The sequence below is a fragment of the Lepus europaeus genome, chromosome 2, assembly GCF_033115175.1.
Source record: "Lepus europaeus isolate LE1 chromosome 2, mLepTim1.pri, whole genome shotgun sequence".
NCBI lineage: Eukaryota > Metazoa > Chordata > Mammalia > Lagomorpha > Leporidae > Lepus > Lepus europaeus.
This window is the reverse complement of record NC_084828.1, coordinates 27651291-27723379: the sequence shown is the minus strand read 5'-3', so window position 1 is coordinate 27723379 and position 72089 is coordinate 27651291. Positions and strand designations below refer to the sequence as shown.

The window sequence follows — 72089 nt, the reverse complement described above, 5'->3', positions numbered from 1 at the left end:
CTCTTTGGTTTCTTTTTCTTTTCTAGTGGTTCTGGCTAAAAATTCCAGGACTACATTGAACAGTAATGGTGAGAGCAGGCATCTTTGTCTACTTCTGGATCTTAGTGAAAATGCTTCCAACTTTTCCTCATTCAATATTATGCTGTGTTTTTGTCATATATTGCCTTGATTGTTTTGAGGTATGTTCCTTTTATATCAACTGGCTGAAGATCTTTATCATATAAGGATGCTATATTTTATTAAATACTGCCACAGCACTTACTGAGATAATAAAATGGTTTTTGGTCCAATTTGGTAATGCGATGTATGAAATTTATTGATTTGCATATGTTGATCCATCTCTACATAGTAGGGATATATCCCACTTGATCCAGGTGAATAACCTTTGTGATGTACTGATAGGTTTGATCAGCTAGTATTTTGTTGATTTTTCTGTCTATGTTCATCAGAGACAATGGTCTGTAGTTCTCTTTCTTTATTGTATCTTTTCCTGGTTTTAGACTTACACTGATACTGACTTAATATAAAGGGTTTGGGAAGATTCCTACCCTTTCAATTGTTTTGAATAGTTTGAGATTAAATGGGATTAGCTTTTCTTTAAAACGTTTGGTAGAATTCATCATTGATACAATTGGAGATCATAAAGCTTAGTGAAATAAGGCAGTCTCAAAAATGTTACTTCCAATCTAGCTCCCTGATAGTGTGCCTGGGAAAGCAGTGGAAGAAGTCTCAAGTGCTTAGGCCCCTCTCAACTGATGAGGCTTCTATCTCCTTCCTTGGCCTGGATCAGCCCTGGACATTGAGGCTATTGGGGGACTGAATCAGAAGATAGAAAATCTATGTCTATCTGTCCCTCTCTCTGTAACTCTTTCAAACAAATGAATACATCTTTTTAAAAGAAGAAATTATAGGGAAAAATTCCAAGGCATTGATGTAGATGATAACTTTTACTAAGATCCTCAAAGCACTCAAAGCAACAAAATCAAAACTAAACATATGATTAAATAAAACTCAGGGGCTAGTGCCGTGGCTCATTTGGTTAATCCTCCACCTGCTGCACCAGCATCCCATATGGGTTCCGGGTCCTAGTCGTGGTTGCTCCTCATCCAGTCCAGCTCTCTGCTATGGCACGGAAGTGCAGTGGAGGATGGCCCAAGTGCTTGGGCCCTGCACCTGCATGGGAGACAGGAGGAAGCACCTGGCTCCTGCCTTCAGATCAGCGCAGTGTTGAGGGTGAACCAATGGCAAAAGGATGACCTTTCTCTCTGTCTCTCTCTCTCTCACTGTCCACTCTGCCTGTCAAAAATAAATAAATAAATAAATAAATACAATTTTAAAAAAGACCCTAGCTTAGTGGGATATAGACAATGCTACAAATAATAATCAAATGGAAAGATGGCCATTTAACTTATATACTGTAAATTTTAAAGTAATTACAGATCATTAAAACTATAGTAGTATAGCACTCTTAACCATTTGTTTGACAAACATATAAAACAAAGTTTGACAAAAGTATATATGCAGCAATATTGATACATATAAGCATTTCCTTCTTTTTTAGTTTTTCTTTTTAGATATTTTTCTTTTTTTTAATTTTAGTGCCCACATATAAGTGAGAACACATAGTATTTGTCTTTGTATGTGTGGCTTAATTCACTCAATATGATGTACAGCAGTTGCATCCATTTTGCTGCAAATAGTATAATTTCATTATTTTTATAAATGAATAATATCCCATTGCATATTTATAATACATTTTCTTAATCCATTTATCTGATGATGGGCACTTTGGTTGATTGGCTATTGTGAAAAGTGTTGTTTTTGAGCTACAGCGCCAGCCAAAGCTAGAGTCTTTTTACTTTTTACTTGTTGAACCCTTTATTTGCTGAAGCATTAAACCTTCCACTGTAATATATAATTTAAATATAGTATCGGCCAGAGCCGCGGCTCACTATGCTAATCCTCTGCCTGCGGCACCAGCACCCCAGGTTCTAGTCCCAGTTGGGGCGCCGGATTCTTTCCCTGTTGCTCCTCTTCCAGTCCAGTTCTCTGCTGTGGCCCAGGAAGGCAGTGGAGGATGGCCCAAGTGCTTGGGCCTTGTACCGCATGGGAGACCAGGAGGAAACACCTGGCTCCTGGCTTCGGATTTATGCAGCACACTGGCCATAGTGGCCATTTGGGGGGTGAACCAACGGAAGGAAGACCTTTCTCTCTCTCTCTCTCTCTCTCTCTCTCTCTCACTGTCTAACTCTGCCTGTCAAAAAAAAAAATGGTATACAAAACAATAAAGGAAGGAAGGAAGCTAGGAAGGTGGAGTGAGGAGAAGAAGGAAGGGAATCTCACATTTTTACATTGATATCAGGGCCAGTGCTGTGGAATAGCAGGTAAGGCTTCCCCTGCAATGCTTGCATCCCATGTGGGCGACAGTTTGTGACCCAGCTGCTCTACTTCCAATCCAACTCTCTGCTATGGCTTAAGAAGGCAGTGGAACATGCCCCAAGTTATTGTGCCCCTGAACTCACTTGGAAGACCCGGAGGAAGTTCCTGACCCTTGGCTTCTATTTGGCCTAGCTCCTACCATTGCAACCATTTGGTGAGCGAACCAGCAGATGGAAGATTTCTCTTTCTCTTTCCCCTACCTCTCTGTAAATCTCCCTTCCAAATAAATAAATAAATCTTTAAAACAAAGCAAAAAAAAAGGCAAAAGAAAATTTATTTTTTAAAAAAGGATAATATCTATGAACTACTTTGTAGAAGAAACAATCTAGTCACTACAATGGGAAAAAGAAAAGTATGCAACCTCAGCCACTACATTTTCCTCTTAGTAAAGAAGAGTAGTTTAATGGGCTCCTAGAGAATGAGGAGTTGGGACATCAATCTAGAAACAGTATGATCAGACAACTAATAGTTTGTCTATTATTCAGAAATAGTTATAAGTATTAGAGGTGTTGCCTTAGAGTGTAATATGCATTTAGCAAGGATCGTACTGGAAAAGAAGAAGTCAATAGGAAAAATTAGATTTCAAAACACACTGTAGGGGAATTATAATCAAAACAACCTGGTACTGGCACAAAAGTAGACATGCAGACCAATGGAACATAATAGACACTCCAGATATTGATCTACACATCTACAATCAACTAATCATTGACAAAGGAGTTAAAATCAATACCTGGAGAAAGGACAGTCTCTTCAACTAATGGTGCTGGGAAATTTGATTTCTTTATCCAAAAGTATGAAACAAGACCCTTATCTTATACCTTATACAAAAATCTGCTCAAAATTAATCAAGGATCTAAGTCTATTACCCAATACCATCAATTATTAGAGAACATTGGAAACTCTGCAAGATGTTGATAAAGCCAAGGACTCCTTGGAAAAGACCCTAGAAACATTGGCAACAAAAGTGAACATAAACAAATGAGATTACACGAAGCTGAGAAGATTCTCCACCACAAAGGGAACACTCAACAAACTGAAGAGGCAACTGACAGAAAGGGATAAATATTTGCAAACTATGCCACTGATAAAGGATTAATACCTGAATCTATAAAGAACTCAAGAAACTCAACAAAAACAAAACAAACAAGTCAGTTATGAAATGGGCAAAGGACTTGAATAGGCATTTTTCAAGAGTAAATTCAGATAGAGCAGCAAGATGGCGGAATAGGAAGGGAGCACATTGATAGTTCAGCAAGACACACAGGTAAATAAAAGTGGAGATACTGCAGGGTCAAGGAAGAGTAGGGGAAGAAACAGCAGCGGAAACTCTTCCGGAACTAGTGATTCACAGTGGACCTGCGTGGAGAGCGTGGAAGCCCAAGTTCGGGATACCAGCGGCAGACTCAACGCACCAGCGCTGGAACGCGAGGTGAGCCGAACCTCAATAGCCTGAGACGCCAGCGGGCAAGCGGAAAGAGGAGACTAGAGGGAACGAGGCTTGAAACTCCGTGGGGAAAAGTTCACCAGGCTAACTAGAAGAGAGAGAGGAAAAAAAAAAAAAAGTGACCCATACGGATACAAGTTTCTCTCTCTCCGCTCACCTCTCAAAGGCGAGCAAGACAGAGCAGGTGCCATTTTGGACATACGTCATAAGCAGGGCGACCTCAGGTCTGCACCTGCCCTGAGCCTAGCAGAAAAACCTGACTCTGGGGGGAGGGGTGAAATAACAGGAGATTAGCATCTAACTTGGCAACCCAGTGGGAGACTGCAGGAGAATTGGAGCCCACACTGAGGGCAGCACAGATTCCCTGTGTGATCCTTGGGAAAGAGCTTCAGATCTCTGGCTCCTGTGGGTATATCATTCGCCTGCTAACTACCTCCAATTACGTTCAGCTGTGCGGAATTACTTCCCTTTTGAATCAAAAAAAAAAAAAAAAAAGAAAGAGAGATTTACCACGCCTAACCTGGGAGTGTCATCTTTGACACACCCTCAACACTGAGGAACCAAACACAGCTCTCAGTCCACACTTATCTCAAACCTCTAAGGCTCCACCGAAAGCAGACAGTCCACTTAATATAGAGCCATAGTGTAACAAGAAAAAACAACACAGTGAAGAAACCAAATATCTCCAACATGCCAAACAACAAACGCAAAAACCAAGCTATCAAGAACAAGGAAGACACTATGACGCCCCCAAATGAAAAAGACACCCCAATTCAAGATTATGAAGATGATGAGATCGAAGAAATGCAAGAAGCGGATCTCAAAAAATTGATAAGAACATTAAGAAGTTCTCAAAAACAAATTCTTGAACTTCAGAAATCCTTAATGGACAAGATAGAAAATCTCTCTCATGAAAACAAAATATTAAGGAGGAATCAAAATGAAATGAAAGAACTAGTAGAACATGAAACTGTTATAGTGACAAAAAACCACAATGAAATGAAGAACTCAATAGATCAAACGACAAACACATTAGAGAGCCTTAAAAACAGAATGGGCAAAGCAGAGGAGAGAATATCAGACTTAGAAGACAGAGAACAGGAAAGGAAACAGGCAAACCAAAGAAAAGAAGAAGAAATTAGAAATCTAAAAAATATTGTCGGGAATCTACAGGATACTATTAAAAACCTAATATTCGGGTTCTAGGAGTTCCTGAAGGCATGGAGAGGAAGAAAGGATTAGAAGGCATTTTCAGTGACATACTAGCAGAAAATTTCCCAGGTTTGGAGAAGGACAGAGACATCATAGTACAAGAAGCTTATAGAACCCCTAATAAACATGACCAAAAGAGATCCTCACCACGACACGTCGTAATCAAACTCACCACAGTGAAACATAAAGAAAAGATTCTAAAAGGTGCAAGAGAGAAACGTCAGATTACTCTCAGAGGATCTCCAATTAGACTTACAGCAGACTTCTCATCAGAAACCCTACAAGCTAGGAGGGAATGGTGAGATATAGCCCAGGTACTAAGAGAGAAAAACTGCCAGCCCAGAATATTATATCCTGCAAAGCTCTCCTTTGTGAATGAAGGTGAAATTAAGACTTTTCATAGCAAACAGAAATTGAAAGAATTTGTTACCACTCATCCTGCCCTGCAAAAGATGCTAAAAGATGTGTTACACACAGAAACACAGAAACATGGTCACCAATATGAAAGAAGGTAAAGGAAGGAAACCTCACAGCAAAAGATCACAGGAAGCTCAATTTCTCTTTGACATAGAATTAAACTCTGATACTCTGTTAAAGCAATGTGTTAAAGTAATCTAAAAACAAAAAGCAATTCAAATCAATTGGCAATCTACAAAAAGAGTTAAAGATTTTAAAAGCTATTATTAAAATTGCTATATTGGTCTATTATGCTATATTATATGTGTGTACATATTGTATGTCCACATGGGAAAATTTATTAAGAGTTTTATTTTAAATGGCTTATAGATAAGATTGTCCATAAATTTAAGCTGCTAAAATCAATCAAAGATACATTTTAATTTGCGTGACCTGAATCTGTGTATCATATGTTTTAAACGTGTTGGTAGAAAGAAACTAAAAACATTTTAGATGGTTGTGCTTAAGTTTACTGGTTAAACAAACTACACCATGTTAGATATTTAAGAGGTGTTTTCAAATACATGATTCTTAAAATTTATAGAAGGCATTGGACCTTCTGGTAAATGTTTTCTTAAGTTGTTATCTAATGGTTGAAACTGTTTGCTAAGTATTCATGTAATATTGCTATTGTCAGCAAGCGATCTAGGACTTGTTCCCTCATTTCTCTATTCTAAGCCCAACTTATTCTTTCATTTCGCTATTCTCCTCAAGGTAGGAAACTAATTCTATTATGAAGGAATCTGTAGGATGCACAATGTAATCTTTAGACCTTATAAAAGAGATGGCTAACATTTTTCTGCAATAGCATAGCCAAAATAAGAACTTAAATAATAATCTCATAGCTAGATTCACTTCGCCATCAGTGAAGTATACAGTAAGTAGAAAAAACCTCCCTTTCAGACCAAAGGGAAAGAAAGTTTTAAAGTGAGAATATAATGTTCCTCATGGGCATTGTCTACCTTAGAAAAACTACTACAGAACATGCCTGTGACTATAGACTTGTAGTTCAGGCCACCGAAGATTAGAGATGGGACTTGGGCACTCCCTTGACTTGCATCCTCTGGTCTGCTTTAACACAAACCAGGAGGAAAAGAAAGCTAGGCATCAGAAGCAATGGGTGGCAGGCCTATTAATGGCTGATCTGTACAGTGATCTGCCCTCACGGAGACCCAACAGGCCAGTCCACTGCAGTGGCTTTCAATGTGGTAAGCCTGGGCTTCAGCAGAAGTCAGCTTGTGAAGAGCCCTGGCAGCTCTGGCCAAGAGTTGGATCACTGGAAATGGACCTGCCCTGGAGTCGAAGGATGCCCAGGTCAGAGCCACAGATCTTATTGGCTCTAAGCTGAAAAGCCCTTCACTCAGCCCAACTTCCAAAGTGACCACTGCAGCTGAGGGGATGGTCAAGTAGGGTCAGCAACATTGCAGGCAGAACTGTAAATTTCTTGTTATAGATGCCCCCTGCCTTTACCTGGCCAGCTCTCCTCCCAGGCCAGCCAAGTAATGAGAGTGAACAGAATGCCTTCCCCTAGGAGGTTCACACCTCCCTTAGGATATACCCCATGTGAAGAGATAGATAGGTCTGGGCCTCTTAACTTACAAAGCCTAAAGCCCACCAGATTATTATCAAGCCCCTTCTATCAGGTTCTATTTGCCTCTCAACCAGAAAACTTAATTGTAGCTTAGACAGCACCTTTCTTAGCTCCTCTAATAATGACTCTGTCCTTTGTTCTAGACCCTGTCTAGCGTACTTGGGCCTCATTCCTTTGTAATCATAACCTCTACTCTACCACCAATGGCTCTACTCCCAACCTGTGTGTACTGATGGTCCTCTTCCCCACTTAATGCTGTATAATTGTTCAAACCTGGTAAATGCCACTCTTAGGATCATTGGTTACTATCCTCACTCTGTCTTTTATGACCTTGTCTAAATATGATCAAAGTCGGCAAATTGGAAGGCTTCCATAGCCTTGGCAACTCATGACGACAGCCTAGGGTGGTTACTGGTGCCATAAACTAGAATGTCAATTTGTTGGGTCAACAACAGGAGCCACTGTGCACTTGCTCCTCATGTGGGATCTCTGTCCTTAATGTGCTGTACATTGTGATTTAATGCTATAACTAGTACTCAAACAGTATGTTTCACTTTGTGTTTCTATGTGGGTGCAAACTGTTGAAATCTTTATACTAAATTGATCTTCTGTATATAAAGAGAATTGCAAATGAATCTTGATGCAAATGGAAGGGGAGAGGGAGAGGGAGAGGGGAGGGTTGCGGGTGGGAGGGAAGTTATGGGAGGGGGAAGCCATTGTAATCCATAAGCTGTACACTGGAAATTTATATTCATTAAATAAAAGTTAAAAAAAATTAAAAAAAAATAAAACTTCTACCAATAGCAAAAAAAAAAAAAAAAAGAATGAGTACGTAATAGATACCTTGTTTAATTTGCAACTCCGTAAAATGTTGAGTATCTTTTAATATGCTCATTTACCATCTTAAGTTGTCTTTGATGAGGTGTTTCTCTAGATCTTTTGCTTATTTTTAAGTCTGTCTCTTTTCTTATCATTGAGTTTTAAAAATTACTTGATATTTTGGGTAACAGTCCTTTATTGGAAATGATTTCTCATAGTCTGTGGCTTGTCTTTTAAGAATTAAAAAAAGTTTTATTTTCATATATATAAAAAAAAGAGTAAATTCAAGTTGCCAACAGACACATGAAAAAATGCTGATGATAACTAGCCATCAGGGAAGTGCAAATCAAAATCGCAATCAGCTTTTACCTCACCGCCTTTAGAAAGGCTCCCGTACAGATTTGAACAAACAATAAACGCTAACAAGGATATGGGTAAAAAGATGTCCTTATCCATTGTTGGTGGAAATGTAAATTAGTACAGTCACTGTGGAAGACAATTTGGAGATACATCAGAAAGCTGAAAATAGATCTACCATATGATCCAGCAATCCCACTCCTGGCAATTTATCCAAAGGAAGTTAAATCAGCATGTGAAAGAGTTAGGTGTACCCCCACATTTATTACAGCTTACTACACAGTAGCTAAGATATGGAATCAACCCAGATGTCCATCAACCTATGACTAAATAAAAAAATATATTGTATACAAACACTATGGAATACTACTTAGCCATTAAAAATGAAATCCTGTCTTTTGACACAAAATAAATGTAGCTGGAAACCATTATATTTACTGAATAAGCCAGTCCAAAAAATACAGATACCATATGTTTTTCCTGATCTGTGGCAACTAATAGAGTACCTAAAATCTAATACGTAGGAGTAAAATTGACATTTTGAGCTTCAGTGATTGTTTACAACCCTTGTCTTTAGGGTTGAGGAACAGTGTTTTTTTCTTCTTACTATTTGTTGAACCCTTAACTTAGTGTAAGATTAATCTAATGAGTATAAAGCAAAGTGAACATAGATCATTGTAAAAATTGAGAGGGAATAGCAAATGAAGTGGGAGGAAGGGTGAGAGCCTCTGTTGGGATGTGGGGGATATCATTATGTTACTAAATCTGTATATATGGAATTTATATACCTTAAAAAATTGAAAAAAAATAGTTTGGAGAATGGTGGATATGATATTTTTAGAAACACACAAATTTTGTGAATGTTTAAATTTAAATGATAAAGTTAATTTCGTTGTTAGCTGTCCCAATATTTCACTTTGGGAGCTGATAACTTGTTTTCCGATTTCACAGGTCTACATATGAAGGAACATTTTGCTCTAGGATATATAATGCTCATTAATTTCTCTCATGTATGATTCAGGTTAATTCATCTTATGGCCAGCTGTATTACTGGTGTTTCACATATATCATCTCAATCATTTTATTATTATGCCTTTAGAAGTACTTATTATTATTATTTTATGCCCAGCTATATCACTGTTATCAGCTATATCAGCTCTGCAGTTGGAATCCTATGTGAAGGAATGAGTAAATTTACTAAAAATAGCAAAACTTTCAAGGGAAATTGTCCTACCAGTGGAGTCTGATGTTTTATGTTTTCTTTTTTCCTTAGATACAACCTAGACAATCACTGGGCTGTATTGCCTCCTCACTTATCAGAACAATATCCTTCTATATCTGTAATAAGAATTAACACTATCTTGTGAAAGTTAGAAGAGAATGAATAAACATTTATGGTTTATTAATGTTTTTATTCCTCTGATGAGACCACATCCTTGAAAGTTAAAACAGCAAAATACTGACACAAGCATGATAAAACTGTCAGAGTCACTCAAAAGGTCCAAACATTATGAGACTTCTTCCATATCTGTCCACAAGTCTGGTGAGTCCTTATGTGTAATTATTATGTGTATTTTGCTCTTACATGATGTAAAATGTAACAATGGTGCTGCTGTAATGGTTCAGTCCAGCGTTACTTCTAGAAATTCTCTCTGCATATGCTATCTGCTTTAGTTGCAGAGGAGTGAGCAGTTCCTATAATGCATGGAGGCACCTGGAGGGAGAACATATTAACAGTTTCTTCCTGGATGACCAATTTAGGTACAATAATTAGAAAAGTAATAAGGTTAAAAGAAAATCCATTTATTGTTTACTTATTTGCACTTTGGAAAATGTTTCAAATGGTATATCATTTGCAGCATGCACATAAACTCAGTCAAGCTAAACTGTTTATTTTTGTAAGTTATATCTGCAAATGAATGTGCATTAAATAAAATAATGAGTGTTCTTAAATCTGTGCAATGAGAGGCCATAGTTAGAGAATAATTTCCCACTACCATATGTGAATTTCTTAGAAAGAATAACTCAAATTTAAAGAAAAACTTCTTTATTTTTAGATGCATATGGGGGATATTCTGTTTTACCTCACAGAACATATATAGAGACTAGACAGACTATGTATGCAAAGTAAGTAACCACAAAAACAATTCTTCTTTCAGTGTTTATTATTATATGTAAGGCTCTAATTAATCTATAGTGTATCTATAATAATTTTAAAAACTTGTCAGATAAGATAGAATCTTAAACACTGTTACAACAAAATAGGTAATGGATTAATCAATAAGATCAAAGTTAAGGGTAAAATATACCAAATTTCTCAAGAATAATTTAGTTCAAATTTAAAGTAATTTAGCTAAAATGTATTTAAAGTCTATGTGAAAAAAAAAATGTGTAGGCTTTGTGGAGCAACAGGCTGAGCCACCGCCTGCAATGCCAGCACCCCACATAGGTGCTGGTTTGAGTACTAGCTGCTCAAATTCTGATCCAACTTCCTGCTGCTGTCTGTACCTGGGAAAGCTGCAGAAGATGATGCAAGACCTAGGGCCCCTGCACCCACATGGAAAACCTAGAAGAATCTCCTTGCTCCTAACTTTGGATTGGCCCAACCCTGGTCATTGCAACAATTTGGGGAGTGAACCAGAAAATGGAGGGTTTCTCTCTCTATCTCTCCCCTCCTCTAACTCTGCCTTTGAAATAAATAGAAAAAACTCTTTTAAAAATACTCTTAAAGTAACTTTTACGTTAGACACAGTAGTAAAAATATCATATGTAGTTGACATCGACTTTACAACTTTTCTGTTTGAGTGCTACGTGACTGTCTTTATTACTGATTTAATTTCTGTCTTGATTATTGATCTGTTTTGTTTTTCTACATCTTCATGACAAAATTTTGGTAAATTGTATATGTCCAGGAGTCTATTAATTTCTTCTAGACTCCAATTTGTTGACATATAGCTGTTTGTAGTAATTCCTGATGATTCTTTTTATTTCTCTTGTATCTGTTTTTACGTCTCCTTTTTCATCTCTGATTTTATCTTTTTGTTGTTGTTGTTGTGGTTGATTTGTGCGTTCCCCCTCTATTTTTGGCTAGTTGAGCCAAAGCTTTATATTTTTGCTTATTTTTTTTTTAAAAACCAGCTCTTCATTTGAAATATTTTTGTATTTTTTGTGGCAGTTTTATTTTTTCTCTGTTAATTATTTCTTACACCTTGCTAATTTTAAATTTTATGTGTTGTTGTTTTTCTAGGTTCTTAAGATGCACTGATAGCTCTTTTATTTGATGTTTTACCAGTTTCTTTCTTTTTTATTTTTTTTAACTTTTATTTAGTAAATATAAATTTCAAAGTATAGTTTATGGATTAGAATGGCTTTCCCCCCCATAACTTCCCTCCCAGTTGCCAGCCTTGGCAACTCATGACTAGAGCCTAGAGAGATTACTGATGCCATAAACAAGAGTGTCAATTTGTTAAGTCAACAACAGGAGTCACTGTGTACTTACTCCTCATGTGGGATCTCTATCCTTAATGTGTTGTCCAATGTGAATTAAAGCTATAACTAGTACTGAAACAGTATTTTACACTTTTTGTTTCTGTGTAGGTGCAAACTGATGAAATCTTTACTTAATATATACTAAATCAATCTTCTCTATATAAAGATAATTGAAAATGAATCTTGATGTGAATGGAATGGGAGAGGGAGTGGGAGATGTCAGTGTCGCAGGAGGAGGATTAACATAGTGCACCATGGCGCTGGCACCTTACCAATTTCTTGATGTAGGCACTATTTTCTCTACACTTCCCTCTTAACACTGCTTTTGTTGTATCCCATACGATTGTATATCTTGTGTTGTTATCTTTATTTTTTTCCAGGAATATTTTGATTTCCTTTTGATTTATCCTTTAACCCACTGTTCATTCAGAGTGTGTTTTTCAGTATGCACCTATTTGCATGTTTTTTAGAGATTCTTATGTTGTTAATTTCCAGCTTTATTCCATTGTGGTTGAGAAGATACATGTATAATTTCAGTTTTTTTGAATTTGCTAAGACTTGCTTTATTGTTGGCATATGGTCTATCCTAGAGAAAGTTCCATGCCCTAATGAAAATAATGTGTATTCTTCAACTGTGGAATAAATGTAAGTCAGGTCCATTTGATAGATATTGTAGATTAGACTTGTTGTTTGTTGATTTGCTGGTTAGTTATCTATCCATTGATGAAACTGAGATGTTGAAATCCCCCATATTGTGTTGGAATGTATGTCTCCATTTAGATCTACCAACATTATTTTCAATAACCAAGGCACCCTGGCATTGAGTGTATGTACGTTCATTATGGTCACCTCTTCTTGTTGAATTGATGCCTTAATCATCACAAAATGCCCTTCTTTATCTCTTCTAACAGCTTTTGTGTTCAAGTTTATTTTGTCTGATTTAGGATGTTTATATCTGCTGGTTTTTGCTTTACATTAGAATGGGGTATCTTTTTTCATCCTTTCACATTCAGTCTGCATGTATCTTTGTGGGTGACGTGTGTTTCTTGTGGGCAGCAAATAGATGGATCTTGTTTTTTAATCTACTCATTCTGTCTGTAATCCTTAAATTAGAGAATTTAAGCCAATTACATTCAAGGATATTATTGATAAGTAATGACTTGGTCCTGTGATTTTTCCATAAATATCCCTATTGCTTGCTTTGGATTTACTTTGTACTTTGACTAGATGTTCTGCCTTCATATTCTTTCATAATGATGACTACCTTTCTGTGTTTCTTTGTGTAGCACATCCTTAAGGCAGGGCAAGTGGATTTCTGTGTGCTATGTTTTAAATAAAATCTACTCAAAATTGATGAAGGATATAAATATATGGCATAATAACATCTAACTTCTAGAGGAGAACATTTGGGAAATTCTGTTAGACATTGGTATAGCCAAAGACTCCTTGGAAAAGACCCCAGCACTGCAACTTTGGTTCTGAGCTTCTTACTTCCTTAACTACGAAAGAGACTACTTTTGTTTTTCTAAGCTATAGTGTTATTTGTTATAGCTTGAATAGAAAAAAATAAAACTAGTAGATTATGTGATAAAACATTATAGTTTGAACCTATGATAACAAATTTATCATCTAATGCCCGCTTAGGTACAAAGAAAGAAAAAATGAATTTCTTGCACTTGCTATGTCATGTATCATGAGAAGATTAGAAAGTGTTAAAAACAAAATTAAAATTATATATTTTCACATTCATCAAAGAAATAAAATAGTGTAAATAACAAAAATGGAAAAAATCTTATTTCATATTAGTGAGAGAATGTATTTACCTTGAACAGAAGTAATTTAACAAGATATCTTTAAATATATTTACCTAACCTGCTTTTTATGCATAATCAATAATTTTAAATGTATTTTATAAAAATCCATAATATCTAAATATGTTTTTGTAAGCAAAATATAGAATGTGACAATTTACTGTAGGCACTGATGTCAAAATTATATATTTTTAAGCAGTCATGAGAAATATCAGTTGTATTTTTAAAAAATCACAAATTGAGTTTGGCAACAAACTAATCCTTAATTAGAACCACCATTATACTAGTAATAGCTATGATTACTGGTACCAGAATGTAATATATTCAATAGAAAGTAAGATCTCGTTAGTATTTTCGTAGCTAAAGAAGCATTGAGGCTGCATTCCTATTAAAATAAATGAAACTTATTAAAATATGATTCATAATATTTGCATTTGTCTCTGGGTAAAAAAATGGGACACGTTTAATTATCAAACACTCTTTCTATCTTTTCCAATTACTCTGAAACATTAAGAAAGCACATTTTCACACATTTAATTAAAGTTACACATGATCAACTTTAACTGGTAAGCACAAATAAACCTTTATAACTTTCATACTCTTTAGTGAACCTACAAATATCCAAAGTCTCTAAAATATCTGTGGCTGAAAATAAGCTATTAAAATAAATTAATTTAACATAGCAAGTGATCTATAGTGGTATTTTCTAAGTATATATATGTACTGAATTTAACTTGTCATAATTATACTCTATCCAATAACATTTAATGTTTTGATGCACAGATTTCTAAAGTCTAAGTATATATTGCCCTTAAAATCTAAGTTTATAATGTAGTGTTTTTTATGTGAAGTTCATTATTTACCTCATATTCACTATTAAGAAAATTCTAATTTGTTTACCAATTATTATATACTAGGCACTGTGTTACATGCAGATAACTTAAATAATACAAATATTCCAACAAATATTATCCTATAAAGGAAATAAATAAAAGGATGATACAAAGTTTTAGAAGCCAAGAAAAGTTATACATGTACCAGGTAAGTTAGAAATGACCACACTGGAAGAGATGCAAGTTATAAGTATTTGAGGTCAGAGTGGGCATTGTGATATAGTGGGCTAAGCTGAACTTGGGACACTTGTATCCACTTCCTATCCAGCTTTCTGCTAATGTAGCATTTGATGGCTCATGTACTTGGGTCCCTGCCCAAGAATCTGGGCAGGTTCTGGGGTCTCTGCCCTGAGATCCAGATGAAGTTACTGGTTCCTAGATTTTGTGTGGCCTATCATGGGCATTTGAGAGGTGAACCAGATGATTGAAGATTCTCTCTCTCTCTTTCTCACTATTTTTGCTCTCTCACTCTCTCCCCCTCACTCCATCACTCTGTCTTTCAAATAAATAAAAATATATAAATAAAAAATAAAATATTGAGGAAAAAATCATGAAGCGTAGGTGGTGACTACTATTATAATAAGCAGATGATGATGACTTGGACTAATTGAGGCAATGAAAACAAGTTTGACTAAGGTTAAATGGTTATATTCTTTTTTTTAAAGATTTATTTATTTATTTGAAAGAGTACACAGAGCGAGGAGAGGCAGAGAGAGAGGTATTCCATCTGATGGTCCATTCCCTAATTGGCCGCAACGGCCAGAGCTGTGCCGATCCAAAGCCAGGAGCCGGGAGCCTCCTCCGGGTCTCCCACGTGGGTGCAGGGGCCCAAGGACCTGGGCCGTCCTCCACTTCTTTCGCAGGCCATATTAGACAGCTGGACTGGAAGAGGAGCAACCGGGACTAGAACCGGTGCCAATATGGGATGCCAGTGCATCAGTCCAGGGTGTTAGCCCTCTGCGCCACAGTGACAGCCCCTAAATATTTATATTCTGAGGGTTGTACTAAACAGAAAACGATTTTAGTTAGACAAGACATTTTTGCTTTCAAATATGCTGTCTTTTTAAAAGGGAACTGGAAAATACTTTTTGTTCATAATAAACTTGGACTTACTACCCATCTACATTGTAAAAGAGTGAAGAGCAGATTTGAGTCAGAATCCAAGGCACATGTTTAAAGCCACAGTACTAAATGAGATCTTCAGAAAAGTGATTCTAGGTCACAATTTTTCATTGTTGGCAACCTGGATCAATTGGCTTGGAAGGCCATTTTACAAATTATAGGATTTTAGCCGCTTCCCTGACATTTATTCACAATACAGCCGTAGTAGCACCTAGTTGTGGTAACTTGAATGGCACCAGACAGTCAACTCTGCTAAGGTAACTCAATTATTTATTATTGAAAGTGACTCTAGATTGAAAGAAAGAGAGAAGACAAAAAAAGAAGACCCCACTGCCACCACTGCCTAACAGGGTCGACTTATTTATTTATTTATATATTTATTTATTGACAGGCAGAGTGGACAGTGAGAGAGACAGAGAGAAAGGTCATCCTTTTGCCGTTGGTTCACCCTCCAATGGCCACCATGGCCAGAGCGCTGCGGCCGGTGCACTGTGCTGATCCAAAGCCAGGAGCCAGGTGCCTCTCCTGGTCTCCCATGTGGGTATAGGACCCAAGGACTTGGGCTATCCTCCACTACACTCCTGAGCCACAATAGAGAGCTGGACTGGAAGAGGGGCAACCGGGACAGAATCCAGCGCCCTAATCGGGACTAGAACCTGGGGTGCTGGTGCCACAGGCGGAAGATTAGCCTATTGAGCCATGGTGCCAGCCCTAAAGGCTTCCATAGCCTCGGCAACTCATGACTAGAGCCTAGGGAGATTACTGACTCCATAAACGAGAGTGTCAAATTGTTAAATCAACATCAGGAGTCACTGTGTACTTACATCTCATGTGGGATCTGTCCTTCATGGGTTGTCCAATGTGAAGTAATGCTATAACTAGTACTGAAACAGTAAAATTTTTTTAAAAATAAAAGTAAAAAATAAATAAAAAAAAGAAATACATCAGGGATAGAGTAGTATTTGGCCTACTGACCTGGTCAAAGGAGCAACAACAAGCATGTTATTAAAAAGGGTTGTCCTATTCTTATAGAATAAAATTAGGAAAGGGGTATACAGAACCTTTTCTCTATACAAGGATTATTTCAACGTATTCAAAAGAATAGAGTTTTGATTTGAGTGGAAGATTCTGTTAAAACTTGAGAGAAGAAATCTTGTCCTAGGATTGGAGTTAGTGTGACTTGTTTCAATTAAAAAGCATACTCTGAGTTAGGCTATTTCTTTGAGAAAGTGAATATCATCCATCATCATAAATAGGAATAAATGCTAAGACAATATAAAACATAATTAACGTGTGAAAGAATATTATTTGTAAATAACACAGCTTTAGACCTTTAATTATATGATTTAACAGAATTCTAATATATGCTATATATATATGTACATATATATATATATATATATATATAGGGGACAAATATTTTAAGTAATTGGCTCACACTGTAATGGAAGAAGGCAAAGTTAAACTCTACAAGGTAGCTGGATATCACAGAGGGGATGATTTGAATGAAGTTGAAGTATAAAGGGCATCCCCTTAATAATTCCATCTTGATTGAGATGAAGTAAATTTTTGTTTTCTTCAAACCCTCGATGGACTGAGTGATGGTTAGCCACACCATGGAGTCAGAGAGAGCAATCTGTTTTAATCAGAGTCCACCAATTTAAATGTTAAGCTCATTCAAAATGTTCCAACAATACATCCAGAAGAATGCCTGATGATTCAAATAGTTAACATGACTATACCATGTAGGTGAATAACATTAATCATGCCACAGTAAGATTAATCAACCATCATTGATCAGATGTGGGCTTTTAATTTATGGGTGCAACACCAGAAAATATCATTTTTAAGCATTTGATTAACACCGTTTTGCTTCCATTTTGCTTACTAGATGCTATGACATAGATTATTTTAGCTTGTGCACAAAACCATGTCCTGAAGAAGTCTGAGTATGGATAGGACTTACTAAGGAACAGGTAGTATACATAGAATCCTTACCACATTTAGAGATAATGAGACCCACATGTTTGAAACAAATGTGCAGGATAAAACAGGCAGTTAATTAGTATAAACAAAGCTTGAATGTCAGTCTTTTGACTACAAACCTCAGACTTTCACCACATCACTCTAGTTGTGCCTTAGAGAGAAAGTGTCTATAATTGGAATCAATTGTGGAGTCAGAGCACTGAGTCCCGTTAAATGTAGGCAAAGCATCATTCTTTATTAGATAGTCAGCATGTGGTAGGGAACTGATTAACTTATAGCTGCTTTAGAGATACCCACAGGTATTGTCAGCCATGCACTATTTACCAGTTACTAATCTAGACGTGATCTCAGTATAGAAATCCTTAATTTGAAAATAATAATGATTTCATATCACATTCTGAAGAACGCAATTGTCTTTAGATTGCCCTCCTTTCTCAAAAGATCTGATCTCTGAAGCCTGAAATGAAACTTTAACATTTTCAATTAAATTCTAGCCTTCAAGGTTTGATATAAACTGAGAAAATGATTTGTGAAATTCTTTTTAAAACTCCCTCTGAAATAAGCTTCAAGCTAATAAAGTTTTGATTTTTAACAGCTTGACTAGTTATAAAAAACTATTCCTTAATACTGAAAATTCATAAAATATAAGATTGAGCTTTGTTTTATTTTAATATCTGGATTTTATGAATAACAATATTAGTTCCATGCTTTATTTAGTAGACATAAGCAGTGAAAATAACCAAAATAAACAAAGCATCTTGTAATCTATTAGTTAACATATAAGAGTTACACATCCTGCAATTATGAAATATACTATGTATTTTCAATAGACAATTTTCTAAGTGTTTTGAGAAGTTTCCATTTCAAAAACATCAAAAATTTCACTTTTTTACATTTTGAGTTTACTGTTTTCCAAAGGATGATATAGTTTCTCCCCTTTCAGGAATGAAGTATTATTAAGATTGTATTTTCATCAGAATGTTCAAAATGTGAGATTAATATATAATAATAATGATAACATCTGTTATCTACCTTATTGTAATAGGAAATAAGCCCATAATACTTACCATGTTATGTTGCTCCTCCATTTTCTCTGTGTACATTTTAGTCATCTTTTAGATATCCTTGCATTACATTTCTTTTTTTTTTAAAGATATATGTATTTATTTGGAAGGCAGAGTTAGAGGCAAAGGCAGAGAGGGAGAGAGAGAGAGAGACAGAGTTCTTCCAACCGCTTGTACAATCCACAGATAGCCAAAACACCCAGAGCTGGGCCAATCCAAAGCCAGGAGCCAGGAGCTTCTTCTGAGTCTCCCATGTGGGTGCAGGGGGCCAAGGACTTGAGCCATCTTCTACCGCTTTCCCAGGCCATAGCAGAGAGCTAGATCAGAAGTGGGACATCCGGGATTCAAACTGGCACCCGTATGGGATGCCTGCACTGCAGGCAGTCACTTTACTCATTATGCCACAGTGCTGGCACCAACCATCCCATTTCTTAAAAAAAATGCTTATTTGTTTTAAAGTTAGAGAGAGAGAGAGAGAGAGAGAGATTTTCCATCTACTAGTTCATTTCCCAAATGGCTGAAACATCTGAGGCTGGGCCAGGCCAAAGTCAGGGTCTAGGAGCTCCATCCGATTTTCTCATCTGGGCACAGGGGCTCAATCATCCACTGCTTTCCCAGGCACATTAGCAGGGAACTGGATCTGAAGTAGAACAGGCAGGATTTGAACCAGTGCCCATATGGGACGTTTGTGTTGCAGGTAGTGGTTTAACACACTGCACCACAACTTTAGCCCCTTAACCATCAAATTTTTATAAGATATTTTTATATAATTGTGGAATATTACTAAAAATGTATATCTTTAGGTTCTTTTTATTACTTTTTCACTCCTAGTTCACAGGCTTCTTTATCACAATAATAATAGACTTTCAATCATCACAGAAGTAACAGATTGTAATGTTAGTGTTCAGTATAAATTCTTGAGGTAACTTTAGGAGATATCAAAGACTAAAAAAAAGATTATTTAACAATATATCTGGACATCTTGCAAAGATGCACCAGGGAAGGAAGAGGCAGAATATTATTATGCAAGTACTTTAACTCTTACCACCACATGGAAGACTGGCCTGGCACTGACCGTTGCTGTCATATGGAAAACTGATAAGTGAATGAAAGATCTCTCTCTCTCTCTTTCTGTCTCTCCCTCTCTCTCTGTCACTCTGTCTCTTAAATAACTAAAAATAATATGTTAATCATTAATAAAATAAATCAAGGTAATTTGTTCTCTTAAGTAAGTCCATAAAACCAAAAGTGAGATGGTGATAATTTGAAAAAATACAGTGACAAATAATGCAAAAAAATTAGTGCCATGTGATATGGAAAATAATGCAAAAAAATTAGTGCTAAATAGAAATGTTTCATTATACATACATAAAGTAAAATAGCTGTGAGAACACTAAATGTAAGTTTCCAAATTCAACTTAACAATTATCTTGGAGAATTATATGTTATTTACTTACTATATGGATTTTTTTGCATTTCTAGAAAATTCATTTGCTTAATATCATTTGCACGACTCATGAATAATTAAATGATCTTTAAGGAAATAACTATGATTACACAGGTTCTAAATGTCAGTGGCCTTTGGCCTTTGGTAAAATAAAAACCTTCATAATTATTTACTCTGAAACTTAAAAACTACCTTCATAAGAGAAGTATCAACATATTCCAAAGTAACTAACCTACTAATAATTCCTTTTAATTTTGACTATTATTATCCCTATCATATCATGTAGAAAAATTCACCTTGGAAAGCCTGAATACAATTATCACTCTTATTTAAATTATCAAAGAAAGATGATCTTACATTTTTCCTACTAATTCATATAAAAACCAACCCAATAACGCACATATGCTGCTTCCAAATATGTGTTTAATATGAAAATATTTTCAATGATTGGAATAAATCACCTATTCTTTATCTTAATCTAGTACCAAATGCATAACCATCCTTCTGTGCTTAAGTGTATATATCCTAAAGGGCCACTAATTTAACATGTAAGTTAAATATCCTCATCATGTTAGTAGATATATGGGAAGTTTAGCCTATAGGTTCACTCATCCCATGATTCATAGTTCTGAATTAGGGGGGTTTGTGTTTTTTGTTTTTTTTGGACTTTGGGATTACTTCAGAATAATAATTGATAAGATTCAAAGTTGTGTAAATGCAATATTTTAAATGTATCAATCAAGAAGTGTGAACTTTCAAATTTTAACATTTATATTGTCTCAAGTAATAATCTCATATATAAAATAGTATTCATATTAATATAATTGTTTATGCAAAATTATTGGAATCATTTACCAGTTTAGTCACACACAACCCAGTCTAGTACTACTAAAGACACTAGCAGGCACCAGAATTAATTCCTGTGTTGGCTATTATGACTATGAAGTGAAAACAGACACTTAAAGTTCAGCACATATGCTATCCACATTCAATTTGAGAAATCAGGAAAGAGGAAAATGGAGAAGGAAAGAGAGTAAAAGTGGAAGACTATACAATATATAATGAAGAATTGAGAATAAAGGGTAAAATTACAATGATTTTATTTTACTTGTGTTAGGTTTAAGAATTTATAAAAGCTCAGAGGGGAATTATTTGGCAATGGAATCCTATAGGCACTGATTCATGCATTCTTGAACATATCCTGTCTTCTTAATTAAATTTTGGTCACCTAAAATTTAAACTTACTTGTGACAATAATTATATTCTTAAGAATAATTTTAAGGCTTCTGTTACAGAATAATTTAGTGCCCCATTATAGCCTTAAATAATGAGTAGAAAGTGTAGTATATACTATAAGAAAAGCATCTGTTAGAATAATATATTTTACTTCAAAAGTTAGTTGACAATTTGTCAATATAATATTGACACAAGGAATATATATATATATATATATATATATATATATACATATATATATATATATAGATAGATAGATAGATAGATATAGACATATGTGAGACTATTCAAACAGATCAGATTAAACCCTCACTGCCAATAAAAAAAAGAGAGATTTTCCACACCAAACTTGGGTGACACCTTGGCCACTCCCCTCACCCTGGAGCACTAAACAGAGCTCCCAGGCCATACCCAACACACACTTTTGGGTATTCACTGGAAGAGTAGAAACTCCACTAAGCCAGAGAAGCATAGTCCAAAGATAAAAGCCAACACAGGAAAAAAAAAAGTATCTCCAAAAATGCCTAAGAATAAATGCAAAAATTCAAGAATGAGGAAGATAGCATGATGCCTCCAAAGGAAAACAACAACACTTGAATACTAGAATGTGAAGAAGAAGAGATTGATTAAATGCCAGAAACAGATTTCAAAAAACTGGTCATCAGATTACATAGAAATAATCAGAAGCAAATCAATTAATTAAAGAAATCCATACATGGTATAAATAATATAACTACAAAAAACTTCCCCAATTTGGAGAAAGAAAGGGACATCCAAGTAGAGAAAACACAAAGAACTCCTGATACACATAACCAGAAAATAGTTTCACCATGACAAATTGTACTCAATCTCTCCATAATAAAACTTGAAGAAAAGATTCTAAAATGTGCATGAAATAAATGCTGTTCCATAATCAGAGGATCGCCAATTAGACTCACAGCTGACTTCTCATCAGAAAACTTACAGGCTAGGAGAGAATGAAAAGATAGATTCAAAATCTTAAGATAAAGACCCAGAATACCCTACAAAGCACTCATTTATGAATGAGGCTGCAATAAGGAACTTCTATAGCAAACATAATTTAAAAGAATTTGTCATCACTTGTCTAGTCTTTTTTTTTTTTTTTTTGACAGGCAGAGTGGATAGTAAGGGAGAGAGATAGAGAGAAAGGTCTTCCTTTTTGCCGTTGGTTCACCCTCCAATGGCCACTGCGGCCAGCACATTGTGCTGATCCGAAGCCAGGAGCCAGGTGCTTCTCCTGGTCTCCCATGCGGGTGCAGGGCCCAAGCACTTGGGTCATCCTCCACTGCCTTCCCGGGCCATAGCAGAGAGCTGGCCTGGAAGAGGGGAAACCGGGATAGAGTCTGGCGCCCCAACCGCGACTAGAACCCGGTGTGCCGGCGCCGCAAGGTGGAGGATTAGCCTGTTAAGCCATGGCGCCGGCCCACTTGTCTAGTCTTACAAAAGATGCTTAAGGATGTGCTACCCACAGAAACATGATCATCACTATGAAAGAAGGTAAAGGTAAATATCTCTCAGTAAAAGTACAAAGGAAATCCAAATAAAAGAAGAGAAATATTTATGGAAAATGGCAGGGCAAAATCATTACTTATTAATAGTCATCCTGAAATTACTTCCTGGGGCGGAGCCAAGATGGCGGAATAGGGAGGGAGTGCACCAATAGTCTGGGAAAAGATAGTTTAATAAAAGTAGAGTTACTGTAGCCTCAGGAAAAGACTCAGGAAAAAACTGCAGAGGAAACTCTTCCAGATCTAGTGGATGTGACAGAGGACCTACGGGGAGAGCAAGGTCACCCACCGTGTGGAAGCTGAGCCATGGGAGCCGAGCCACAGAGTCTGTGCTGGAAGGGGAGGTGAGACAAAAACCTCAGTAACCCAAGACATTGGCGGGGAAAGGCAGAATCAGGCCTAAGGCCCCACTGGGGAAACTTCATCAGGCTGACTGGAGGAGAGAAAAAAACAAATACATAAGGGGAACCAGCACGGACACTAGCCTCTCTCTCCTCTCACCTTACAAAGCCAAGCAAAACAAAGAGTAGGTGCCGTTTTATGTCTGCAAAGCAGCACCAGCCATTAGCAAAGCAGAAAAACCTGACTCTGGTGGGGAGAAATAACAGGAGGTTAGGATCTAGTTAAAGTGTGTGGAGCTAACGAACTGAGACTGTGAAAATCTGAGGGGGGGGGAGGGCGAGAGAACTCACCCAGTACACAAACTCGGCAACCTTGGCAACCCGGTGAGAGAATGTGGAGAATTTGAGACCACACTGAGGGATGCATAAACTCTTTGTATGGTCCCAGGAGTAGATTTCATACATTTCACAGAGGCCAGATTTCATACATCAACTACCCTCAATTCCACTCAGCTGTGCAGTATTACTTCCCAACTGAGTCAAAAAAAAAAAAAAAGAGAGAGAGAGCGAGAAAGCGAGAGAACAATCTGGGTGAGTCACCTTTGGCACACGCTTAAACCTGAAGAACCAAACAGAGCTCTCTGGCTACACCATCACAGCCTCTAAGGATCCATCAAAAGCAGACAGTCCACTTAATCTAGAGTCATAGTTTTACGGGAAAAAACACCACAGCAAAGGAACCAAAGAGTGTCTCCATTATGCCAAATAAATGCAGAAACCGAGGTAACAAGAGCAAGGAAGACACAATGATGCCCCCAAATGAAAAAGACACCCCAATTCAAGATTATGAAGATGATGAGATAGAAGAAATGCAAGAAGCAGATCTCAAAAAATTGATAAGAACATTAAGAAGTTCTCAAAAACAAATTCTTAAACTACAGAAATCCTTAATGGACAAGATAGAAAATCTCTCGTGAAAATGAAATATTAAGGAGGAATGAAAATGAAATGAAACAACTAGTAGAACATGAAACTGTGATAGTGACGAGAAATCATAATGAAATGAAGAATTCAATAGATCAAATGACAAACAAATTAGAGAGCCTTAAAAACAGAATGAGTGAATCAGAAGAGAGAATATCGGACTTAGAAGACAGAGAACAGAAAGGAAACAGGCAAACCAAAGAAGAGGAAATTAGAAATCTAAAAAATATGGTCAGGAATCTACAGGATACTATCAAAAAATGCAACATTCAGATTCTAGGAGTTCCTGAAGGCATGGAGAGGGAGAAAGGATTAGAAGGCATTTTCAGTGAGATACTAGCAGAAAATTTCCCAGGTTTGGAGGACAGAGACATCCTAGTACAGGAAGCTCATAGAACCCCTAGTAAACATGACCAAAAGAGATCCTCACCACGACACGTCGTAATTAAACTCACCACAGTGAAACATAAAGAAAAGATCTTAAAATGTGCAAGAGAGAAATGTCAGATTACTCTCAGAGGATCTCCAATTAGACTCACAGCAGACTTCTCATCAGAAACCCTACAAGCTAGGAGGGAATGGTGAGATATAGCCCAGGCACTAAGAAAGAAAAACTGCCAGCCCAGAATATTATATCCTGTAAAGCTCTCATTTGTGAATGAAGGTGAAATAAAGACCTTTCACAGCAAACAGAAATTGAAAGAATTTGTTGCCACTCATCCTGCCCTGCAAAAGATGCTTAAAGATGTGTTACACACAGAAACACAGAAACATGGTCACCAATATAAAAGAAGGTAAAGGAAGGAAACCTCACACCAAAAGATCACAGGAATCTCAAAGCATATATTAGAAAATATCTTTGGCAAATGGCAGGGCAAAGTTACTCCTTCTCAATAGTCACATTGAATGTTAATGGCCTGAACTGTCCACTTAAAAGACACCAATTGGCTGATTGGGTTAAGAAACAAAACCCACCTATTTGCTGCTTACAAGAAACTCATCTTTCCAACAATGATGCATGCAGACTGAAAGTGAAAGGATGGAAAAAGATATTTCATGCCAACAGAAATGAAAAAAGAGCGGGCATAGCCATCTTAATATTGGACAACATAAACTTTAACACAAAAACTGTTAGAAAAGACAAAGAGGGGCACTATTTAATGATTAAGGGATCCATTCAACAGGAAGATATAACGATTATCAACGTATATGCACCTAATTACAGGGCACCAGCTAATTTAAAAGACTTGTTAAGGGACTTAAAGGGAGACTTAGACCCCAATACAATAGTACTAGGGGACTTCAACACTCCACTCTCAGAGATAGACAAATCAATAGGAGAGAAGATCAATAAGGAGACAGTAGATTTAAACGACACTATAGCCCAAATGGATCTAACAGATATCTACGGAACTTTTCATCCTACACATAAAGCATTTACATTCTTCTCGGCAGTACATGGAACCTTCTCTAGGATTGACCACATACTAGGCCATAAAGCAAGTCTCAGCAAATTAAAAAGATTACAATCATACCATGTAGCTTCTCAGACCATAAAGGAATGAAGTTGGAAATTAGCAACTCGGGAATCCATAGAACATATGCAAACACATGGAGACTGAACAACATGCTCCTGAATGAACAATGGGTCATAGAAGAAATTAAAAGAGAAATCAAATATTTTCTGGAAGTAAATGAGGATAACAGCACAACATACCAAAACCTATGCGATACAACAAAAGCAGTGTTAAGAGGAAAGCTTATATCAATAGGTGCCTACATCAAGAAATTGGAAAAAGTCACCAAATAGATGAGCTTTCAGTTCATCTCAAGGATCTAGAAAATCTGCAGCAAACCAAACCCAAACCCAGTAGGAGAAGAGAAATAATTAAAATCAGAGAAGAAATCAACAGGATTGCATCCAAAAAACCATTACAAAAAAATCAGCCAAACAAGGAGCTGGTTTTTTTGAAAAAATAAACAAAATTGACACCCCACTGGCCCAACTAACTAAAAAAAGAAGAGAAAAGACCCAAATCAATAGGATCAGAGATGAAAAAGGAAATGTAACAACAGACACCACAGAAATACAAAGAATCATCAGAAATTACTACAAGGAAATGTATGCCAGCAAACAGGGAAATCTATCAGAAATGGATAGATTCCTGGACACATACAACGTACCTAAATTGAGCCAGGAAGACATAGAAAACCTAAAGAGACCTTTTTGATTCTATCAGTTAGTATTAGCAGACACTTGTCTTGTTTGTGTGATCCCTTTGACTCTTAGACCTATCAGAGCCATCAATTGTGAGCTGAAATTGATCACTTGGACTAGCGCGATGGCATTGGTAGATGCCACCTGGGGGGATTGTGTTGGAATCCCCTGGCACATTTCTAACTCCACCATTTGCAGCAAGTCCGATTGAGCATGTTCTAAATTGTACATCTCCTCCCTCTCTTTTTCCACTCTTAAATTTAACAGGGATCACTTTTCAGTTAAAATTTAAACACCTAAGAATAATTGTGTGATAATTACAGAGTTCAACCACTAGTACTAGAACAACAACAACAACAAAAAATACTAAAAAGGATAAAGTATTACATTGTACATCTAGAGTCAGGACAAGAGCTGATCAGGTCATTGTTTCTTATAGTGTCCATTTCACTTCAACAGGTTTCCCCTTTAGTGCTCAGTTGTCACCGATCAGGGAAAACAAATGATATTTGTCTCTTTGGGACTGGCTTACTTCACTCAGCGTGATGTTTTCCAGATTGCAAATGACCGGGTTTCGTTGTTTCTTACTGCTGTGTAGTATTCTATGGAGTACATGTCCCATAATTTCTTTATCCAGTCTACTGTTGATGGGCATTTGGGTTGGTTCCAGGTCTTAGCTATTGTGAATTGAGCTGCAATAAACATTAATGTGCAGATGACTTTTTTATTTGCCAAATTAGTTTCCTTTGGGTAAATTCCAAGGAGTGGGATGGTGGGTTGTATGGTAGGGTTATGTTCAGGTTTCTGAGGAATCTCCAGAGAGACTTCCATAATGGCTTAACCAGTTTGCATTCCCACCAACAGTGGGTTAGTGTCCCTTTTTCCCCACATCCTCTCCAGCATCTGTTGTTGGTAGATTTCTGAATGTGAGCCATTCTCACCGGGGTGACCAACAACTGACACAGAAATTGAAACAGTAATAAAGACCCTCCCAACAAAGAAATGCCCAGGAACAGATGGATTCACTGCTGAATTCTACCAGACATTTAGAGAAGAACTAACTCCAATTCTACTCAAAATATTCAGAACAATCGAAAAAGAGGGAATCCTCCCAAATTCTTTCTATGAAGCCAGCATCACCTTAATTCCTAAGCCAGAAAAAGATGCAGCATTGAAAGAGAATTACAGACCAATATCCCTGATGAACATAGATGCAAAAATCCTCAATACAATTCTGGCCAATAGAATGCAACAACACATCAGAAAGATCATCCACCCAGACCAAGTGGGATTTATCCCTGGTATGCAGGGATGGTTCATTGTTCGCAAAACAATCAACATGATACACCACATTAACAGACTGCAGAAGAAAAACCATATGATTCTCTCAATAGATGCAGAGAAAGCACTTGATAAACTACAACACCCTTTCTTGATGAAAACTCTAAGCAAACTGGGTATGGAAGGAACATTCCTCGATATAATCAAAGCAATTTATGAAAGACCCATGGCCAGCATCCTATTGAATGGGGAAAAGTTGGAAGCATTTCCACTGGGATCTGGTACCAGACAGGGATGCCCACTCTCACCACTGCTATTCAATATAGTTCTGGAAGTTTTATCCAGAGCTATTAGGCAAGAAAAAGAAATTAAAGGGATACAAATTGGGAAGGAAGAAGTCAAACTATCCCTCTTTGCAGATGATATGATTCTTTATTTAGGGGATCCAAAGAACTCTACTAAGAGTCTATTGGAACTCATAGAAGAGTTTGGCCAAGTAGCAGTATATAAAATCCTATGTAGGGGCAAACTTTTGAAATCTTTACTTAATATATACTAAACTTTTCTTCTGTTTATAAAGAGAATTGAAAATGAATCTTGATGTGAATGGAAGGGGAGAGGTAGTGGGAAAGTGGAGGGTTGCGGTTGGGAGGCAAGTTATGGGGGGAGGAAGCCATTATAATACATAAGCAGTAATTTGGAAATTATTAATCATTAAATAAAAGTTTAAAAAAAAGAAAGTTGAAGCAAAAAATAGTCATTTTTTATGTAAATAGCCTCAACTTTCCCATTAAAATATACAGACTGGCTGAATGGTTCAAAAAATAAGACTCATCTGTTTACTATATACAAGAGTCACATCTCATCAACAACGATAACCACAGACTGAAAAGGAAGGATATAAAACGTTACTCCATGCTAACAGAAATCAAAAAAGAGCTGGGGTAGCCATCCTAATATCAGACAAAATAGACTTTAACAGAAAAAAAAAACATTAAAAGAAACAAAGAATGAAACTATATAATGATTACATGATCAATGAAACAGGAAGATGTAAATAATAAACTATATGCAGTTAATTGTGGAGCACCTGGCTATTTGAAAGAAATGTTAAAGGACATAAGGGAGACACAGAATCAAAATAATAATGGGAAACTTCAATACCCCACTTTCAGCAATGGACAGATCAACCAGACAGAAAACCAGCAAGGAAACAACAGAGTAAATTGACACTATAGACCAAATGGACCTAATGGATATCCACGAAATTACTCACCCTACAGTTTCAGAGTATACATTCTTCTAATCAGGGAGTGGAACTTCCTCTAGGATAGAATACATGCTAGAATATAAGGCAAGTCTTAGTAAATTCAAAATAGTTGAAATCATACCATGTGTCTTCACTGACTATAAGGAAATGTATCTGGAAATAAACAACTCAAGAAGATCTAGAACATATGCAAACACATGCAGACTGAACAACATGCTCCTGAATGAACAGTGGGTCATAGAAAAATTAAAAAAAATAAAAGAAATGTCTGAAAATAAATGAAGATGACAATACAACATATCCAAACTTATGGGAAACAGCAAAAGCAATACTAAGAGGAAAGTTTATAGCAATTGATGCCTACATCAAGAAATTGGAAAGGCACCAAATGATTGAGCTATCAAGGTGTCTCAAGGACCTAGAAAAACAGAAGACATCAACCTAAATTTAGTGAAGAAAAAATATTAAAATTTGAAGAAATAAATAAAACTGAAACAAAAAATACAAAAGTTCAGCAATATGAAGAGCTTGTTTTTTTGAAAAAATATTAACAAAATTGACACAATGAAAAAATAGGCTAATCCTTCACCTGTGGTGCTGGCACACTGGGTTCTAGTCCCGGTTGGGGCACCAGATTTTGTCCCTGTTGCTCCTCTTCCAGTCCAGCTCTCTGCTGTATAAAAACAGATTGAGAAACCTAGAAGAAATGGATAGATTCTTAGATAAATACCAAAATTGAGTCATGAATACATAGAAAACATAAACAGGCTAATAAACAAGTCAGAAATTGAATCAGTCTTAAAGACCATCCCAACAAAGAAAAGCCCAGAACCAGACAGCTGCACTGCTGAATTAGACCAGACCTTGAAAGAAGGACTAATTTTAATTCTTCTCATGCAATTCAAAACAATAGAAAGGGAGGAAAACTTTCCAAACTCCTTCTATGAAGCCTATATCACCTTAATTCCTAAACCAAAAAAAAAAAAAAAAAAAGATAAAACTGAGAAAGAGCATTATAGACAAATATCCCTAATGAAAATAGATGTAAAAATCCTTAACAAAATAATAGGTAACCAAATCCAACAACACATCAGAAAGATGTTCACCCAGACCAAGTGGGATTTATCCCTGGTATGCAGGCATGGTTCTACATCCTCAAATCAATCAATATGATACATCACATTAACATACTAAAAAAAAACAAAAATCATATAGTTATCTCAATATGTAGAGAATGCATTTGATGAAATATAACATGATGAAAACGTTAAGCAAATTGGGAATAGAAGGAAGATTCTTCAACATAATCAAGGTAATTTATGACAAACCCAGATCCAGAATACTATTGAATGGGAAAAGTTGGAAGCATTGACACTAAGATCTGGAATCAGGCAAGGATACCCACTCTCACCATTATTATTTAATGAAGTCCTGGAAATTTTAACCAGAGGCATTATCTGAAAAAAAAAAAAGAAATCAAGTGATAAAAATTGGGAAGGAAGAAGTCAAACTATCCCTATTTGCAGTTGACATGATTCTATATATAGAAATTTGTGCCTACATCAAGAAATTGAGAAGGCACCAAATGATTGAGGATAGAGAACCCAAATGACTCCACTAGAGACTATTAGAATTCATAGAAGTGTTTGGTGAAGTGGCAGGATATTAAAAAAAAAACGGAAAAATCAATAGCCTTTGTATACACAGTAACATTATGGCTGAGAAAGAACTTTTGATATCAGTCCCATTCACAATAGCTCTGAAAAGAATGAAATATCTCGAAGTCAATTTAACTAAAGATGTCAAATTGACTACAATACAAATTATAAAACGTTAAAAAAAGAAATAGAAGAGTAGACACTAAAAAAGGTCCATAATACCATAATACGAAAAGCAATTTTCAATGTGATACCAATCAAAATATCAAAGACATTCTTCTGAGGTATAGAGAAAATGATGCTGAAATTCATATGGAAGCGCAAGAGACTCCAAATTGCTAAAGCAATTTATACAACAAAGCAAAGCCAGAGGCATCACAGTACCAGATTTTATTGCATACTACAGGACAGTTATAATCAAAACATCCTGGTACTGGCACAAAAATAGATGAATAGGCCAATGGAATGCAATAGAAACCCCAAAAATCAATCCAGGCATCTACAACCAATTTATCTTTGAAAAAGGTGTTAGAAATCAATCCCTAGAGCAAGTACACTCTTGTCAACAAATGATGCCGGGAAAACTGGATCTCCACATGCAGAAGTATAAGGCAAGTCTCCTACCTTACCTGTTACAAAAAATCCTCTAAAAATGTATCAAAGACCTAAATCTATGGCCAAATATCCTCAAGTTATTAGAAAGCATTGGAGAAACTGTGGGGCATGAGTGCGGCCAGGCCAGGCCAGGCCCGGCCCAGGGGCTCCGCATGCGCAGCTGCTCCAGGGTGCCCCCGCCCGAGCTGCGCGGAATGAAGCCACGCGGAGCCAAGTAAGATGGCGCCCAGAGGAAGTAAGATGGGCGGAATCCAAAGTTGTTTACCACTAAAACTAACTGGCTGCGCAACATCAGGGGAGGTAACAAAACTAGTAGCAAGTGTATAGACATAGGGCTAGTCCTATAGAAATCCCCCCATAAGGTGATTTTTTAAGTGATTGGTTGGTCCTTAGCCCTGCCCCAATGACTCTGCAGTTTTGTGTTATAAAAGGTACTATTATGGAGAAGGTGACTGAGTCCTTGCTAGACTTGGCTCCCCGCTGCGTCTGATTGTCTCCGGGACAGGGAGGCTGGGGAACGGGCGAGCGGTCGCACTTACCTTTCCTCGGACCCAGTCCATCCTTGTACGGGTGGACTAAGACCCAACAAGAAACCCTGCAAAACATTGGGATAGAAAAGGAGTTCTTGTAAAAGACCCTAGAAACACAGGCAATCAAAGCTAAAATTGACAAATGGGACTACATCAAACTGAGAAGCTTCTGTACTGCAAAAGAAACACACAACAAAGTGAACTGGAAAGTGACAGAATGGGGAAAGTATTTGCAAATTATGCAACTGATAAAGGATTAATGAACAGAATATATAAAGAGCTTAGTAACTCAACAACAACAAAACAAACATCTCTGTCAAGAAATGGGCAAAGGATTTAAACAGGCATTTTTCACAGATGAAATTGAAATGGCCAACAGACAGGGAGGGGGCTTGCTGCTTGAGTCTAGGAGAAGATAGTTTTTAAAAAGTGGAAAAAGTGCAGTCTCAGAGGAGAGGAACCCAGTGGAACTACATGGGGGGGGGGGCGGGGCGCGAAGACATGCACAGCTTAGGACCCACCAGCCGAGAGCCTCCACACCAGCGTAGAAGATTAAGGTGAGACCAGACTACAGTAGCCCAAGCAAAAAAAGCTGCAGGAAGAGCCTACAAGGAATCCAGCTTGAAGTCCTGTCGGGGATTGTGTACCCATCAACTATAGGAGAAAAAAACAAAGGGACAGCATGTTTTCTCTCCCCCTGATCATCCTGCAAAGGTGCCTTGTAACAAGCTGACAAAGAGCAGGTGCCATTTGGACATACATAATAGCTGTGCCAGCTCATGTCTGTGCCCAGCAAGGAGCCAACCAGAGACTCCTGAGTTTGGGGGGACAACAGACTGGGGGCTGGCTGCTGGTGCCTGTGAGAGACTTGTGTGCCAGGACTGTGAAAAACTTGAGGCTATGTGGGAGGACTCAGGGTGTGACTGGGGCATTGGGCAGTCACTATGGGAGGCTTCACATGATCAGGGCTCTCTGTGTACCTGGAGAGACATTGTTGGGGAATCTGAGCTTATATTGAGGACTGCACAGATCCTTTGTGTGGTCCTTGTGGTAGAGTGGATGAAAAATATACTCACTGGAGCTAGCAGCCAGGACTGGTCTCCTTCAAGGAGAGGAGTTCAGCTGCGTCCATGCAAACAGGCAAGGGGAAACCTCCCCTCAGATTAAAAAAAAAGAGAGAGATTTACCACGCCAAACCTAGGTGTGTCACCTCAGAGATGCCCTTCACCCTGGAGCACTTAATCGAGTTCGCTGGCCATTCCCACCACATGCCTCGCCTATATTTATTCCCTGAAATCGATACTCCACTAATCCAATCGTGCATAGTCCAAAGGAAGTACAGGATTGTACACTTAAAATTACATAACATTTGTTAAAGGAACTTAAGAAGACATAAAAAGGGAAAGCCATCCTATAATCATCATGTGAAATACTTAATACTGTTAACATGTCAATGATCCTGAAATTGATCTACCAACTCAAGGAGTCCCTGTCAAAAATTCTTGCTGCCTTTTAACAAAATTGACAAGTTGATCCTAAATTTCACATGGAAATGCAAGTGACCCAGAATAGAAAATTAGTAATCTTGAAATATAACAAAGTTGGAGAATACACAATTCTCTTTCAAATATTACTACAAACCCATATCAATCAAGACACAGTCATATTTACAGAAGAATAGACATAAACATAAAGATCAATGAAACAGAATTAAAAATCAAGAAATAAACCAATACACTAGAGTCTATTGATTTCACAAGAGTTCCCAGACAATTCAGTGAACAAATAATATTCTTTTCAGTTGATAATACTTAAACACCTCAGCATTCAATTTCAAAATAATGAAATGTGGCCCTTCTGTCACAGTATAAAAATTCATTTCAAAATTGAAACTGACCTTAACAGAATTAATATTACTAATCTTAGTTGATTTCATCAATGTATTATCCTTCTGCCCTATACACCACATAATGGAAAAATTATTTGCAGAACATGTGTATGAAAAAAAAAAATTGTACCCAGAATATACAAATGATGGTTACAAGTCAGCAATGAAAGGAAAATTGGCCAATTAAAAATATTTTAAGGTACTGTGAATAGTCTTTTCTTCAAAAAATCTACAGAAATAGCCAATAAGCAAATGAACAGATTTGCAACATCACTGCCTAACATTTTGATGGTGATTTTGATTTCATGTTCTGAGATCTTGGTGTCTAGTTTCTTTTCTTGTAATAAGTTTATTTGATTTTGCTAATGGGAGAATGATATTCTCAAAATTAAAAGCATTCTGATTCTATTTAATGGAGGAGATTGAAGAGAATTTCAACTTGATCTTAAATAAGTGGTAGAACCCACCTGTGAAGGCTTCTCAGCCTAATTATTACTTTTTGGAAGGTTGTTAATTATAAATTAAGTTTCTTAAATAAATACAGATACATCCAGATCAATGTATCTTCTTTGTTTTAGTATTTTTAATCTCCCAATAAATTTGTTCATAGCACTTTAGTTAATAAATCCGTGCTGTTCTGAGTATAGAATTTTTTAATAATATTCCTTTAATAACTATCTTATTCTATACATACTCAAAAAAGTTGACCTCTTTTCCATTTCCATTATTACTAATTGTGTAGTCTTTCTCTTCTATTAGTCTGGCTAGGGGTTTATTATTTTTATTTGTTTATATTGCTCTGTTTTCATTGTCAAGAGACTCTGCATTAGTTTTTATTGTCCTTTTCCATTAACTTTAGAATTAAAATGATATACTTTCTCAAGTTTCTTTAGGTGAAATCTGAAGTTTCAACATTTAAATCCTTTTACTTATAATCTTTCTTTTTCTTTACTTTATAATGTGTTTCATAAAGATATGAAGGAGTTTGGGGGCAAATGTTTAGCCTGGTAGTTAAGACACTAATTAAGATATCTGTGTCTCATATCAGAGCTCCTGGGTTTGATTCCTGGATTAGGCTCAAGGTTCTAGCTTTCTGCTAATGCAGATGGTGGCAGGCAGCAATGTTTGCTAATGAAATCGGGTTCCTGTCACCCATAGGGAAACCTGAATTGTCAGCTTGGCTTCCAGCTTCAGTCAGACCTTGGGCATTTAGGAATTGAAGCAGTGGACAATCTCTCTCTCTCTCTCATTCTCTCTCTCTCTCACTCCCTCCCTCTTTTCATTTCCTTTTCCTCTTTTTGTTTGTCTCACTCTCTCTTTCTCTCCAGTAAATATTTTTTTAAATGAAAAATTATACATATTGTTACTTTGACAAGGTCTGTTTCTAAATTATTTTAGACTATTCATTTAAAATTATTATTGATAAAGTTAGATCAATTTCTGTCAAGTTTGTAACATATACTGTTATAGTGTTTCCTTTTCAATTTCCCTCTTTATTTTATGTCCCCTCTAGTTTTAATGAAACATTTTTATTGTTCTATTTTCTGTTCACATTTGGTATATTAAGCACATCTCTTTAAAACAAATAATAGTTGTCTTAGAGTTTTCTCTCTCTCTCTTTCTCTCTTTCTCTCTCTCTCTCTCTCTCTCTCTATATATATATATATATATATATATATATATATATATTTTACTTGAAAGTCAGAATTAGAGAGAGAGAGAGAGAGAGAGAGGGAGAGAAAGAGGTCTTCCATCCACTGGTCAACACTCCAGATGGCCACAATGGCTGAAGCGCCACCATTCTGAAGGCAGGGGCTTCTTCCAAGTCTCCCATGTGGGTGCAGGGGCCCAAGGACTTGGGCCATTTTCTACTGCTTTCCCAGCCCATAACAGAGAGCCAGAATGGAAGTGGAGCAGCCTGGCCTCGAACGGATGCCCAGCAGACCCCAACAATATATATTTTTAAAAAATGTAAGTCCACCTTCAAATGACACTACACTGATTTCACATGTGGTGAGGGTAGCTTGTGACAAAAAATTCCCAATTCTTTCATTTCATTCATTCATTTCATTATCACTGTAATTATCTATCTATCTATCTATTTTTCATAGCCGCCTAATACATTGCTAGTTCTAACACTGTACTTAAAATAGTTATCTTGTATATCAGTTAATCATTAGGAAAATAAAGTATTAAATATTATTTGCAGGGGCCAGCACTATGGCGCAGCGGGTTAATTCCCTGGCCTGAAGCACTGGCATCCCATATGGGCTCCTTAATCGTACCATTAACTTATGACTTTGGCGATTAAAATTCTGGTTGAATTTGGGAGCCAAATTCTTCTCAAACCAGAGAAGCATGGAGTGTATATCATTCTCACACTAATTCACACCTAGCCGACAGTATTTTTATGTAATTTTCAAATAAGTGATCCTGTCAGGTTATTTCTTGTGGGCTCTTCTCTTGGTGAGCAGATCTCTGTCTCTCCAGATTTCAGTGTAATATTTGCCCACAACCTCAGCTCTCTGGTAGGTCTAACATTGTCAGTTCGTATGATCATTTTTTTGTTATAAGAATAAGAGTGATGACTTCCATGCTCTTTAGATATTAGAGCTGAAATTGCAAGTCCATTAACAGACATTGATTAAGTGTCAGCTTTATTCTTGGGATTTGCTTGTGTGTAAGAACACTTAATCACTGAGTGTAGCATTTCCATTTCTGCTATTTATTTGACGTTACATAATTTTTTAGCATTTTCAAAATCTTTATATTAAATTTTCTTTTTTTTTTTTTTGACAGGCAGAGTGGACAGTGAGAGAGAGACAGAGAGAAAGGTCTTCCTTTTTGCCGTTGGTTCATCCTCCAATGGCTGCCATGGTAGCGCGCTGCGGCCGGCGCACCGCGCTGATCCAAAGGCAGGAGCCAGGTGCTTCTCCTGGTCTCCCATGGGGTGCAGGGCCCAAGGACTTGGGCATCCTCCACTGCACTCCCTGGCCACAGCAGAGGGCTGGCCTGGAAGAGGGGCAACCGGGACAGGATCGGTGCCCCGACCGGGACTAGAACCCCGTGTGCCGGTGCCGCAAGGCGGAGGATTAGCCTAGTGAGCCGCGGCGCCGGCCATATTAAATTTTCTTGATACCCAACTCCATCTTGCCAAGTGAGAGTCAACTCAGCTTATACTTGTCAGGAGGATTCCATTGCCACATCCAGCCATGTGTGCTTCTGTCCCTCCTTGTCAGCTGGGCAAGTACCTTCTTCTATTTTCTGACACTGCATTAACCAGTCCCACTTCATGAGCTTAACTGAGTTCTCAGCTCCTGCCATAGGGCCTAGCATATAGTGATATGCTTGATATTCCACAGGAATAAAATGAATAATCACTGTCCAGCATTTATAATGAGGTATTTGAAATAATGTGACTATGTAAACATGTGTGTTTTCCAAAATATTTTGAGAATTTACATGATGTGGGGAATTGTATTTTTACTTCAAAAATAGGCCATTTAAAAGCTTGCTATTGCTCTGATACCAAAAAGTTCAGTGTTTACATTGTGCGTTTGAACTATAAAACTGAATAAGGTAAAAACATCTTAATCCATTCTCCCAATCTTTAATTCACTCACTTTAGAGACAGGAAAGCGAGCCCCAAAGAAGCAAAGTAGGAAGCACAGATTGCACACTCCTCCTATTTACAGATCGGTGCTCTTTCATTATATCACTCTGCCTCTGTCATCCTAGAATAATTAGCTAGTAGTAGACAGATAAATGGATACTATAGATTGCTACAGTTCCCAGTCAAGGCAGACTCAACCAATAATGTCACCAGCAGTATCCCCCACAGACATATTTATTACAACGATTTCCTGTTTTGTTCTGCATCAGCAGGTCCATCTGGCAGTAACGGATGGACCAGGTGTTCTGGGGAAAAGTTGGCACACACTGACTAGAATATTGTGATACTAGCTGGAGGGAGAAATTGAAAAAAAAATGAGAGGAAATTAAATTATTTTCAGTGTGTATATATGATGTTACAAGGCATTTTTAGGTGGTAACAATTATGGAGCATCTTTTTCGCTTGATTTGTAGATTTCTTTGGCATTGTATTTTAAAAATTTGAATGAAATATAAATATCCAAGGAAAGTACATTGTTTTACTCATTAGTGTTGTGAATAAACAGAAGTTTAGGTAAATATCCATGAAGATTTGCAATAAAATGGAAAAAAGGCACTGCTCATCAAAATCATATTATTCCAAAGAAAACAATAATAAAATCCCTCCTGTTATTAGTTTTGATTAGTGGATACCTGACTCAGGTTTTTTCAATCAGATGCTTAGTCTCTAGTTCACAAATGACCTTTCCTTACTAAATTGAATTTTGTGAGCTGAATTAGTTAATCCTTACCCCAAAGTGAACAATTTTCTGTGTATTTTAGCTTATTAAAAAAATGAAGGCATTAAAATAGCAGATCCCATTCTAATAGTGCAGAACTTTGATTGAATAATAAAAGTAGTACAAATCCACAGTGGCTTCAAACAGCTCCTAAGAAGCTTTCACATGCAAAGAGATGTTGCATCATTCATTAATGAGAATGCTCTATTGCTGATACCAGAGATATGCAAAGCAGTTGACTATCATTGTGTAAGAACTAACGGTATGGAAGAACTTTTATCAATGCTGGATGTGCAGATGCTATATTACAGAATACAGAATAATAAAACATTCCAGGGCCAGCGCCATGGCTCACTTGGTTAATCCTCAGCCTGCGGCACTGGCATCCCATTTGGAAGCTGGTCCTAGTCCCGGTTGCTCCTCTTCCAGTCCAGCTCTCTGCTGTGGCCCGGGAGGGCAGCGGAGGATGGCCCGAGTTCTTGGGCCCCTGCACCTGCATGGGAGACTAGGAAGAAGCATCTGGCTCATGGCTACATTTTTTGTTTTTTAATTTTTTTTTTGACAGGCAGAGTGGACAGTGAGAGAGAGAGACACAGAGAGAAAGGTCTTCCTTTTGCCGTTGGTTCACCTTCCAATGGTCGCCACGGCCGGCGCACCATGCTGATCCGAAGCCAGGAGCCAGGTGCTTGTCCTAGTCTCCCATGCGGGTGCAGGGCCCAAGCACTTGGGCCATCCTCCACTGCACTTCTGGACCATAACAGAGAGCTGGCCTGGAAGAGGGGAAACCAGGACAGAATCCAGTGCTCCGACTGGGACTAGAACCCGGTGCTGGCACCAGAGGTGGAGGATTAGACTATTGAGCCGCGGCGCCGGCCAAGCTCCTGGATTCAGATTGGTGCAGCACCAGCTGTGGCGGCCATTTGGGGAGTGAACCAACAGAAGGAAGACCTTTCTCTGTGTGTCTCTCTCTCACTGTCTTTATCTCTACTTGTCAAATAAATAAAAATAAATAAATAAATAAATAATAAAACATTCCTATGCTTTTTAAAAAACATTTTTGTATTTAGTTTTATATCGTATTTAATCATTTGTATTTAATCTGTATTTGTATTAATTTGTATTTTATTCAATTTATTTGAAAGACAGAGACAATAAAGAGACAGGGAGACAGAGATCAGTCATCTGTTCACTCACTCTCCAAAATCCCACAAAATAATTGTGAAGTTATAGTCTTGCAGGTGGGTGGAAGTGACCCAATCACTTGAATCATCAGTGTTGCTTCAGAGGGTGCTATCTACATTTGTAGAAAGCTGGAATAGGAAAGAAAGCCAGGGTTTGAATTCAGGCACTATGATATGATATGTGAGAATCCAAAGATGCATGCTAATAATTACTATTCCAAACATTCCAAACACCCACTCCTCTGTGTTCTTTTAAGCCAGAAAGAATTGATAATTTTTTTATAATTTGCTTAATTTTTTAAAAAGATTTTATTTATTTATTTTAGAGGTAGAGTTACAGATAGTGAGAGGTAGAGACAGAGAGAAAGGTCTTCCCTCTGTGTGTTCACTCCTCAAATGGCCACAATGGCCAGAGCTGTGTCAATCCGAAGCCAGGAGCCAGGTGCCTCCTCTCGGTCTCCCATGCTGTTGCAGGGACCCAAGGACTTGGGCCATCTTCCACTGCTTTCCCAGGCCATAGCAGAGAGATGGATCGTAAGAGGAGCAGCCGGGACTAGAACCAGCACCCATAGGGGATGCCAGTGCCACAGGCAGAGGATTAACCACGGAGCAGGCCCCTAATTTGCTTAATTTTTATATAACATTTTATACTTCTATTTTATTTAACACTTTCTCTACAGCTCTCTACATTTTGTTTAGCCAGTTTCACCTTAAGGCTTTATTATATAATTTTACAAAAAAAAAGAAAATTCTAATGTAAAATAAAAATTGATAATTCTATTACTTAGCAATAACATGTAAATAACTCATATATAACATATATATATATATCATTTTCTGTAGATTTTATTATTTTTTTACTTCTCTAACAAATTGTTTGCCATAGCATTTCACTTCTTTGTACAGATTTAAAAAAATAATAACTTTTAAAAATAAGCACATAAATTAAAGAGCACTCACATTATAGTTAAGTATACTGAAATGTAAAAGAATTTAAAGACTGGAAAAAATTTTAAGACCTTTTCACTTGTATTTCTTAAACATCTTTTCTGTTCACTTGGTAATTTTGTTTACTTTAATCATAGCATCATAGCACTGCATTTTTTTTTTTAAAGTTGGAACACTGATATTCTGATCAAAGGGGTAAGTTTGTCTTTTCTTAAAAGTTCTATTGATTTATTTATTTGAAAGGTAAATTTACAGAAAGAGAGTGAGAGAGAGAGGAAGAGGTCTTCCATGCACTGATCCACTCCCCAAATTGCCAAGACAGCCAGAGCTGAGCTGATGTGAGGCCAGCAGCCAGGAGCTTCTTTTGTGTCTCCCATGTGGATGAAGGAGCCTAGGAAATTGGGCCATCTTCCACTGCTTTCCCAGGCTCATTACCAGGAAGCTGGATAGGAAGTAGAGCAGCCAGGGCTGGAACTGGTGCCCATAAGGGATGCAGGTAGTGCAAGCTGCAGCTTAAACAGCTGTGCTAGCCCCGTCTTATTTCTTTTATACCGAGAAGTTAATTATTTCTAACAACCAGGTTTGGTGTACATTATATGAATCTGTTTTGATTTTTCTTGGTATATGGTGCATCATGAAATTTTTTTTCTAATATATCTGATATATCTGAGATATATATTTTTCTGTGAATTTGATTTCTATTTGAAATAACTTTTTCTGATATACTTGTTTTTTATCTTATTTAAGATAAACAAATTTCATGCATTCCATATAAATATATATTTAGGAACATAGTGATAATTCCCACCTGACCATTCCTGTTGCCCACACTCCTACCCTTCCAGCTCTTTCCTCACTTATCCCCTCTCTTAATTTTTACAATTGTCTACTTTCAGTTGACTTTATATTCATAATAATAATCTGAAACTAAGTAAAGTGTTCAATAAATAGTAAGAAGAAAAAAAAAATCCCTGTTCCTTCAATAGTAGAGACGAATACTGTAAACAATCATTGAATCTCAAAATGTCCATTTCACTCCTATACACTACATTTTTGATACTCTAGTAGTTGTATAACATTGCATCATTTTTATTTTTATGTTAATAACATTCTGTATATTGATTTAATGCCTTTGACTTTTCTTCTACGTTTACTATGATTTATTAAGTCTTTTTTCATGGTAATAATTTGATTTTCAACACTATTAGTTCTTCCAGTTACTTTTCTTTTTTTTAAAAATTTATTTGACAGAATTATATAGTGAGAGAGACAGAGAGAAAGGTCATCCCTCCATTGGTTCACCCCACAAATGGCCACTACAGCCTGAGCTACACCCATCCAAAGCCAGGAGCCAGGTGCTTCCTCCCAGTCTCCCATGCGGGTGCAGGGGCCCAAGCACTTGGGCCATCCTCCACTGCCTTCCTGGGCCACAGCAGAGAGCTGGACTGGAAGAGGGGCAACCAGGACTAGAAACTGGTGTCCACAGGGGTTGCCAGTGCTGCAGGCGGAGGATTAGCTAAGTGAGCCATGGTGCCGGCCCCATGTTCTTCCAGTTTCTAATATATTCAATAAGTCTAGTCATTTTCCAAATTATTCAATTAATTTATTATTGCTAATGTTTCAGTTTCTTCTATTATCTATCTCTACATAAAGTCTCAAACTTTAGGTACACATTTTGAACTCTCATTTTACTTTAAAGATTTATTTATCTGAAAGGCAGAGGGACAGAAAGAGGGAGAGACATAATGGTCTTCCATCTGCTAGCTCACTTCTCAAATGATTCACAACAACCAGAGCTGAGCTAATCTGAAGTCAGGAGTCAGGAGTTTCTTCCAGATCTCCCACATATGTGCAGGGGCCCAAACACTTGGGCCAGCTTCCACTGCTTTCCCAGGCTACAAGCAGAGAGCTGGATCAGAAGAAGAGCACCTGGATCCAGCCCACACCCATAGGGAATGCCAATGCTGCAGGCGGAGGCTTAAACCAATACACCACATCACCAGCCCCCAAACTCTCATTTATGGAAGTAATTTTATCATTAATTTCTTCAGTAGTTCAACACTTTTAAGTAGGTTTTATCTGATGCTGTTTATTTGGTAATTATCGCTGTTCATTTGTAATAATGCATTTACTTATATTTAGTGAGATTCTTTCCTCATAATCAACAAAAGGGTAGATAACATTCCATGGCCTTTTGTTCTAACATAGAGCAAGTGAATTCTCTAACACACATACTAACTGAACTGATATTTCCAATAGCTCAAAAGGGTGGGGTCGGGATAAGATAAGTTTTGTAAGCATTATAAGGGACTTAATTCCATACTCTGAGATTGTCTTAAGTGTCCTCTTCAAAGGCCTCTTTGGCCTGCTGGGCTTCTTCCATGCTCCCACTACCAAGAGGCATCACTCATTGTCATTCACACCCTAGAAAAAGAATAATAATTTAAATGACCAATGCACATAGTTAGGACACTTTCAAAACTGGAAGGTCGATTATATCATATGACAGCCGAATCAAAAGATCGATAAAAACAAGCAAACTATTATCACAGATTTTGTTCATTAAAAGAAAATAAATAAGAAAAGTTTAAACTGACTGAAATTAATTTATGCTAAATATAACTTCAGGGACGACTATTATAATTTTATAAGGATCTCCTATGTCCAATAAGAGAAAGATTAACAGCGTTAATAGAGTACTGAGCCATACATATAAACATACTCTTTGTAGAATATTCAACACTGATGGTTAATATGCATATGAAGAGATGCTTCAACTCATAGATACTGAGAGCTGTTGAAATCACGGATATGATAACATTTGATAGTAACTGAATTAGCAAACAATAAGTCTGAAATGCCAAGTATTACAGAAGGTATAGATTGATGGTATCTCACAATGCTTTTGGATAATGCAATTGATATTATCATTCAAGGCTAATGATACACTTATTCTGTGTGACAGAGACACAGTTTGGAATGTTTTGACAGCAGTAGGTAGGCAGGCAGGGACTACATAGGTCAGTCCTCAGAGCAGTAGCTAGAGTCATGCAACTGTTCATGCCACTTCAATAAGATCAAAGGTGAGTGCATTCATTTTCTTGGGCTGACATAAAACAACAGACCAGGTTACTTAAAAACAAGAAATTTATTTTGTCACTCTTCAAGAGGCAGGTAGTTGAAGATGAAGCTATCTGCACATCGGCTTTCTCTTGAGACCTATCTCCTTGCTTTATTGTTGGCTGCTTTCTTAGGGTGTCTTGAGGTGTCCTTTTCTCTGTGTGTGCCCTCCTTTGAGTGGGTTGCTTCCTTTGTATGTAAAAATCTCAGTCTTATGAGATTAATGCCTCATCAACTCATCCTAATTGCATCCTTTGATCTTAACTACTTCCTTAAAGATTTATCAGATATGATCAAGTTCTGAGGTACTGTTGGAATATAACTTCAACATATGAATCATAGAGGGACATAATTCAATACATCCTGGTGATATATCATTTCTGGGCCAAGATTTCCAAGAGATAGATGTGCCACATTATTTTTTTCTTTTTGCTTCTAATAATCATATATATGAAACTATGTGGCACAAGAAGAACCATGATTGCAGAATTACTGGACGAAGGTCAGCTCCACCTGCCTTGGGTTGCCAAATAAGCAGGAAATAAAGGCTTACTGAAGCTGAATAATTTACATATTTTGGTCTATTTGCTAAGAACACTTCTTCCACTGTGATTACTATAATCCAAACCCCTTAAAATCACTTCTACAAAAAAGCAACTTTTGCACTTAAACAGCTGGTATAAAGAAGGTTCATAGTAATATTACAAACAGAAAAACAGTGGAAGTAGTCTAAATGCTCATCAACTTGAGAAGAAATTGTAGCTTTTGGAAACAACAGAATATTGCCCAGTTTTAAAACATACCAAATATACAAACGTCTATAGTAATAAATTTTATAACTGGGAAGTTCAGGGTAAATTTACTTTCCTACAGTTTTAATAAGGATGAATAAGTAAAATTATATATATATATATATAGATTTATTTATTTATTTGAAAGGCAGAATTATGGATAATCAGAGGCAGGGGCAGAGGCAGAGAGAGAGAAGTCTTCCATCCACTGGTTCACTCCCAAAGTGGCCGCATCGGCCCAGAGTTAGGCCATTCCAAAACCAGTAGCCAGGAGCTTCCTCCAGGTCTCCCACATGGGTGCAGGGGCCCAAGGACTCAAGGCCATCTTCTATTGCTTTCTCAGGCCAATGCAGAGAGTTGGACTGGACGTGGAGCAGCCGGGACTCAAACAGGCACCCATATGGGATGCCAGCACTTCAAGCTGCGACTTTATCTGGCACACCATAGCGCCAGCCCCAAAATAATATACTTTAATTATGCACATTTCTGTGATAAAATAATAAAAATAATACCGTCCCTTACCTCAAATCCCAAGCTCTAGTAAACACTATAGTACTCTCAACTTCCATGGAGCAGCCAGGACTTGAACTGGTGTCCATATGGGATGCTAGCACCACAGATGGCACCTTTATTTGCTACACAGCAACGCTGGCACCTAAAAGCACATATTTTTCTGGAAGTTGTTTTGACTTAGTTGACCTGACACTTGGGGCGTCTGCATCCTGTATCAGACTGCATGGGATGGTGTTCTACCTCTGCATCCTATCCAACTTTTTGCCAATGTGCCTAGGAGGTAGCAGACGATGATCTGGCCACATGAGTTTCTGCTGTCCACATGGGACATCCTGATGGAGGACTTGGCTTCTGGCTTTGTTTTTGTTCATCCCCAGCTGTTTCAGGCATTTGGGATGTGAACCAGCAGATGGAAGTGTGCTTTCTCACTCTCGCTTTCTCTCTCTGTCCCTTTCTAACCATTTTCTCTCTGCCTCCCTATTTATAAATAAATAAATAGAACTTTAAAATAATTTATTTTTGTCACATATTGTGTAGTGCCTACAGTCTACCAAAATTACTCAATACTGATATTTCTTGAATTTTCCATTTTTTCTATAGTTTTATCTCCTGTTTTTCCTTTATACTTTTTTTATCTTACCCTCAATATTTCATTTCCCTTTCCCTCAAATGTTAAAGGGATTAATGAGGAGAAAATCACACATTTGGGGAAATTGTTACTGTTTTATTATTAAAGGCAAATATCATAGAAATTATTCAATAAAACATGCATTTGATTATGGAATGGGGTATGTTTCACACAAATTTGAACTTTAAATTATTTATCTGTAAGACAAGGCCAATGATATTGAATTAAGGTTATTAAAATATTATTAAAATTAAGGATATTAAAATATTTTCCTATATTAAAATATAGGAAAAATAAAACTAAATCCCCAGGAATATATTCAATTTCTCAAGATGTTATTGATGATATTATTGAGGTTGGTATCATTGTGGAGGGTAGGAAATTGGTATGTGCTATTCAATGTAGCAGTATAATCTTTTTTCAATTTTTTTATTTATATAAGGGGAACAAATTTCATGTATTTCATATATACAGATTTAGGAGTATAGGAATGCTTCCTACCCCACCTTTCCTCCTGCCCATGCTCCTAACATCCCTACTCATTCCTTTCTTACTCTTTTAATTTTTACAAAGGCATACTCCAGTTTATTTTGTAACTATAAGCTTAATCCTCAATTAAGTAAAGAATTTAACAAATAGTAAGAAAAAATACTTTCTTGATAGCAAAAACATAAACAGTAAACAATAAAAAGGCTGAAAATAATAATAATGTCAGTTTCTATCATATTCATTACAATTTTTGTGTCCCCTAGTTACCACAAATAAGAGAAAGCATATGGTATTTGCCATTTTTGGGACTGGCTTTTTTCACTAAGCATAACTCAGCCATAAAAAAAGAATGAAATCCTATCTTTCACAACAAAGTGGATACAACTGGAAGCCATTACGCTTAGCAGTATAATTTTGAAAAAGAACATGAGGGACATTCAACATAGGGAGATTTTGATTGTTTGGTATGACTTTACCAGAAGCATGGATTGAAGAGCAAAATCTTTCTATAAAGAATCCAGAATCCTATTCCTAAAATTGTCTACGACTGAAACTATAATACCGATTCTGTGAATAACAAATACATATGATATTTCAAATATCTTACAGCCTAGACATGTAATAGGTTAGATCATCTATGTTTATATGACTGCCCTTTCTGATGTTCCTATAAAGACCAAGTTGCTTAATGATGCTTTTCTCAGAACACATTCCCATTGTTAACAAAGCATGACCGTCTCTAATCTTGTAGCAAGAGCAGAGATTCATCTGATCAACATGAAGCATTGATTGCGGAATCTCAGACACTACAGTGCACCAGAGGCTCCACTTTAGTGCACAGTATCTCATAATAGTGAAGCCTGTGTGTTGAGTTATAAGAGAAAGAAGCAGCTGGAAACACTGACAAGCTATGTTATTTCTGTTCTCTGAAAATCTTTAAGAACTGGGTTAGCCGCAGAATCCCATAAGTTCAGGAAAAAGGAAGATAAATATTTAACGAAAGACAGATCCTGACCTAAATAGCAATAAGCCATAACTCTTTCAATGAGGATTTCTTTTAAAAGTCTTAGATCTTATGTCTGCCTGAATGGAATGTACTTGAACTTTGAATTTTAGCCTCCAGCTTATTTTTACACTGTTGAAAAACATGTGTGAATTAGCTTTAATGTCATCCTAGACATGAACATGTATGTCTGAAATATTTATGGGAAGTATTTTCTTCTCTCATCTCTGAAAAGTTAAATGTGTTGTACAGAAACAAATACTCACAGTCCTTAACATTTCATGTATAGCTATTGGAAACTGAGGCCTGTCTTCAGAGAGTAAGAATTGAGATATTCTTTCCATGATAATTTTTAAATAAATTAAATCCATAGTGTAATGTTTTAGAATATATAAATTGTGAGCGCAACTCCAAATTATAATAAAAAATACTTAATGGGATTTGTAATTTATGAATCTCAGATCTTATGTCTGCCCCATACACATAAAAGCATTAATAGAAACACTGTACAGAAGAAAAGATACAGAAAGTAATATATGATAAAAATGAATGAACTTGGAAGGCAGAACAGAGACTTATTTGAGCTGTGATGAGTGGTAGTTTTCTTATTACAAAACTAATATGCACACATTTCATAAAGAAACATAAAATACAAAACATGGAAAAATACACAAAGTTCACCATTTAACAAATGGAATTAGATATTTATATGCTGGTTCCCTCTCCCTCACCTTGACTAGTAATTTCAATCCTTTTTTAAAAAATTAATTATGGGGGCAGGTGCTGTGGCATAGCAGGTAAAGCCATCACCTACAGAGCAGACATTACATATGGGTGGCAGTCCAAGACCCGGCTGCTCCACTTCCGATCCCCAGCTCCCTGTTGTGGCCTGGGAAAGCAGGAGAAGATGGCCAAGTCCTTGGGCCCCTGCACCCATGTGGGAGACTCTGGAGAAGATCCTGGCTCCTGGCTTTTGATGGGTTCAGCTGCAGCCATTGCTGTCATTTGGAGAATGAACCGGCGAATGGGAGACCTCTCTCTCTCTCTCTCTGCCTCAGCTTCTCTGCCACTCTGCCTTTCAAATAAAAAATAAATATCTTAAAAAGACAAAAATTAATAGTTAAATATTTCAAAATACAAATGCTTCAGGTAGCAAGAAAATATTATCATATCATAAAATATATCGTATCATAAATATTTTTATCATATCATAACCACACAAAGCTTAAGAAATGAAATTACTTGGATGTTTGAAGCCAGTCTTTGTTCCTTTCTCAAATCTCCTTGTTCCTCTCACACATTTCAATAATAGGTAGAATCTGGCTCATTGTTCCTATTTTTTTTGTAATATTACCACATAATAATATGAGACTGTGCTGTAATTATTCTTCTATAATTTATTTTTTATCATACTATTTTGTTTGAGATTTGTCCAAGTCAATATATGTTATTCCAGTGAAAAGTATGGAGATGGATACAGAATGGCTTTTACATGTTCATTTTGTAAATTTCGAACGTTTGAAGAAAAAGATATTGAACTACATCTGGAAAGTTCTGCACACCAGGAGACATTAGATCATATTCAGAAACAAACCAAATTTGATAAAGTAGTCATGGAGTTCTTGCATGAATGTATGGTAAATAAATTCAAGAAAACATCTCTCCGTAAACAACAGGCAAATAATCAACCAGAAATAGTCAAAATAATTGAAAAAGATGTTATGGAAGGTGTTACTGCAGATGATCACATGATGAAAGTGGAGACTGTTCACTGCAGTGCTTGCAGTGTGTATATTCCTGCTTTACATAGTACAGTTCAGCAGCACTTACAGTCTCCTGATCATATTAAAGGGAAACAGGTTTATAAGGAACAAATAAAAAGAGAGAGTGTCTTGACTGCTACTAGCATTTTAAATAATCCAATAGTGAAGGCACGATATGAACGTTTTGTTAAGGGTGAGAATCCTTTTGAAATTCAAGATCATTCTCAGGATCAACAAACAGAAGGAGACGAAGAAGATGAAGAAAAGATTGATGAACCTGTTGAGGAAGATGAAGAGGAGGAAGAAGTAGGGGGGGGGGAAGCTGAGGAAGTGGAAGAAGCAGAGGATGCAGGAGAAGATGAAACAGTAGAGGGAGAGGGGGACATAGAGGGAGTAGAAGAAGTCGGGGCAGTGGGGGAAGTCGGGGCAGTGGGGGGGGGGGCTGAGCCAGCGGGGGAAGTAGAGGGAGGGGAAGAAATAGAGGGAAGGGGAGAAGTAGAGGGAGTAGAGGAAGAAGCAAAGGAAGAGCCTGTTGATGTCCCCGTTGAGCAACCTGAAGAAAATTAAATATAAGGCATTAGATTTAAAGAGAGCTTTAAATTTCTGTACTAATATGGGAAAGGGTAAGAATTTAATAGCTTAAAATATGAGTTAATATTCATGTTGCATGCATTCCACACATTAAAATTTGTTTTATATAATTTCTAAATGTTTGACATTTGTTTAATAAAATGAAGGTAAGACTATTTTAGTTTAGTTTTTATAGCTCCAAACAGATCTGATAAATTGTTTGTATAATTTTTAAGTTTAAATTTTGTTACTTTATTGATGTTAAGGATGACAGATGTATATTGTTAGTGTATCTATTCTAATCATTTGAACTTAAAAGCTGCTTTTGGGAGTGAATATTCAAGTGTGCATTAATTTTTTGAATACTTACCCTAGAAGAGATACATTGGGCAAGTATTTTGTGCTCTGATTGTGTATTTTTTTTACTGCATTGGACATTGAATAGAAATTTGCGTTAAGATACGCTTAAAGGCTTTTGTGACCATGTTTCCCTTTATAGCAATAAAATGTTTTTTACAAAAACTTTCTCCCTGGATTAGCAATTTAAATGAAATAGTTCACCAATTAAATGAGTATTTACAAATCAAAAACAACAACAACAACAACAACAAAACAATGTATGTTATTCCTGGTTATTCATTTCAACTGTATATAACATTCTATTATATAAGCACACTATAATTTATGCATGTTATTATGAATAGTATTCTATTTTTAGTTAAAATTTTAATCAAAAGTTCTATCATATATTCTTTTGAATTAACATAGTGATAATAGTTCAACACTTAGTATTATGGACACTATAACATACGTTATGGTCCTCCCTTGTTAGATATTCAGGTTAAGGTATGCCTTCCAGTTCTCCCCAGAATTTAGAATGTTATCTAATATATAATAGGTACTTGGTGAAATTTTTTAAATTTTATTTCCAATTTTTGTTATATTGATTTTTCTATAAAATTAAGACAAAATTATAAATAAATTTTCATCTGCGTATATGAAAATTGAAAGCAAATTCTTATAGAAAAAAGAAATTATACAATCAGACCATTTTTCTCTCCTATTCTTAAATCTAGATTGGGATTGGGAGCAATTAAACCCTATTGTAACCACACTTTGGAAAAGAGAAACTGGTGCCTGACTGCTCACCCACGCTGCCCTTAAGGCAGGGAGGATGGTAAGCAATCCTTGGCTCAAATATTGGCACTGCCATTCTGAAGGTTGGACATGAAGTTAAACATCATTTTGAAATAGTTGAAAGCCCTTTGCTACTTTTACAATGTTATCAGATCTTTCATTTCAGCAGAGAAAAATAAGTGTCAAAAAATGTTGGCCTTTTCCAGCTCTCTGCTGTGGCCAGGGAGTGCAGTGGAGGATGGCCCAGGTCCTTGGGCCCTGCACCCCATGGGAGACCAGGATAAGCACCTGGCTCCTGCCATCGGATCAGCGCGGTGCGCCGGCCGCAGCGCGCTACCGCGGCGGCCATTAGAGGGTGAACCAACGGCAAAGGAAGACCTTTCTCTCTGTCTCTCCCTCTCTCTCACTGTCCACTCTGCCTGTCAAAAAAAAAAAAAAAAAGTTGGCCTTTTTTCCTAAGATTGATTTATTTATTTAAAAGGCAGAGTTACAAAGAGGCAGAAGGAGAGGAGAGAGAGAGAGAGAGAGAGAGAGGTCTTTCGTCCACTGGTTCACTCCCCAAATGGTCGCTACAGCCAGAGCTTGACTGATCTGAAGCCAGGATTCTGTACCTTCTTCCAGGTCTTCCACATGGTTGTAGGGACCCAAGGACTTGGACTAATCTTCTACTGCTTTCCCAGGCCATAGCAGAGAGCTGGATTTGAAGAAGTGCAGCAGGGACTCCAACTGCCACCCATATGAAAATGCTTGTTTTTTAAATAGAGATTGAATAATGTTAGAAATCTAGTTTATAGAACAAATTTTCCATCCTATGTGGCTTAATAAAACACTTTTATTTTCTCATAGGATCATAGGGAATGGCTATTGAAAATAAATAATTTCATTTATTTCCCCTAAATTGATGTTAGTAGGGGGAAATACACACACACACACACACACATCTCACTTCTAAAGGAAAGGGTTTAGAAGCATTCATGTCCAACTGAGCACAACACATTAAGAAATAAAAGAAAGAGGCCGGCGCCGCGGCTCAACAGGCTAATCCTCCGCCTTGCAGCACTGGACACCAGGTTCTAGTCCCGGTCGGGGCACCTGATTCTGTCCCGGTTGCCCCTCTTCCAGGCCAGCTCTCTGCTGTGGCCAGGGAGTGCAGTGGAGGATGGCCCAAGTTCTTGGGCCCTGCACCCCATGGGAGACCAGGATAAGCACCTGGCTCCTGCCATCGGATCAGCGCGGTGCACCGGCCGCAGCGCACCAGCCACAGCGGCCATTGGAGGGTGAACCAACGGCAAAGGAAGACCTTTCTCTCTGTCTCTCTCTCTCACTGTCCACTCTGCCTGTCAAAAAAATTAAAAAAAAAAAAAGAGAGAGAGATTGGCAGAAAAATTCCAAGAAAGAATTAGCAGGGTGAATATGTCTAGAGCAACTCTGCATCCCTCCCTACTTCCATAGCTTACATTTTTTTTTTTACAATAAATTATAAGTGACTGACTGCATACAGCAAGAATCAAAGTAGTACATCTACTTTGATGAACATCTCTGTGGCTATTGTCTGTTAGGTGTTCTGTTAACCGTGTTTATTGATTTTATAAGTTAACATTTATCTCAATCTACCTTAGAACACTGTGATCTCATTGGATTTCTTCTCCATTTTTCATCAGCTAACCAGGATAAAATGGATATCTTCTGGACTCCATCTTTGGCAAGCAGACACACCTTAAGGTCAAAGTGACTCCAATAATCCCTATCCTCTGTTTTTCAAACCTTGTATAATCTCCTTTTCCTGAATGTGACTATCAATAATATGTCCCAAAGGTGAAAATATTAAAATTTCAAGTAAACTAATTTTGTGAGATTATTCCGTATGACCTTCACTTATCCAGGTGAAGGATCTTAAAAGGGGGAATGAACCACTGCTAAGGAAACAGTGTCTCTCTCGCTTCTCCATCTCCACTTCCTCATAACGTGAGAAGGATTCTGGAAAGAACTGTGTGGCTAAGAACTATGGTGGCCTCTAGGTGCTGAGAGCAGTGCCCGGCCAATAGTCAGCAAGAAAACAAGAACTTCAGTGCAGTCACAGAGAGATGAGGCCTTGGAAGTGGCTTCTTCTCCAATGCAGCCTCTGAGGAGATCACGGCTCCAGCCCACAACAGGGTTTCCGACTGGTGAGACTTGGGAGCAGAGTCAGTTTAGGTTGTCCTCAGACTTCCACTCCATAGAAACTGTGGGATGACAAATGTGTGCTGCTTTAAGCTGCCAACTTTGTCATAATTTATTATACAGTGTAGGAAACTAATACGCTATCATTCTTCTTTCTACAATATTTGTCTCCATTAGTCAAAGTCATTTTTTTGACAAAATAGATATTTTTTGATCTGATATCTTGTGCCAGATTGTGCTAAGGATTTATCTCACAATCATGAAAATCGTTAGTAGCAAGCCCAGATAGGGGTTCAGGCCTTTTAATTTCTGGACTAGTAACCATTCCCTTACCGTAAGCAGACTTGGAGGCATTAATTAAAAGTGTGTGATTGGTGCAAATATTTGCATTATAAAAAGAACTATCACTCAGAAAAATGTGCCAAATTTGAAGCCATGCTAATAATTACAGTACAACCCAAGAGAAGGAGATTAAGTAAACTATTCTCTTCACAAACTCCCATCTGCATTTATAGAATGCATATGTCCAATTTTTGTTTTGCTGGAAATTCAAAATGTAAATGAGCATCTCATAGTAAAAATATGTTCCTAAGTAAAAAGATACTTAATAGGCCTTGTTCATAAAACTAATAATATCTATGAGTCTTGTTCATATCATTTCTAGTTATCACCATTTAAAATTTGCTTACAAGTTTTCTATGTATTTTTTGTGTATTATCTGATATACAGTTATTTTCAGTTTTAATGAAAGTTTGGATAAGTTGATTTTAAGTCAAAATTATTATAATACTTATAGCCAGGAAATAATTTAATTTATATTAATGGAGCTGCAATAAAATTAATGATAAATTTTATGGACAATGAAAACATATATGGAAATTTAGAACTAAATTTTGTTTTAATATAATAGCTTCTTTACAATCTATGGTATTATAATAAAATAGTGTAAAATGAATGATTTGGATTCAATTTCTTACTTGAGAGGAACTAATCATTGTATCGAGCTGAATTTAAAAGAATATTATATTTTTCTTTTATTATAATTTCTTTGAGAACTACATTTGAGACTAAAGGAAACCAATAGTTACATTAAGAGAATAATTACATATCACTAATGATTGCAGCAAAAGTATTGACCAGGATTTACTAAAATTACATGAATTTTATTAATGTATATAAATCATGAAACAGGAGAAACACTAACAGTAACGATATTACTTATGTTTTCCATATTTGAAGTTTTGGGATAAATTGGAGTATAAGTGTATGTGTGTGTGTGTGTGTGTATATATATATATATATATATATATTTGGCTGAGAATGCTAAATTTATGTTAATGAATGTTCATTTATTAAACTGGCCCTGTTTAGTTACTAATGGTGTTAATGGTTAAATATCTTATAATGACAACTGCAAAACAAAGATGAGTCACTTGCATTCTATTTTCACCATCATGTGGATTACATTGTAATTTAATATCAGCTTTACCATTTAATCACTCAATTGGCCTTAAGACTAGAGAGTCAACTCGGAAAATATTGGTAATTTGTCCAGAACGTTGTATAGCCTTTCCTAATAGATTAAGATAAAAAAAGTGAAGTCAAGCTGAGAGTCAATAGATTCTTAAAATGCCTTACTGCTCAACTTAAATACAGTGAACTTGATTGTAATAACTTTTGTTTCTCTAACAGCATATAGTGTTTTTATCATTACCATTTCTTAATTTATGTTTTGGGGTAAAAATTTCATGTTTTTCCAAAAGGACCATTAATTTTAACCTTAAAATTATTTTGTAATAAGGAGACAAAATTTGGTTAAATTCTAACATTGATAGTGGTGGTAAAAACTAGTGTATTTATACAAGAAAGATGATTTTTCCACGCAATAGACAATTATTTTTAGCTAGTATTTTTCCATTGTGATATATACAAATGTGATCTACTCTACAAGAATCTATGCATCTGTTTTTATGCCAAAACCACACTATTTTGGTTATCATAGACATGTAATAGGTCTTGATATCTTTTTTTTTTTTTTGACAGGCAGAGTGGACAGTGAGAGAGAGAGAGACAGAGAGAAAGGTTTTCCTTTTCCGTTGATTCACCCCCCAATGGCTGCTGTTGCAAGCGCGCTGTGGCCGGCACACCACGCTGATCCAAAGCCAGGAGCCAGGTGCTTCTCCTGGTCTCCCATGTGGGTGCAGGGGCCCAAGCACTTGGGCCATCCTCCATTGCACTCCCGGGCCACAGCAGAGAGACAGCTGGAGAGGAAGAGGAGCAACAGAGACTGAATCCGGCGCCCTGACTGGAGCTAGAACCCGGTGTGCTGGCGCCGCAAGCGGAGGATTAGCCTTTTAAGCTGTGGAGCCGGCCTGGCCTTGATATCTGGTTTTGTGATTCATTCTGCTTCGCTTTTATTGTTCAAGATTGCACTATTTGTAGTCTTTTGTGTTTACATATGAATTTTAATTTTTTTCTTAATTCTGTGAAGAATATGGTTGATATTATGAGGAGGGTTGCATTGAATCTGTAAGTTGCGATGTCTACGATCTGTTCTTCCAATCCATGGATTGGATGTCTTTCTAATTTTTTGTCTTCGTTTTTATTCATTAGTGTTTTATAGCTTTAATTGTCAAAAAAAAAGTTCACATTCTTGGTTAAATATATTTCAATTTATTTAATTTTTCTAGCTATTATAAACTGGATTATCCTCACAAATTCTTTCTCAGCAAGATCATTATTATTGTGCAATAATGCTATAGATTTTTGTGTGTTAATTTTATATTCTGAAAATTTGTTGAATTCTCTTATCAGTTCTAATAGTCTGTTTCTGGGTTCTTTTGGTTCCTTATATATAAGATTATGTTACCTACAAGCAAGAGTAATTTAGATGCCTCCTTTCTGATTTGTAGCTATTTATTTCTTCCTCTACCCTAATGGCTTTGACCAAGACTTCCAGAAATATATTGAAAGAGAAACCAGAATGGGCATCTTTGTTTGGTTCCAGGTCTTAGTGAAAATGCTTCCAGTTTTTCCCCATTCAGTATGATGTTTGCTGTGGTCTTGTTGTATGAGGCCTTTATTTTGTCGAAGTATATTCCTTCTATACATAAGTTGTTTTTATAAAAATATGCTGTAACATTTTAACTGCTGAGATTTTTTTAAGCACTGAGAATTTTTTTCTGGAATATCACGGCTACTTTTGTTGTTGGTAAATACATATATTCAATCTAATTAATATAAAGATGAAACTTCATACTTATTTTTATAGCGCAGTTCAACTAATTAAGGATAGCTCACAGACAAGATTGAAAATCTTTTACACTTAATCTGAATTTTTGGATATTTTTTCTGTTATTCAATAGTCATTTTCACATGATAAACTGTCATCCAATCAGCATTGTAGCTAATTCTTTAATAAGCCGTCACAATATGCCATGAATGGGTACCAAACAATTGGTGGGAAAATGAATGAAAAAATAATGTGTATTTACTATGAACTTTTTGAAACATATTTGCATATCATTCTAGAAATGAAGTATATGATGAGACTAATTAATCCCAAGATAGCACATTCTCTTCTTTCTTTGTAAAATGGTTATTAAGGAGAAGTGATATGTGACTATAATGATGGTATTTATTTTTAATGTATTTATCTTATTTATTTAAAAGGCAGATATAAGTACACACACACACACACGCATACCCCTTCCATCCACTGGTCTCTTCCCAAATGTCCATAACAGCCAGGAGTTTTCAATTCAATCCAGATCCCCCATGTGGGTGTAGACCTAATTACTTAAGCCAACACCTGCTGCCGTTCAGAGTACCCTTTAAAAGAAAGCTGGAAACCAGATTGAAGTGGGACTCAAAACCAGGGACTTCAATACAGGATAAAGGCATCTCAAGCAGAGTTAATCATAGAGCCAATGCCGATGCATCATGATGTCGAATCAAGTACTGAAAAAGTACAAGAAACTGGTGCTAAAAGAATAAGCTGGTAAAAATATCGGTAACCTGAATTTCTATTTCAATGAAGATGAATTATGGTCTCTACCCTCCTCCCTAGTTGACAAAAGGGAATCAATATAATTTAACCACCATCAGATATCTGACTGGTCCCCTTGAGAAGTAATATTGCACCAGGAGTTTGGTCTTTGTTGGAGATCTTTCAGTTTACTAGATAGACCTTACTTAAAGAACAATCTCATCAATCTTGTGCATAACATTCACCCTGTGTGAATTTTCATGGTGTTTATCTCTCATTATCTGGAATGTTTATCTCACAAATAAATTTGCTTGCTATATCTTGCCCACAAGGTCCAATTTCTATGATAATAGGATAATGTTTTCAAAGATGGTGAAGCAGTTGAGGCTGTGATGTAGAATTTTGTCATATAGAACAAAGCTGACACATTCCTGATAGGATGCAATGAGGATGTGGTACCCTCTATGCTGGAGGAAAACAAAGTTTCTTGTGGCTCTTCCTGATTGCTACATGGGTATAAGCATTTGTGAAATGAATAGCTTCATACCAGTCACTGGGCTCTATGCTCCCTGGTGTAGTGCACAGAATAATGAAACAAGGGCTTCAACTGGAGGAATTCTGTAATTAAATTTACAAGAATTCCCTCTTCTCCAACACTTACATTCCTTCCCAAGTCCATGTCATATGCTAAATCATGACATAATAGAATTCACTATTCCTGTATCTTCTAAGTCTTTGATAGTGGCATAATTCCTTGTGATTGAACTAAAGATGATGCCTATTTTCCTTTCTGGATAGAAAGGAATCAGGTACCACAAATGTTCCATTTTGTCATAATAGGCTTTACTCTATGGAATGGGGAACACATTTTGCCCTCTGTGGAATATATTTCAACTATACATTTAGAACTGAGGAGATAAGTATGAGTAGCTTTTAAGGCTTTTTGTGTTCGCGGAGAGATGAACTCAGGACAAATTACATTTCTCAGCTGACCTCAAAGCCTCCACTTTGAGTAGAGGACTGCAGTGACCTCTTGGATTTATCAAAAATTCATGTTTGCTCAGATGCAGTATAATGCATAATACTTCAAAGGTCTGAATATTTCCACCCTCTAGAAAAATTCCCTTGAAAAATGTTCACAGGATACTTTGAGGAAAACTGGAAAAATTATACCCCTTATATAACTGTTTGAACTTTCTGTTACATATTTGCTTACTTTATATGCATCCTATTTCTAGGGTCTATTTTCAAGGGAATCCAGTTCCCCCCTGATTGTAGGAGCTTTAGAGTTTATGCATTGGTTCACATCTAAAAATTAGGTTAGAGTTCCTTTATTCTCCAACTTTGTGTTTCTCTAAGTGTCTTCTCCCAAATTAAAATTATTTAATTGACTTTCATTCTGTTTTACAGCCTAAAATATAATTTAATTGATGTCCCTTTATTTCAGTTGGGATTGAATCAAAGGAACTTAAGCAGTAGTATATTTGTTATTGGAAACACATGCATTTAAGGATATTAATTAAGTAGTTTTTGCGAGGGTGTTTCTACCTCTAACACTGCAGGCCAAAGCCCACAGACAGACTAAAAGAAAAGACAACAAGGCTTAAACCACAGGAAAATAGATTGACACTCAAGTTACTTCTTGTTTCCCTTGATCTTAATGATGAAGGCATCCTGTAGAAAACAGGGCCCTTTGTAATGGACCTGAATACTGAACATGACAGGATACAGAAAAAATGAATGGAAATCCAGGAAGAAGGACAAGTAGTTGAAGATCCATCCAGCTGTTGATTTTTGTGAGCAAACCCTCATAACGTATTTTACAAAATGTCTACTGCCTGCCTTCCACCCACCCTAATTAGAAATATATAACAATGGGGCCAGCTCTGTGGCCTAACTGGTTAAGCCACTGCCTACAGAGCCTACAGCACCTGGCACTGGTTCCATTCCCAGCTTCTCTATTGCCAATTCAGTTCCCTGTTAATGAGCGCAAGTACTTGAGCCCCTGCACCCACCTGGGAGACCTGGAAGAAGCTCCCGGCTTCTGGCTTCAGATTTGTTCAGTTCTAGCCATTGTGGCCATTTGGGGAGTGAACCAGTAGATGGAAGACCTCTCTCTCTCCATCTCGCCCTCTGTCTTCCTCTGAAGCTCTAATTTCCAAATAAATAAAATAGATCTTAAAAAAAAAAGAAATATATAACATAAGAGAATTTGGGAAAGTTTAGTTCAGGTTAGTGAAGTTGGCACTTAACAAACCCCTCACATATTTCTTATTCCCAGAAATACCTTGATCAATCAAGGAAGCCACTCCATACAAATCAAACTGTTTTGATTATTGCTGTAGAATTTCTGAGGATTTTGTTAATCATGCTCACCTTAAAAATATGAGTTAAGAGATTTCAACTGGCTTATCCCTGTCTAGAGCGCCATTACTATTACTGAAATAAAGAATGTAACCCTTGCAATCACAAGTCTGCCAATGGCAGTGATTATAAGGCTTTCCTTTGCAAGCATGTTGATGCTTTTCTCACGATTATAATTCTCAGTTTACTGACAAAAGGATTATTCCCCTGGTCTTTTTTAATCCATCCCTGAAGGATCCTCCAGGCCCTTCTTGAGAACACAGTTACCTTGAGAGAGCGAATAATCCATGCTGAATTCACATAGCTAACTTCTTTCACTAACTGCTTTCATTTCTTTGCTTGCAGTATATGCCAATTAAGATCCAAAATTTTACCCTTATTTAATATAGACCAACATTAAGTCCAGATTTCATTTAGCCATCCAATAAACTATTATAAGTACTTATCACTGCTGAAATTATAGTCCATATTAATAATTTAAAATCATCTAATCTTATTATTTTTTCTTCACTAAAAGAGCACATGTATAATCTTCACCACTGTTCAGTCCCTAGTTTTGGTTAATATAAACTGACACACAGCTGACAAATACTTCAGTTTGCCTTCTATTAGATCATGATTCATTTTCATTCTTCTAAGAGCATGCTGGTATTGAATTCTGTGTCAGAAAGATATGAGATAGGGATCATTGGTCTTAAAAACAACCAGCACCTCTTGAGAGGTATCTGCTTAAAATGAGGCTACTCAGGTCCTAAAGCAAAGGAACGCTAGCATTCTCAGTCAGAGGAAGAAATTTTTCTTCTTAAAAGGAAAGTTAACTAGGATTAGGAGTGGTAGTGTAAGTAATTATATCTACGAGAGTCCATAAAATTCCCTTGTTACAATTTTCAGGGTTTCATTTTTTTATTATCAACATTCTCACTTTCATTAAAGAACCACAGAGAACTTCTGTATTTCATTTACATTGTAAAACTTTCTCTTGTAGACTAAAAATTTGAGCTGCTTTTTTTTTTTTTATCAGCTCTTTGGATTCAAGAGATAAAATATCCTTTCAGATCAGACATGAGAATTCATATATTTCCTTTATGTAAAAAATACTTCCAACTATTTCTTGTCTCCTATGCATGACTTTTTTCATGCTGTTATTTCCATATTAATTTTCAAAATGATTTTTATGGATTTCAGGATAGGACATGTATTTAATTCATTGTAGGAGTATATTTGAAGGAGATGTTAGCAGCAGATGAGAAAATATAATGAGGTGGAGATGGGTATACCATATTTTAATATTTTTGCAACTGTGTTTCATAATTCCTGTATTATTTCTGTATACTGATTGTCACTATGTCATAAGTAAAGTAATGTAAGTCTGTATGTTATAGAGTGAAAAAATTAGAGGGGTTACACTGATAGGTAATTAGGGTTATTAATTGGTTGACCTTGAATGTGTGGAAGGGGAGATTTTATGGGTGGTCCTGACCTATATGAGGCTTTTACATATAAATCTAAAAACAGAATGAGAAGAAATCAGATTCAAAGCAGCAGAGTTGTTTTCTTGCTGATCTTAAAGAAACAATTGCCAAGTTGTGGAGAGGGCAGGAAACAACAGGGAGCCTCTCCAAGGAGAAAAAGAAAGCTGGAAGCTCAGTATTACAAAGAAGAGGAATTGAATCCTAACAACATGAATCAACTTGGCAAAGGGCCTAAGACTTTAGATGAGGTAGCCATCACCTTGATTTCAGACCATCAGCAAAGAACTCAACTAGTTGTACCAATCACCTGATCCTTAGAAACAGGAAGACAATAAATTAATACTGCTTTAATCCCCTTGGTTTGTGAATATTTGACACATAGATATAGCAAACTGATAATTGATTAAGGTATAAACTATGACACTAGCAAAGAAAATACTATTCATGAAAAAGTCTAATGAAATTGTTTCAGTAATTCACTCTACAATTGAATGATCAAGATACCACTGAGGGAGGGAGGAAATTATCATATTCTTGGAATCATATCTATGAAATTCATAAAACCTGTTCTCTATATACTAATAAATAAAAGTGTAAATTTTAAAAAAGATACAAACGGGACCGATGCATTGGCGCAGTAGGTTAACCCTCCGCCTGCAGCGCCAGCATCCCATATGGGCACCGGTTGTAGTCTCGGCTGCTCCTCTTCCTATCCAGTTCTTTGCTGTAGTCTGGGAAAGCAATAAAAGATGGCCCAAGTGCTTGGACCCCTGCACCCACGTGAGAGACCAGGAAGAAGCACCTGGCTTCAGATTGGCGCAGCTCTGGCTGTTGCAGCTGTTTGGGGAGTGAATCAACAGAAGGAAGACCTTTCTGTCTCTCCCTCTGTCTGTAACTCTACCTCTCAAATAAATAAATAAAATCTTTTTAAAAAAATAAGTCCCCCCAAAAAAAGATACCAAGGGGCTGGCACTGTGCCACAGCAGGTAAAGCTGTCTGCAGTGCTAGCATCCCATATAGGTGCCAATTTAAGTCCTGGCTCTCCACTTCTGATTCAGCTCCCTGCTAATGCACCTGAGAAAGTAGGAGTTGATGGCCCAAGTATTTGGCCCCCTGCACCTGCTAGGGAGACAGGTAAGAAGCTCCCGACTCCTGGCTTAGGATTGGTCCAGCTCCAGCTGTTGGAGCCATTTGGGCAGTGAACCATTGGATGGAAGATTCTCTGTTTCTCTCCCTTTCTCTCTTTCTCTCTCTCTCTCTCTCTCTCTCTCTCTCTCTCTCTCTCTCTGTCTCTCCACTTTCCTTTCCTCTGACTCTGCTCTTGGTAACTGTGACTTTCAAGTGAATAAATAAATCTTTAGGAAAAAAAAAAAGATACCAAAAGATTTGGTAGAATCCACTTTTGTCAATACCGTTATTAAAATATATGTCAGAGTCACGAACAACAAAGCTGAAATAACTTAGGATACAAATAACTGCAGTGTCATCACTAAAAGAAATTTGGACAAAGTTAAAAGTTATGAAAAAAATCTGTCTTACCTATCATCATTTACAAGTGGAATAGACCATTTGTCCAATTTTGCTCTAATTACTCCCGAACTGATTTAAATCTCTGTAGCCATGCCTTTTTTTTTTCCTATTGTCTCACTTCCAAAATGTACACTGTAGCCTTTGAACAAATTCCATTACTTAGAAACCATCTAATTTATCTCATTTGATACAGGTGCCCCTCGTTACCTTAACTAAATCCTTTTCTTCCCTTAATTTCTTTCTTTCTACCAGCAGCAATCCCCGTTTAAGATATTGAGGGCGATCTGTTGCTGAGAACATCTGTGCTTGGTGGAAAACAGCCTCGTGGATCACCTTTTACTGACTGTGCTTTCCTACTTCAGTTGTCTCTCTTTCCTCCACATCCATTCACAAAGTCTCTTGTATTCATTCACCCCTGACAGACTGGACCTTTCTCTTCCATATAGTTCTCCAGGTATGCTTTGCAGTTTATCTCCTACCGTTCCAGAGTTTATAAAGTAGCAAATGGAATACTTTATGTCCACTATATCACACCTTAAAACTTCAGGCATTTTTTCTGGTGGTTCTTTTAACAGCTCTGCTAAGACTGCCTGCCATTGTTTCCTGAATGAACATAAACAACTCTTTACATGGCTAAGATTTGCTGTAGTATTAACAACACTCATTTGGCTAGAAATACTAGACAATATATTATCTGAATAAGATTGTAGACTGAGACATTTTATGGCTTCGTTTCAACAAATGCTCCTGTGATTAGCAGACCAGAGTTAGATAGGGAGTCAGACAATTACTGGCTTTCATTTGGAAGTAACGTGTGCCTTTATTATTCACATTTCACTGATCAAATCAAATATGCTGACCTTACCTAGTTCAAAGAGAACAGGTAACATAAACATCTCATGTACCCGGGGAAGAAGAAGCAATATCAACACACAGCAGTAATATCTTTAAAAGTGCCAGTGTCAATTGATACCTTTATATTCTTTTACAAACTATTTTATTCATGATGACATCTTTGGCAATTTATTTTCAATCTACTTTTCAAACAATTTTCATTTATATAAGGTGACTAGATTTCACATATTTCGTATATACCGATTTAGGATCATAGTGATACTTCCCATGCAACTCTCTCTCAGGTATATGCTCCCACAATCTCTCCTCCTTCCTTTATTTTTTCTTTTAATTCTTACAATGGCATGCTTTCAGTTTATTTTTTAATTGTAAGATTAACCCTCCACTAAGGGTAGAGTTCAGCAATAGTACAAAGAAAAAAACAGGTTTCCACAATAGTAGAGACAAGGGCTGTAAATAATAATCAAATCTCAAATGTCAATTTGACTCATATGTATTACAGTCAGTTACAATTAATTTGTCTTTTTGAGACTGACTTACTTCACTAAGTACGATGTCCACATTTCTTGCATCCATTTTGTCGCAAAACAAAAGATATCATTATTGAGTTATTTTTCTTTCCCCATCTCTTTTAGACTTATCACCAATATTCCATTCTCAGATTTATACCAGGCCCTCAGCATATTTACTCTCTTCATTCTCATGGCTACATCTAACTTGTAGGAGCTGATAAATCAAAATTTATATTTCTATCCCAGCTATATGTGCTTTGGTTATCCCATCTGTATCCCATATATTAACAGTGAATCTGTATTGTCAAGCCTTGCCTGACCAGTACATAATATCAAATTACCTGAACTTTGAGTGTAACTCGCTTTAATTCCTAGTCCAATTGAATGACACAATTCTGAAGTTACACTCTCTCTTTGAGTAAATGTAATTATCTCCCCAATCCCTCTGCTATTTCTAGTTTTTCTACTCTTGAATACACTTATATTATAGTGGAGAGAGTGATGTATATTAAACCAGTACACACACACACACACATACACATGCACTACAGTGGTATCAAGAAAAAAAGAATTGTGTTATGTTTCATAGAATCCTCAACCTTTTTAACAATTCCTTTCATGACCTGGAACTTACCGACCTATACAGATTTTTTTTCATTTTTCAATCTTAGCTTCCCATTTTGTATTTATGAATGGCATGTATTGTTTCACCAGCAGGACAATATTTCTTGCCACCATCATTTCTTCTGGGGTCTTTTATTCCTAAGTTGCCTGAGAGCTTTGTGCAATTAACTCCCTCTCATCCTTTAAGAGTTAGACATGGTACCACTTTGCTGACACATCCATTCTCCAGTCCTCTCTCTCATGGAATCCTATTAATTTCTCTGACACTGAACTTTGTCTTACACTATTTATCTATTTATCTTCAGGTCAGAGACTGTTTCATCTTTGATTCTAAACTGTTTTATACATTTTTTTTGTGAATAATATTAGAATAAGAAAAAATTGGATAAGAAAAAGTTATAAATAAAATGAATGCTTTTAGAGATGAATGTCAATTATTCACAATTCAATTAATTTCACAATAAAAAATGTACCTGAGAAACAAGTTTATTGATAGTGTTTATAATCACCAACTTCTTTGTTATTTTATCAGTTTTGGCTTTTACTAAAGAACTAATTAATACATGGAACTCCCACTCTGGGTAGGACATTTTACCAACCAAGCAATATATTGCTACTATTTTTCCTAACATATTGCTCTCTTCATCATTAAATGGCACCAAACTTGCTTCCTGGTTCCCAAATCAGAAACTCAACCATCATTTTATGTGTACTGCATTTGATTGTCCTTCATATTAAAAAAAAATAACCATGGCTTTCTTTATATGCTTTACAGATTACAAACATCTTGTACATCTCCTCTATCTATACTATCAATTTCTATAGTTAATTTTCACATTATTTTATATCACCTAGATTGCTTCACCCATCAAACTGTCTTCTTACTTTCAGATTTTTGCATTCAAATGCGTCATCCATATTCTACCTTTTCTTATTTCCCTTAGTGGATTTGGTGTTAAGTAGGAGTGTCAAAAGTGAAAACCGAAGGTCACCTTTTCCTCAAATATGTGGGCTAGATCTCCTTGGCTCAGGGTGCTTTTATTGGAAGGTTGGAAATTAACAAATAGCAGAGTAGAAAGGCCTCTCCCATTTATCTAGGATGACGACAGTCTTTCCTTAACCTACAGTCTCCCAGAGAAGGAATTCCATTTGCCTCTGACCCCTTTGGGATTCTAGCCTGGAAAGATATTCAAAGATTACTATTTAAAATCCTTGGTAGAATAAAACAGAACTTATTTGAAAATGAAAACAATTGAAAAATATTACAAGATGAAAAAAGTACTGAAAGAAACAGATGGACTTTCGATTATTTAAGACACTTAGGAAGATGCCTTCAGAAAACAGATCAAATCAGAGGAAGTTGAGACCAAAATTAATGACTTAACACATACAGGAAAATTAATAGAAAAACAATGGGAGTTTTAGATGTAAGACTAGGAGTAACAAATCAATTGAGTATGACAATTTCTCAGTATGTGCCTTCGTACCTAGGGTACTCATAGAGTTCCATGCATAGCTGATGAGAAAGAACTCTTAACTAGACATATCCTGTAGAAGTACATGATTCTAAGGGTAAAAATAATTTCACAACTTTCATATTTATGAAAAAATTATCGGCAAAGGAACATCTTTGTAAAATCATCTTTGCAGTTAAATATACAATATGTATGTAACGATAATTATATTTGTTTTTGAGTGATAAAGGTGCTCAGAAAATCACTTTTTTTATTTTTTAAAAGATTTGTTTATTTATTTGCGAGGCAGAGTTACAGACAGAGGGAGAGATTGAGAGAGAAAGGTCCTCCATCTGTTGGTTCATTCCCCAGATGGCCACAATGGCTGGGGCTGGGCCGATCCGAAGCCAGGAGCCAGGATGTTCTTCCAGGTCTCCCGCACCGGTGCAGGGGCCCAACCACTTAAGCCATCTTCTACTGCTTTCCTAGACCATATTAGAGAGCTGCATGAGAAGTGGAACAGCCAGGGCACAAACCAGCACTGATATGGGATGCTGGCTCCACAGGTGGAGTCTCAGCCTATTATGCCATAACAGTGGTCCCAGAAAAATTTTTGTCCTATTATTTGTCTCTGCTCTAGTTCTTGACACAGAGCTCTTAATCCCTTGGAATTTTTTTGGATAATATGGTGCTTTTGGTTCTAATGAAGTGATGGTTGGGCTCACAGATGAGGGCTGGCCACCAGAAAGAAAGAATAAGCCAAGAATAGAAACTTGGAACTTCCATCCCTGTCTCCCATTCTCTGGGAGGGGAAAGAAGCTGGGAATAAAACTAATCAATGATGTCTGCATAATGACACCTCCACATAAACCCCTGAATATGGGGTTCAGAGAACTTCTTGGTTGGGAAACAGCTGTGTGCTGGGAGGGTAGTGCATCCCACTTCCACAGAGACAGAAGTTCTGCTGTGGATCTTATCAGATCTTCCCTTATATGTCTCTTGATCTGGCTGTGTATTTGTTGGCTTTATGTTATCCTTTATTAACAAAGCAGTGAATATCAAATAAGGAATTCCCTGAATTGTTTGAGCCACTTCAACACATTGACCTAGGGGGGTCCTGGGAATCCCAAATGATAGCTGGAAAGTTAAGGGTATAGGTCATAACTTGCAATAGGCATATGTAGTGGGGGTTAGTCTTGCAGGACATGGGTGCTCATTCCATGTACTTTCCACCATCGCATGTAGTGGGTCCTTCTCAAGTTTGTCTATTCTGGCTGTTGACTTTGTGATCTGTCTCCTCTTTGCCTCATTTTTATACCTTATCAACTATACTATCTCAGCCAAGAATTAATGATAGCAGGAAGGATTGGAGACAAAAGTTTGAGTTTATCCAAAGACCTCATTCTATGAAGGAAAAATAAAAGAGGGTTTTTAAAAAATGTAATTTAATTATTCATTTGAAAAGCAGTTACAGAGAGAGAAAAAAGAAGGGAGGGGGAGGAGAGAGAGGGAGGGAAGAGAGAGAGAGAGATGAGAGAGAGAGAGAGAGAGAGAGAGAGAGAGAGAGAATCTTCCATCCAATGATTCACTCCCTAAATGGCCGCAACGACCAGGGCTAGGCCAAGCCAAACCCAGGAGCCATGAGCTTTTTCCAGGTCTCACACATGAATACAGGAGCCAGAGCACTTGGATCATTTTCTGCTTCTTTTCCATGTGCACTAGCAGTGAGGTGGGGTGGAAGTGGAGCAGCTGGGACTCAAACCAGCATCCATATGGGATGTAAGTGCTTTAGACCCTGGCTTTATTCCATTGCACTACAGCTCCTGCCCCAAGAAGGTGTCTTAATGTATTCTAAATGAAAAGAAGAAAAGGAGTTGGAGAGATTATGGATATGGGATGAGTCAAACCATGACCTTCAGGGAAAGAACAGTTTTTATCTTGTAACAAACAAAAGTAAAATCATGTTAAGGAGGAATAAAAATAATTAATTCAATAGGAAAGAAATACTAAAAAAAAAACAAATAATAGTGGAGAAGAGAATGTGTAGAAATGTCAACAAGGAGTAAAGGAAGCTTTAATCTAAGATAAGTACTGGGGCCACCATTGTGGCGTAGCAAGTAAAGCCACTGCCAATGACACCTTCCATGTACGCACCATTTGAGTCCCAGCTGTGCTACTTTCAACCAGCTCCCAACTAATGGCTTGGGAAAAACAGCTTAAAATGGCTGAAGTGCTTGGGTCTCTGCCACCCACTTCAGAGAATGGGGTGAAATTCTTCCTCCTGGTTTCAGCCTGGCCCAGTGCTGGCTGTTGCCATCATCTGAGGAGTGAACCAGCAGATGAAAGATTTCTCTCTCTCTGTGTAACTTTACCTTTCAAATAAATAAATCTTTAAAAAAATAAGTTCTAATAAACTAGTAGGAAATCAAGTATATTCATATCTTAAATGAAAATAAAAGGCAGAATTTATGAGTTGATAGTTTTATTTAAGAAAATTTTTATCTCCCTCTTCAACAAATGAATGTATTTCTGTTAAAAGAAAAATTTATTTAACATATGATGTAATAATGATAATAAATAAATGATAGTAAATAGAGATTCTATTAAGTCACGTCAAGAATTTAGTGAAAAGAAACCAAAAGTATGTTGAAGTCACTTCTTAGCATTGCACACAGTGATCTGAAATCTGTGAACTTTCTGATAAAGGAATTTTAAAGCTAAATAATTTGGGTATTAAAAACCACTTTCAGTCACTTAGATGATTAAACAAATACTGTTAAACTTTCCTAGGTTGTCATAGTTAATTGCGGGACACCAAAATCAACTATAGAAACTATAAAAGAGGACTTCAAGAGTTCATGAAAATATATAATATGAAACAGCTATTGCTGGATTTCAAATTTGTTTATCACCAAAATAATCTCTCTTTTAATTCATTACTTCACAAAGTACCCCTGCATATTCCTCAATAAGAATTGGAAATCATAGTTAAGGCCCCAAATTGCTGTTTGCAAAGACTTACAGTGAAAAATAACAATGTTTTGTCAAACTCTGCTTTAAATTTTTGTTAAACAGATTGTTAAGAATTATATAGTAGGGCCGATTTAATTATTTGTGAATATTTAAACATTTATATGAATGAAGGTCAACATCTTCTCAGTTGAACAGTACTTATGGCCTTTGCCTATATTTCTGCTGAACTTTGGTCTTTTTATTTATATTTGTTGAAATCTTTATTTGTGGGGCATTAAGCCTTTGACTATACAGTAAATTAAAAATCTGTTATCTCAGGGCTGGTGTTACGGTACAGTGAGTTAAACTGCCACCTGTGACTGCAACATCCCATATGAGCATCAGTTTGGGTCCCGCCTGCTCTGCTTTTGAGTCAGCTCCCTGTTATTGTGCCTGGGAAAGCAGTTGAACACCGGCCAAATACTTGGGCCCCTGCCACTAACCTGAGAGACCTGATTGCGAGTTCCAGGCTCCTGCATTTGGGCTAACCCAGCCTCAGCCATTGTGGCCATCTGAGGAAGCAGCCAGCATATGTAAGATCTCTCTCTCTCTCTCTCTCTCTCTCTCCCCCTCTGCCTTTCAAATAAATAAACAAATCTTAAATAATTGTTGTCCCCAAAATTTAAAAATACCAAAAAAGAAAAAAAAAAGACATGGTTAAACATTAGATTTCTTAGCATTTAAGATTTATAAGCAACCTGCCATAATATTTCCTAATAATAAAATTCAATTTCATGGTATTTTACATAACTGTTTAGATGTTTCAAAATGGGGTTTAATGAGTCCCTACACACAGTGTATCTATTTCTAAGCTCCCATGGCATTGTCTGCTCAATTTTAAACTCACGCTAGTAATCAGATGGATAAAGGAACCACTGAAGAAATAAATGCATCCTGTGCTAACTTGTGGTACTGAGTTCCCTTAGCTCCATTTTGAAAACTCTTAGAACTCTATGTTGGTAGAAGTTAGGATTTGTCATCATCATCTAAGCCTTTGAAAAAAACATGTTAAAAATGATTTGCCACTACTCAAAGGTTGTCAGCTCACATTGATAAAAATATTGGACTCTTGTACTTTTGATTCTCTCTGGAAATACACTCTTGAAGACTGCTTCATTCTGCAATGTTATGTTTCCATAGAAAATCCCCTAAAGAAAACTCTTAAAATACCTACCACTAATGGTAGTGTGTAAATGAAATGGTAGAGTTGTTTTTCTCTGTTTTACTCTTCACTGTGAATATAATGTTTTTGGTATAATTTCACTGGATAATGGGTGACATCAAAATGTATTGGTTAAAATTATGCAATTAAAATTTTTTAGTATGAGACTAAAATTCCAAAATAAAAAATAATGGAAAGCAGTAATAAAAGGACTCTTTTGACCCATCAAAGGACAAAGATTCTTATCAGATTGTAAGCTAATATTCAGTTATATAGGTATGTATATATATATTTCTATCTTAAAATCAAAAGGTTTTTTTTCTCTAATTAAAAATAAAAGAATCAGCAATGAGACGACAAACGCATTAGAAACAAAGGTGTATGGAGTGGAAATATTAAGACAGGTAACATTAAAGTTTATAAATCAAACAAAGAATATCACTAGATATCAATAAAATATACTAGGGACAAAGGTTTGGCAGTAATTAATCCATTTTTCATGAACACCATAACAGCTAAAGGCAATGAAAACATAAATAGGGACTGTTCAACATATTTTCTTAACACTTAGATCTTGTAAGCAAAACATAAGGGCAAATATTCAATGAATAAGACAATCAATAAACCTGATTTGATATATTTAACAAATTAAAAGTCCTTCCAATTGTGAGCATATGTATTTTTCAGATAGCCATATGATATTTATACCTTTGCATTATTTTTCCTCTTAGAACAATATTTCTAAAATGATTGAAGACTTAGCAGTGGTTTGTAAGATCCTGCAGTATAAGCTATTGTATGATTGAATTAATTTCATGAATGTTTGTGCTCATTTTACATTATCTTAGAAATTTTCTATATGTATATGTGAGAATATGTGTATTAAATGTATTTCTAAATTTAATATATACATATTTGTACATTAGATTTTTTTGCCTATTATGTTGAAAATTTCTAATTTCTTAACATTTTACTTTTTTTTTTGACAGGAAGAGTAGATAGTGAGAGAGAAAGACAGAGAGAAAGGTCTTCCTTTGCCATTGGTTTACCCTCCAATGGCTGCCGCGGCCAGCGCCGGCGCACCGCGCTGATCCGATGGCAGGAGCCAGGTGCTTATCCTGCTCTCCCATGGGGTGCAGGGCCCAAGAACTTGGGCCATCCTCCACTGCACTCCCTGGCCACAGCAGAGAGCTGGCCTGGAAGAGGGACAACCGGGACAGAATCCGGCGCCCCGACCAGGACTAGAACCCGGTGTGCCAGCGCTGCTAGGTGGAGGATTAGCCTAGTGAGCCACAGCGCCGGCCGAAAATTTCTAATTTCTTACATCAAACTACTTAGTTTCTTTATACTCATCCCCTTTCCTGAATCTCCTAATTTCTAAATCTACAGGCTATGATGTGATGAGCTGTGATATCTAAAAGTAAGTGGATATGGATGAATAGAAACCTGTCACCCACTCTAAGAAACTAGTTATATATTATTATCTTTCTGAAAAAAAATTCAGCATTATGAATTTTTCAATGTATAGAGTGTTCATTCATATAAAATTATATTTAAATGTGTTGTGTAATAGTTTAAGAAATATTTTTTTTTTTTTGGACAGCCAGAGTTAGACAGTGAGAGAGAGAGAGAGAGACAGAGAGAAAGGTCCTCCTTTTCCATTGGTTCACCCCCCAAATTGCTGCTACGGCTGGTGCACTGTGCCGATCTGAAGCCAGGAGCCGGGTGCCTCCTCCTGGTCTCCCATACAGTTGCAGGGCCCAAGCACTTGAGCCATCCTCCACTCACTGCCTTCCCGGGCCACAGCAGAGAATGGGACTGGAAGAGGAGCAACCGGGACAGAATCCGGAGCCCCAACTGGGACTAGAACCCAGGGTGTTGACACTGCAGGTGGAGGATTAGCCAAGTGAGCCGCGGCGCCGGCCAGAAATAATTTGAGATAATAGATCATTACAAATAACTGATGCATCCAATATCATATTCATCATTTTCCATTTGCCTAACTTTATAAAATATCAGGAATTTTCAAAAATTTTTAAAAGTAACATTTATTTAACAATCAATAGTATTTCTCTAACCATTTTCATTATTGTTTTCAGCAATTGCAATTCTCTGCTGGGTATAGTGGGAAAGTGATAGTATTTTAAAGTATTCAATAATTTATACTCAAATCATATTTTTCATAATAATATGATTAAAATCTGTGTAAAAATAAGTGTAGCAAATTTTTACTAAGCAAGTTAGATGTTTAAAATAAAAGCAAAATGTTGGTTAGTGCATAAATTATCAATAAAGTTTACTTTCAGTCTACTGAAGTCCCTAATAAAATGCTACATATAGTCAAGTGTATAAAATTTCCAACTAACTAAGTGTAAAAAACATCTTTGATTCAATAAACATTCTAACACTTCACAGTAGTTACTATTACCATTTTCTGTTTGCTGGTAAAGGAACTGAGCTTAAAACTATGAAAATGACTACTAAATACAAAATTATCTTCAACGATGAAGGCAGATGGACTATATGACAGTAACTTATTTTTATGAAGAAACTCAGCTTGGACTATTTCAACTGCATTCCTTCCCCTGGTTCTGAATCTCTAAGAATGGACCAGCTGAGAAGGCTGCCTTTGACATTCTTCTGCAGCAATAAATGTACAGATCACTCTAGAGCACTTGATTTGCTATTACTTTGTGTACATTTGGAACTGCAAAATTCAAGATATTTTCTAGTTTTGTT

General features: G+C 36.7%; 1 protein-coding gene across 1 annotated transcript; it reads left to right on the top strand.

Moving 5' to 3' along the window:
- The first annotated feature begins 32296 nt into the window (after nt 1–32296).
- LOC133750616 (DBIRD complex subunit ZNF326-like) lies at nt 32297–49560 on the top strand. The gene is made up of 2 exons (XM_062180213.1): nt 32297–32352; nt 48204–49560. The coding sequence occupies exons 1-2, from the start codon at nt 32297–32299 to the stop codon at nt 49075–49077; spliced, it is 930 nt and encodes a 309-aa protein (XP_062036197.1). The 3' UTR covers nt 49078–49560.
- The last annotated feature ends 22529 nt before the right edge of the window (nt 49561–72089 follow it).

Coding starts and splice junctions, on each gene's coding strand:
- LOC133750616 (XM_062180213.1), top strand. CDS start 32,297: ATGCACAGCTTAGGACCCACCAGCCGAGAGCCTCCACACCAGCGTAGA. Junction 32,353..48,203: donor CACCAGCGTAGAAGATTAAG/GTGAGACCAGAC, acceptor ATGTTATTCCAG/TGAAAAGTATGGAGATGGAT.